Here is a 56,771-nt window from a genome sequence, read left to right as displayed (position 1 = left end):
TAATTTTTTTTGTCTGTGCCTGGTTACAAGTGGCGCATGGCTCTAAGGGACCAGCAGAACCCTTCACAGGTCCACCTCAGCTGTGACCCTATAGGATCTATAAGATGCCTAATCTTTTGGACACACACAGCGGAAGATATTTCTCTTGACAAAATGTTTGTGCTCTTTGATTGTCTGCTCGGCGATCGATGGCTGCCTGAGGGGGACGGCCGTGTCTCCGCAGCCCAACGAGCCCTCCGGAGTGGAGTGTGTCTTCTGGGCAAATTCTGTGGATTAAGGGAGGCCTGAACTTGAAACAGGAAAGGACAGAGCAGTCAATAACACACTGATTAATGATAATGGCATGCAAGCCAGGGGGATAATCTTTCTAAGCTCTTTGTATCTGAGGAGCGATTGACTGAAGGGAAACGTGGAGGACGAGAATGAAAAGATTCTGAGCTGACCAGGTAAATGTTTGTTTGAGATTCTGCTTTTAAGAGCGTCATTAGAAATGCATTGGCTGTCAAAGCCGGGTTTGAAGTTTTCGATTTTGTACACTAATTATTTATAAAGCCAGAGTAAACTTTCTCTCTCCTGGATGGCCAAACAACAACTGTTGCTTTCTCTCTCTCTCTCTCTCTCTCTCTTCCCGTTGATTCGAGGGCTGTGAATGAGTGCAATCATTGAGTTAGCGTCAGGCCCACTTCCTCCATTACCGTGCAATCACCCGCCAAGTTTGTGTCACCTTGCCTCCCAAAATGACCAGAGTGATCATTAGACTATCAAATTTCCTCCGCTATTTCATCCGCCATCAAGCGCTCATTGACAGAGATGGAAATGACCTGTTTTCTTCTTCCCATCAATCTGCGAGGGGACGCTCAAAGATACGCTGATCCCGGATTCACTTACCCGATGGATTGACGGCTAATTTATGCGGCGTCATGGACACAATTATTCGCCCCATCCACAGTCATGAAGAAGCCGCGGGGCCTCAAGACCGATCGGGTGCCACTTGTAATGTTGATGTGAGGAGATAATCTGCACCTACTAGAGATGAATGACCTGTGAGCAACTATTGTTCTCCACCAGGGGGCTTACTCCAACTTAATCTTCGTGTTTCTCACTACATTTACCACATAAGCACAATGTTAAACTAATGAATCGTTTTCTGAGCCATTTACCTGAAGAAAAAGTACATTTAATACCTGTTTTTGTAAAGATATTGTTGGTGGAGTTGAAGGGTTGAAGAAATTCTTTCCAAGCACAGTCCCGAATCCGAGATTCATTAATGACTGCACGTTTTTCGTAGGTACAAATGTGAGTGGTTTTGTCCATCTATACTTTGTGTCTTTAGATAAACTGGCTAGCCAACCTGTAATCTTTCATCCCAAAATGAAGTTCTGTAAATAGTTTCTCAAAGTTTCAACCAGGTTTAACTCCCTCAGAAATATTGCGATTGTTAAGAACTCCGTGGACCTCTGTAGATCACTGACTCTCCCCAGAGAGTCCAAATTCCAACATTCATCTCCAAACAACCTCCACCTCCCCTATATTCTCAACTTAGATTGTTCTTTCACTTCCATCGCTCGGTCCTTGTCAGACTCTCCCGAACCAGCACTTCTTCGACCACTGAGAACGCTTATTCACTTCATCCAGTCACAAAAGACCTCCAGCTGACTGATCAGCGGGAAAGAGCGGCTGATCAATGAAGGCCAGCGAGGAGTGAGCGGAGGTTTAGGATGAGGAAGGAGGGGAAGTCGGGCAGGTAGGCTGACGGACGTACAATGAGGCGAACGATCGATGGGAACTTTTGCTGAGCTCAGATAAGAGCTCAAACCTCCCCTCCTGCTTTGCTAAACAAACCCTGGTGGTGTGATTCAGGAGCAGAAATGTGGTAACGCAGTGATAATACCTTCGCTGGAGTCTGTCAATCGAGACTTTCGATCCAGTCTTTCTTTTGTCTGTCTATCACAATAACTATCGATCCGCAGCAGAGGAAAACAATGTTTGCTGTCAATCGTTTACACTTTCAAATGCTAATCCATTCCCCAGAGTGTTCTTAGTGTTCACCATTGTTGGTGTTTGTTTTCCTCCTAATTCTCCTTATATGTTGAAATCAAACCCAGAACACTGGAAATGACAACAAAAAAAAAAAGAATATAAAATGTATGTTTATTCATGAATTATATTATTATTTTTTTAAATGTATTTTCATTATAGATTAATTGTCGTAATGTGTTCCAGAATTTAGACCTGTTTGACATGAAAATACTCAAAACTTTCATCTTGTTTTTACACTAGTTTATTTCCACCTTGTCTTTCTTGTGTAGAGGCATCCTGTCCAGGGTGTCCCCTTGCCTCTGTCCTTGAGCTGAGATAGACTCCAATCCACTGTGACACTGAGTTAGAAACACATGGAAGAAAATAAATGAATGATGTCAAATCACTTGATAGAATCTTATCTACTCATAGACCGTCTTGATGTGTCTCTAGAGTCCCACAGATCCAAATATGAACAAGAGACTGAATGAATCAGAGCTCTGCACAGAGGACACACTGGAACGCAAGAGGCGCGTCAGAAATGTTTAAAACGACAATCATCATCAACATTAACACAACGTTCTCGTGAGCAAGTCTTTGAACTGCTCTGCTGTTGCACCGAAAACACACAGGCACGGATTCCAGAGGCGTTTCCGTCGCGGGAATTGATGTTACCAGCCGTGTTTGTGCCGAAGAACAAATCCCCGTGTCAGTTTCAGTGAGGCTGTCAGTGGAAGACGTCGAGGCGAGCAGACGTGGCGAGGGTGATGAGTGCGCTGCATTTGTTGGTGCTTCAGATCGGACAGTCAGACCGGAGGACAGAGAAGTCGTCTCATGTTGAAGTTGCAGTTGACACAGATGGATTTCTGCTTTTTAATTCAATTTAGTTCATTTGAGTGCGCGAGGAAATGAATGATTTATAGAAAAGCTGAAGGCAACAGAACATCAACGGGAGCCGAGATATTGCCATATATGTCAGTGTGTGCTTCCTGTGTTTGTTCTGAGGCGCGTGAGTCGAACGGAGCAGTCACATAGTCCAACGTTGACATTGTACGACGCACTGAGATCGTCCGTCTGCAACTGTTGACTGCAGCTGTTTGCCTGCCGGCACACACGGGCCTGATCAAATACTCTCAGATAATCCATGCAAATGAGAGTCGAGTGCGCAGAGTGATTGACACGAGCGAGAAACTGCTCCTTTGACTTGTGGTTTATTGATAAGATATTTGCTAAATTAGTAGAATTGAAAAGGAATATCCTGTTTTCAGTTTTTATTTCCCATTTGACTGTATGCACGAAATCAGATGAACCTGAATATGTAGAAATATTTTTCATAATCATTAAGAAACCATTTAAAACGAAAAAATGAGAAATATCACATTTTTAAATGTTTTATTTTCTCCTTTTCTCTCATAAAAATGACTATTTGTCAACTTAATGCAACAGAGTCACAATATAGTCTACAATATAACTTCCAGTTAAATTATTGACACTAACAGACTCACTAGCATAAGAAGCTTAACAAGTCCATTTAGAGTGACAGCTCACTAAGTGTTTGGATCAATCTGTTTCTTTTGGATTTATACGTAAGTATAAATATATATATATGTAAGTTCATTTTTTGTCCTTTTTATCTTCGTCTAAAAAGACACCCTTAAAAACATCCAAATACCTCCATGGTGCTGGTCTCTAATGTCCATCTTGTATTGAAGCTTCAACAAGAAGAACAGTTACAGAAAATGTTAAACATGTCTATATTTTAAGCTTTTTTGGTTGCAGAAGTTTAAAGAATAACAAGTGAAACAGACAGGAAGTACTCTGGGTAAATAACTCGAGCACCCCCAGTATAGACAGCAGACTTAAATTTTTGTCTATAACTCTAAAGAACTGATTTCTCTGAAAATAATCTCAATCCTTAGTTGACATAAGGGTGAAGTTTGAATTATGGGTGAACTATCACTTAGACAATAGGACGTGTTAGTAGAACCGTTTGTTTCCTATGATGCCCTCTAGTGGACATCTGGACATACAAAAATAGAAGTCTTTATGTTGTACGATTCGTCCTGTGCCTTGTGACTTATCATTGAGTCAGCAGACACCCTTCATCATCTCTGGTAACAACAGTAACAAGCTCCAGGGATTTCAGTTGTGACGCGAAACAGATCCAGAGATAGACGACTTATTAATGTCCCAAAACTGGCCCTCTCCCCTCAGCATCCACAGACTACCTGTCACTTCCACAAGTCTCATCCTCCTCGGCGTCCTATCTCAGCCAAACATCTCCCCCCCGTCTCCCCTCCAGCACGCTCGCAAAACATCGGCGGCTCCCCTAATTCCTGTCATGCTAATTGGGGCTGACAGACACAGCTAATTATGCGCAGATAATCTTCTGCATCTGACTAATTATAATTCCCATTAGCTGCCGATAATGCCAATTAGATTAACTTTCTGGAGGAGAAATGGAAAATAATCGTCCAGTCTTCATGCTGCATCTTTTTTTGGCTAACCAGGGAACCCTTGTCAGCGTGGGCTAGCCGGGTAAATTGGTGTCCATGAGGCAGGAGAATGAGGGGTGATTGATTTTCAGCTAAATTAAAAATGATCTACAGATTCATGATGTTTATCATGTCACAGCCTCGCCTTTTCAGCCTCGTCTAATCACTGTCACAAACTCCAATCTACAAGGTATCAACTCAACATCATCTGCCGCTTTGATCCCTGGCGTCAACCTCGTCTTCCATCCCAAGAGTCTATTCTCGTGGAGTTCTGCCTCTGCAATTGTGCAGCATCACTTCCAGGCTTCATCCCAGCCAAAGAAAGGGTATAGCCTTTATTTCCCAGCTTCTTCTCTTTATTTCTGGGGTGCTCTGTGGTCATATCACGTCTGTGTTTGTTCCACGGCGCAAACTTTAAGGCAACTACATTTTGGAAACCCAAAATAGATTTTCTTCTCCAAGTTCTTGTATCTCATTATCCTTCAGTTAAAATCTCTGGTTCTGATGTCATTCAAAAACGGATGTTAGTGTGGTTTTAAGAGGCAGACGATGTATAGAAATGCTGTCATAGGTTTTGAAAATATGTGTGCTGTGATGCCTATGAGCCTAAATGTACCTGCGTTGTCCAGTCAAAAACTGTTGCTGTGGCAACAATATTGTACGGACGGACTGCTGAGACGAACAGAACATTGTAATATGATTTCAGGTTTCATATACGAGAACCCTCCGGCTCTTTGATTATCCTGAGATTGAATGTTTCATAGAAGACGGCGATGATTGAAATGAGGTTTTTGTTTTTCACGATGACAATGTTGTTTGTACCTTGTTTACGGATCCACACGTTTACATATTAGAGATATTTAGGTAACATATTTTCTCTTCACAATCTGTTCCGAGACGTATATTGGGAACTCAATTCTGAACACAATTTGCCTTTGTTATCAAGCATGAGGAGCATATACTAGTAATAAAAATCAATAATATAATGACATAGAAAACAATTGTACAAAGTAATCAAAAGACAACAGAGTAATTCATTTAAAAACTTACAGATGGTCATAATGATTTGGTTGAACATAGCCATAGGATATGTTTTCGGTAAAAGACAGAGATAGAAGTGTTGCTGGTGAGTTGTCACATGACTATAAAAGGGAGGCAAGAGTCCACTTGTTTTGATTGCAACCCTTCGCTTACTCATGGCTTTTTCTCGCATCATCACCATCATTATCATCATCAACCCTCGCTGAGTCTCCATGTGGCGATTGTTTCTCTCATGTGGACATCCATCATGAGTCGTGGCATCCTCTTCCCTACAGCTGATGAACGGACAGCTTGTGGCTGGATTACAGATAACTAGTAATGACCCTGGCTGCTGCTTAACCATGACAAAGTGGAGCAGAGACGAACTTTAAACATCCTCAAGTGGCAGATGCTCTTTCTAGAAGTCACCGTGACTGTTGACACGACCTTGATTGGTTTCAGATAATGCTTTAAATCATGCTAATTTTTATTTATTTAATCAATAAATATTCAACATAATATTTGTGAAGAATTCATAATCACATATACTATAGTTGTATAATGTAATTTCCATGTATGTGATTTAATTTGGGGATCAAATCATCATATTTTTTCACACCGTCTCAGGGTTTTTTAATGATAATTTCATTTTGAACTGTTTACTATCATCACATTTGAGTTTTCTGATTCAATTGTTATCTTTCTCTTTGTTTTGTTTGTATTTGATTTGTTGACTTTTAAGATAGATATATTTTTTACATTTTTAAATCTTGTGTTATCTTAGGGTCAAGGTGACCCAAAGGCCTGAAAAAAAATGTGTTTGTTGTGTTCCTTGTGTGGTTTGTGAGTCAAGGTAAAGGCTGTGTCTCCAGAAAAAAACTCATTTAAAAAAAAAAGTTATTAATCACGTTTTGTCAAGCTATTATATTTAATCTTTTTGTAAATCCAAGTATTGACTATTAAACCCTGAAATGAAAAATACAATTTAAGGAGATTTTGAATTTGTTTCAGGAAGTTGTCATTTTGTTTACAAGTTTGTAAATGTGTTTTAGACTGTGTCCATTAAATAAAACCCGTCAGCGCTTCTTCTAAACATGGGCATCATAACTTCTAGTGACTGTGGACTTTGAGTGGCCCCATGTGACCCGGTGCTACTGAGGAAATTGAAAGAAGATAAAAAAGGGATCAGTGTAATCTTGTTTCACCTTCTCTGACAGTGTCTTTGTGTATGGAGCGAAGTGTATTAGTCAGGTGGTCATAGTGCTACCTGTGTTCCACTCTGCCCCCCCCAGCTCCCATCCTGTCGCTCTGAGAGTCCTCTTGGAGATTGACGCTGTTGTTTCCACACAGCTATTTCAGATGCTTTAGCAGCAAGATTAGATTAGAGTTCTGCTCCTGACTCTTCATATCTGTTCACCGTGTTTAGCACAACAACCTGGTCAAACATGATCTATCTGTAATTACACCTGCTGTGTTCATCAGCCGTAAACACACAACTTTTTCCTTTTGCCTGAGAAAACATAAACTCAGACCATTGTTCAAATTTGTTGTATAATTGTGTGTTTATAATCAATCACTATGTTTAATGTCGTTCTTATTTAAATGCTAATTTCATATGAAAGATTTACATACACGCCTCCGGACCAGAGGAGAGAAATCCTTCTGTTGCTCCTAAGCTTTGGAACGATCTTCCTCTCCCTCTGTGTTTGATGGATCTACTGACTCCTTCAAGAAACATCTTTTGAAGAAAACAATTTCCCGAAGGAGACCTCCTGAGGGATCAATAAAGTGGTACCTTACCTTACCTTACCTTACCTTACCTTACTCATGTGTTTGTCTTATGTCTTGGCCTTTAATCATTTTTAAATCTCTAGGTATTTTTTGAATTTTGGAATTGATTGTTCAAGCGCTTTGTGACCCCGGTCTAGAAAGGCACTTTACAAATAACTATTACTTACTTACTTACAAATAAAGAAAGAAATCCCACACAGAAACATAACACAACTACAAAGACAACACATCTTTGAGAACTTCACTACACGTGCACTGCCAAGTTACCATGTGAACACAAATAAACACTACACAAATGTATTGACGTTACTGATACCTGCAACCAAAAGAACAGCACAACCACAACCAGTTACAAATTTGAACACAATAAATAAATATTATAAGGAATATATATAAATAATTGGGTAACTGAAAAAAATATATTTTTGCTTTCAGTCAAAACCTTTGGAATGGAAACACCTTGAGCAAACAAGACAATGTAGGAAAAATCTGTAAAAATATATAAATAAATAAAACATTTTCTTCATAACAGTTGATCTTAATATAAAATCATCCATCTTTAAGTCCACTCTCAGCAGCTAACTGAAGAGATCAGCTCCTGTGTTTATAAAGAAATCACACGAAAAAGGACTCTGTTTTAACTATTATTGTTGTATTTTTCAGTCAGTTACAGTACTTTATATTATTATATTATACATATACTGTATATAATAATACAGGCGCCGCAGAATGGCTGCCTTGGTGCTTGGTTATGTTTTTATATTGATTATTTTGTGTGTTGTATTATTTCATTCCTATATTCTGTACTGACAACACAAAAAATCCTATGTTGTGTTAAGAACACTGAAACCTTTTCAAACAATAAAACAAATTCTGATAATAATGACAAATATATTTAAAACAACACACAAATACACCAGCATATAAAACTACATCTGAACAACACTAAAGACACTAAACTAATCACGGCAGCAAAAACAAGAACACAATAACCCACGGTCTACACATATTAACATAATTGTTTTGTTTTTTTAACATTAGTTTTAATAAACTGCTCGAGCTGGTAACAATATGTCTGACTTCACAACTACTCACTTCACCCGCTGAGCCTTTGCTTCTGTTTCTAACGTGGCGTGATACCTGACAAAAATAACTTCCGCAGCTCGAACAAAAGTGTTGTTTCCTCACACAATTACAAAAACAAAAACAATTCAGGTGTAATTTCTAGTCTCCCAGGAAACAACATTTGTTTGCCACTCAGTAGATTACCCGTTTCCTGTTCACCTTCTCTGCTGTATTTGTCTTCACTCTGAACGTCTCGCGAGGCGTTTAGGAACTCTTCTAAATTGCATTTGGCAACGAAGACTCATGAATCTTTAACAAGTAGTTGAGGCTCATTAATTAATGCAGAGTGGAGTCGGAGAGACGAACCAGACACAAATCAGAATTTTAATGTTTGCTGAGTTCTTGTGACTGGAGTGCTCTCGCTGTACGAGGAACTCACATCGTGCAGGACTCATCAGAATTACAAAAATGCTTATTGAAAGCAAAGAAAAGTCACCGATGCAACTCACCAGAGTGAGTCCCTGTGACTCAAAACTCGTCATCTCTTTATCAATACTCGTTAATGTACGATTCTGGGCTGCCAGGCCTCTTCACAAGCTGCACAGAAAAATAAACCCATTTGACTCGTTGGGGTTGTTCCCTTCAGACCAGCGGTCGAGCAGTTCTACGATAGATAACTAGATAGATAAAACTGTGATGTCTGCAGAAGAAGTGGTAAACAAACAGTGAAGGAGATCCTAGAAAGTTGGCAGAAGACTTGGTCAGTTATGAAATTAGTAAATTAAATCACTTAATGATTTACTAGGACGTCTGGGGTTGACTTGCTGGACTAGGAGGTCCAAAACTCACTCAGAAGAGTATCCAGATTACTAAAATAGACCAGGGACATTACTTATCATGAAATAAAACACTTGCTGAACAAGGAAAACGTATTGGTTAACAAACAAGTATGAATCCCTTGCCTAACCCATCCTCAGTAACAAAACCTATGGTGGGCCGCAGAATATATTCACATGGGCCTCTAGTTTGAGGCCCCTGTCATAAACAAATAAGACACAAAGTGCTTTTTATGTCTAAATCTTAACTTTAAAAAGTAACTTCTAGTAGTAGTCATTTGTAAACTATCAAATCCTAAACAAACCAGAAATGGAAAGAAATAGTATGTCTTTAACAAACTTAAACGTCTGCAAAAGACTTTAGCAAGAAATGGACTTGATCAACTACTACTTACTGAGAACTAAAACATTTGAATTATACTTGGGTGAACCAGAGGAAAGGTGAAAAGTGTGAAAAGTGTGATTAGGGTAGGGCCACGAGGTGGACTCGCCTGTACAAGCTGGAAGACGGGAAGACAGTCGGGATGTTTTCAGAGGAGAACCTGCAGAGGTTAAAAAGAGTAGGCTGTGGAGGAGAAACACAAAGGTGTTTTTATAAGAGAAAAGACGACTCCCGCAGCAACTGCTCAGGAGAGAGATCAGTAACGAAGAGAAAGCGAAAGCTTCTCTCCCACCACTAGCTGAGCATCCGTTACTTGAAGAACCCAGTCCTCCGTTCACTGCGGTAAAAAGAAAACCTCTCAGAAAAGCTCCTGAGTGCCGGCGTGTAGCGTTTAATCAAACAAAGCCGACAGTTCAGTTAAGAGCAGACGGGAGATTCTTTTAGACACTCAGAGCGACTCTTGAGTTTTTAACGCCGCCTGCGCTGAGTCGGCATGAATTTAAAATGCTGTAGAAAACATCTCATACACAGGTCCATCTAACAGGGTTTTGTTGATAAAGGCAGACATCTTTGAGGGAAGGTTACTTCAGTTCATCCATCTAGTGCGTTTTTGCTCATCTGAGCTGAGCTTGTCTGAGGCATTATTTTCATTCAAGTTAAATTCCTGTTTTTTAAAAAAGGAAACGTATTTGTTTATTAAGTAATTTACTTAAGCCCTGTGTTATCTCTGGGTCAAGGTGAACTGGAGACCTGAAAACAAATGTGTTTGTGGTATCCCTTGTGTTGTCTCTGGGTCAAGGTGACCTGAGAGCCCAAAAACAAATGTGTTTGAGGTATCAAGTTCAAGTCTTTTATTTGTCAAATATAATATATGTATGACATACAGCACAGATGAAATTGTATAACTACTGTCTGTGGGTCAAGGAAAACAACCTCCCTGGCGTCAATAATACATATGCAGTGGTGGAGGTCGATTGCCTTAATGCAAACACAACACAACGGATAAAGAAATCAAACTCTTGACAACTTTAATTTAATTCAAGCTTTCATAATAAGCCAAAAAATGTATTCTAGCAAAAGTGTCCAATTTTTGGTAAAAAAAAAGTTGTTAACATGTTGGAAAAAAGTAACCAAATTAAATGAAGCGTAGACGCCCCAGTGTAAAAGCACTTGGGAGGCCTCTCTATTGAAACTTTAGTGCTGACGAGCAGTACGTCCATATATGTCTAATAAATTCTGTGAATGCCTTAAAAGTGTGTCTTTTTGATTTCCTAGCAGAAAAATTTCCGAAACTACCTTGATGGGCCTGTGTTGGCAGCTGGAAAATGAGTATGTTTCAAAGACAGCGCCAGCTTAAGCTTGCGGGCGCTAGCATCACCTGAGGGCAGAGCAGAAGATATCATTCTGTGGAAAGAAGGCACCGGCTCTTTGTGCAGTCTGAAAAACACCACTAACAAACCTGAAAGCATAAAACATCCACTGTCAAATGCAAGAAGTCAATGCGCCCACACGGATGATACAAATAAAAAGATAAACCTGGAGCCATGGGATTCCAATTTACCACTCAATTTCCACATGTCAATGGTTGCTGGTGTTAGAGTCTCCTGCTGTGATTAAACAACACATCACTGTGGGTGTGTGTTTCTGTGTGTGTGTCCTCACACAAACATGTGAGAGGATAAAAGACACCAATTGAGCGAAGCCTCCACACCAAACCAAGATAGAAAGTCATTGTTTCCCGCTCAAACCCAAATAGGAATCTGTCGCCGCGTGAGAGAGGCAGATGTAGATAAGTCGGTGCTCAGCCGGACGATAAACCTGCATGTCGGCACTAGAAGTAGAAAGACCAGGAAGAGTCGCCGTTGAAGAAATCTGTGGTTCAATCAATGTCATCTGAGAAACAAAAACAATTTAAATGTAAAAAAAAATACTCCGGTTAATCAGACTTTCTTTTGATTGACGCTGGTTCAGATGAAGACAGAAAAAACTTTTAAGTGACTGACCCGACTGCTTATGGACCATGGAGGGTTAGTGTAAAACTATAAAACTGATAATGTAGAAGTACATCTAAAGGCAAACTTATTAAATCATTTTCTGTACCACATAATCCCCCTATTTCGTTTGTTTTTTATCATATGGCAACTTTATTTGTCAAAGGAAAAGTGGCAGAAGACCTCCATGAAATTCAAGTATTTCCAATTTTGATCAAATGTAAAGTATATGTATTGCATTCTTAGTATGGGTAATTTTCAGATGTTCTGCTGTTTTTATCCTTTTTTTTTTCTTCATTCCAACTGTCTTTTGTGTTTGAGGCTCAACACACGAGATTTGATATTTAGTTCTCCTTCCTTGTGAGGAAGCTTGTTCCCATTCAGCCTGGCTTCCCTTTTATCAGGAACCTGCATCAGCTCTTTTGGGATATGGGAAGGTTTTTTCAAGGTCAAATGAAAAACACCTGAAAAAAATCCTGGAGCCAACTTCTTCCCCGAGACTCTCATTGATGACCCAGCTTCTGACATTTGCTATTCTTGTAAGAAAAGTACATTTGAGCAAAATTCCGCGCTCCTGAATCCCTTTCATGGATTTAGCTTTAGGATCAGAAGTCAGAACCGTGAGATGTGGGATTTGTCTCCTGCATTTCTGAGGGTCTACAAAACTTCACACGCTCTTTTCCGCTTCATTTATACCAGTAAATGTTTTGCTTCATGCGAACCCAAACAGGGTGAGCATTTGACAAGCCCCACCATGGCAACCCCTTCCTCCCCCTCCTCAAATCATTGTTTCTCTCACCGGGGGAGCGATGCCAGCAGGGGACGTGTGATTATTCCACTAAATTTTGCAAGAAGGAAATTACAGCTCTGCAGCGGGAAGTGCAGCAATGCTTTGCTTCCCTTTGGGCACAGAGAGTTTGTTCCTAAACACACACCTGCATGTGAAGCAGGGTTTGAACACAACCGTATAATCAAGAACACAGAGTACAAGACTTGACATCAATCCATTTTTATCTTATACAATGGCAGATGGTGAAGGCATCTAAGCAAGGACATCCAGAAAAGCATGCTCACAGAAACCTTCAGTTCTAAACGACAAGACAAGACTTCATAACTTCTTCTGCTGACAGGACAAGACAAGTAGAGGATTCTCAAATAAAGGCTTCCGAACTTGAAACATTTGTCGAGCAAACAGACCTGAGGCGATGGAGCAGAAGGCCTGCGAGGAGGTAAGTATGGGAGATGAGCAAGAGGGAGGTGCAGAAGGGGGTGTTAGTGTAAATCTAACATGGGGCCCCATGGCAGAGCCCCCAGGATCAAAACCAATTCGGGCGAGATTCACATTAAGCCCCGTCAATCACAACAGTGTCCTTGGAAGCAGCAGAATGGTGATGAGAGTGGCGGGGGAGTGGACTGGATGAAGCTACTTACATCTTCACACACACTAGAAAACACACCGACTGAACACACAAAGCGGTTTTCATGTCCAGGAGTGTTCACGAACAAATCAATAACAGAAATACATACTTGAATGATGTGTTTCCGACTCCCTTCTTCCATCAAGTTTGACATATAGATGCTGCAAAGAAGGTTTCCATCCACTATCCCTTCATCCCCATCTATTCATCCATCCATTCATTGATCCTTCCATCCATGGGGTCAGGCAAAAGTTTGTTTATTTATGTATAATCCCAAACTTTTTGCTTTCATTTCTTTTGAACGATCCAGTAGCTGTTGATGGCTTCAAACTGCTGCCCCAGCTAACTGGGTATAAAGTTTTGGCTGAGTCATGGCGTTGAAGTGCAATTAGCCAGGCTTGGCGTTTGAACATGTGAAGATGTGTTCCTCTTTAATGGCAGGTGTTGAGTTTGTTACAGATAAATAAAGCATTCCCTTGGGGATCATCGATTTCCTCCATCGCTTTCGTCTCGTCCATTAGTGTGGTCGTGTCTAATCACAGCGTGTTCCGATCGATGAATAATGGAGCTGCCTGGTTTGATTGGTGCACCAGGGTCTCCATTTTCACACCGAGCCCCTCTGGACCCCGTGTTCCCGACAATAATCAGGTCATCTGCTGCAAAGGAGAATCCCCTTTTAAGAGACTGATGATAATCTTTGTGTAGAGACTGCGGAGAAATTTACATGCGTTTATATTCCTTTGAAGTTGTTTGTTTTGCTCACCTTGGAAATCTCTGCGCTCGTGAAAGTCGACGCAGCACATAAATATTTATCCGGCGCCCGTGCTGAAAGGAGCCACTGGAGATTGGACCTATCAGGGACCCAGAGAGTGTGAGGGGGAGAGGGCGAGGCGGTAATATTTTTGGTACGATGTTTTATGCAGAAGGACACAGGAGGATTTTGGGTTTCCTCTCAGTCACCACTTTCACTCACAAATACATTGTTAGATTTTCTGCAGAGAATACTTTCTTTGTGGGAACAATGAGGGCTTGTTTGTACAATCGACATACCCAGAGAAGAGATTCCAAAGACCAAAATAATGTCTAACTTGCTGCTATCATGGTGCTTACATGCTACTAACATGCTGGTTACATGCTACTAACATGATACTAAGATGCTACTACTAATGCTAAATTACTGCTTACATGGAACTAGTATTCTACTTATATGATGCTAACATGCTACTTACATGCTGCTTACTTGCTGCTAACATGTTACTTATATGCTGCTAAGATGCTGCTAACCTGCTAACCTACTTTCATGCTACTTGAATTTTGCTTACATGCTACTAGTGATAGTCTGATGAAGCTTCATGAAGCAGTGTCATTATTTCAGAGTCCACTAGATGGTAGTCTCTGCACTATTTTCCTTTGTTTTGAAAAACTATTCAAATGAAACATCACATCATTTTTTTTAACTGATGGCGCCACCTACTGACCTCTAAACAACATGACACTGCTTCATGTATCTTCATCAGCCCATCACTACATGCTACTAACATGCCGCTTACATGCTGCTAACAATCTACTATTATGATGGTAACATGCTAACATGCTATTTACATGCCTATAAATTCATGCCAACATGCTAATAACTAGTGATGGTCTGATGAAGCTTCATGAAGCAGTGTCATTATTCTCAGAGTCCACTAGATGGTGGTCTCTGGACTATTTTCCTTTGTTTTGAACAACTGTTCTAATGAAACGTCACATTCTTTTTAAACTGATGGCGCCACCTACTGACCTCTAAACAACATGACACTGCTTCATGAAGCTTCAACAACCACACAATCACAACTAATAGCATTGTCCTCTGTCTCTGCATCGTCACAAACATGCTTCTAGAATGCTACTAGACAACAACAAGATGCCCACATGCTATTACAGTAATATGTGGCTTACATACCAACATTATGATACTAACTCGCTATTAACATGTTACTAACATTCCACCAACCGAATACTAACATGCAGCTAACTTAATGCCAACTTGATGCTAACATGTTTTTAACATTCTCCTGAACCACTTTCATGAGCAATGAATGATTCACGCCATCAGATGGAACAGTTAGATCGAGTTACATCTCAGTGTCTACTCACCTTCTTAACCGCCGCACCTGGGAGGGGCCTCCCTCGCCGGCGCCCCCCTCAGGTTCGCTAATGAGTCTGCCTCGGCCCGGTCCAGGTCGAGAGTTGACACTGATGTGCAGAGATTGATATTCACGCTCCAGTCGTCGTCCTCTCCGCTCCACTGCTGTGTTTACCTCCCCACACAATTAGCTGCAGGTGAAGACAGACAGTCGGCGGGGAGAGGCTGAGGCGCGTTTGACTACATTAACTTGTTTATGAAGACGGGAGAGGTCTTTGTGAAGGTGATCATGGTACTGATGGAGACAATTTACCTCCTCAAACATCTAAATGATCAGAGATTGACTAAAGAGTGGAGGAAGATTTGAGTGTCGAAGGCTCAAATTGACTTCTGAGAATCCACTGGGCTGATTTAACAATCCAAGTCCAGTTGGCCAAGTTTCTTGTGAGGTCTGGTTTGAATTAAAATGTAACACTTACGAAAGTAAACACAGTATTCCACGGATTTTATTACCGTGCTAACAAAACATTGCTGAAACGCAAACTAATGCCAATCACGTTTAAACTTGTATCCACACGGATACAATAATAATATAACGTCTAGTTCACGCAACTTTGACATTACCTTACCTACTTTTTACATTTGAATAATTCAGTGATGGAATGAAGCCATCTTTCTTGTAGTATTTATCAAAATGAAGTTTTATTAATTCATTAATAAATGATTTAGATTTTGCATTTTTCTGTATGAATACAATTGTACATATACATTTACAGCTGTTTATTTAATCTTTAAATTGAACCACACTCTACATTTTCTTTTTTCCACCCAATGTTTTATATTTTTTTTAAAACGTTAATTTAAAAATAATTGTACATCTAATGCACTCATATGACTTTCACTCTTTTCATTTCTCACCCGATAACAGGTGAGCTGTAACTGAACCGTTTTTGTAGAGTCACAGCGACTCTCCGTGGTAAGGTAGGAGAACAGCAGGCTTGTTTACATTTTAAATATCTTCATCCCTGGAGAAAAACTACGAATAATACAAATATAATTCACAAAGTGTTTTTTTTGGTATATAATTTTCCTGTATGTAAAATACGTTTTAATTATTAAAAAAATAAAATAATGACAGTATTTGTAAGACATGGGGATGAAAAGTTTAATTGATTTTAGTTGTGTTACAAAAAACGCAGTCCCAGCAATTCTGCATGAATAAAAACATTTAAAAAATGAAATGTATCAAAAACAAAAAACGACCTTCAAGGTCACTTCAGTTGTCTCAGAAATAACAGAAGAATACCTTAGAATAAGTTAACGCATCTCGACACAGTAATACAGTCAACATGTCACATTTCAAATATTTTTGGCAACAGATTAGTCAGCAGAACAAAACTTTTTTTTGGTAATAAAGAACACAGTTCTGGATCTTTGATGAGACTCCTTCAAACCATATAAATATAGAGATTTATGTCACAAAAAATAGACTCAAAATATGTAATACAAAACAGTCATAGAAAATGGAATTTAATAACTTAAATAGCAACAGAAACATTTCCGTTTTAGGCACTGAAGACCAATAGAAACAAATTAAACATCAGTGCCGGTGAGTCTTTTTTCAAAAGGTTTCCTTGGTGTAAAATATGCTGCTCGTCTCTTAAAGGTAATATGGTAACACCACAAGAAGAACCTAATTGTGAAAGAAAGCGTTGGCTCGAAACCAAAAAGCAGTCTTCTTGAAAAGAAGAGCAGCAACATTTAGTTCCTTGTATGAACAAATGAACTCGGAGTCAATATCTATCGTGTGTCCACACGCCGTCATGGTGACCTCAGTGACTCTTACTGGAGAAGGCATTACAAATAAATACCAGGAATAGTTCTGTACAGTACCATCCATGTCCAAATCAACAAATAAGTTAGCATTAATGGTGAGAGTACATATTTACAGGCTGGATACAAAATAACAAAAATGATTCTTGTGTTGGCTACCCGCTAACATCAACTCAGTTTGGGTCCACACAAAGAGTTGTTTTAAAGTGGCAATTTTCTTTGCAGCTGTCGAGATCAACACAAACATAATTAAATGAGGGATCATTTTAAAGACTCAATGACTTGATCAACAAGACTTTTCCAAACAAATGATTTGGTCAAAAAAATAATTATGTCTGCTTAGAAAGCTTAGAAAACACTTCCTGTGTCTCTGAGATTATAAACCTGACTTTCGTTTCTGCAGCAGTAGCACCCTCCCGTGGTGGGAGTGTGTATATGCTGGAGTGGTTGACGGTAGTAAACATTTTTGCATCAACAGACGCGGAGGTTGAAAGGTTTTGGTGCAGGAGAGGTACAAGTGTGTGTTGAACATTAGTCCATGTCGCTGAGATCGCTGACCGGTTCGTCCTGGACAATGCTCAGGTGACTCATGGCGCGGCTGAAGGCGATCTGGACTGCCTTGCGGACGCTGGACGTACGGCCCTCCATCATTTTGATCTTGTCTATGGTCTTGTCGAGGCCCAGCGGGACCATCTTGGAGCGAGGAAGCCACTGCCTGTGAGGACAATGATTTAAAATGTGTTGTCTTCTTGAGGTACTATAGCCTGTAAGCTGCAAGACAATGTCACATGAAGCTGGTCAGAACCGTCTTCTTGGACGTCACTCACCAGCTGCGTTTGTTGTCAAAGAAGAGGACTAGGTAGAGTTTCTCTCCCGTTTTGTACTGCATCTGCTCTCCGATGCGCAGCACGTCCGTGGGAGGCATGGGGATGGACACCCCGTTGTGTTGGCAGCCTACCCGCGGCATGTGAGGGTCGATGATCTGAAGCGAAAAAATACACTTGTGAATGAAGAATAGTAAAGAGTGGGGACACAGAAGTATCTGTGGTCCAACACTGCCACCTAGAGGGGATGAAAGCACTTCAGAATTATTCTGAATAATAAAATAACGAAGTTCAGAATACAGAATGTCCTTGCATATATTTTCAATATGCAAGTATTCAGATATTTAATGAATCAACGGAAAATTGCTGATGTTGTATAAACAGTTCAAATGAGTTCAAACATACAGTCATTTAAAGAAAGATTGGAAAAGATTATGGACCACTGGACATGCTATATGAAGATGTGTTTACTGATCACTAACTTTAATTATTGCATATGTTATCGATTGCAAGATAAAAGTTTCACAATCAACTGGATACAATCTCTTTAGCTTGGTCCAACTATCTGGTTAATAGTATCTGATCTTCTATTTTTGCTTAATACCTAATGGGGCAGAGTGGATTCTCAAAAAGTCGAAGCTAAAGTTAATCCAACAACACTAAAGCACCGTGAAGACATTCTACATTTTAAAAGTTACATCCAATATATGCAAAAATAATATTCTTTAAACTCAACTTTTTGTTTAAGCTTTTCACATCAAAACAGAGGGAGCGAGTGACAAGTTGAGAGATGACGGAGAGTGTTGTGCTCACCAGTGCTGGGTAGGACGGATATCCACTACATTTGGCCCAAACCAGCTTCAGAGGATCCAGTGCAACAGTTGCGGCGCTTGCAGGCATCCAGATATTGCTGTTGCCAACCTCTGTGCAAGCAGAGTGGCATCACACCCGAGTGAGGAGAAATCAACAGACTGGGTCAAACTCAAAAATACTCAGGAGCAAAATTGACTTCACAAATTGACAACCACCAATTTGTTTCCCTCTAAATCAGCCAAATGTGAATATAAAAAAGGAGGTGGACTCCAGATGCCGACTGGTGCTTCACCATGGCAACTCACTGGCAAACAGGACACATTTAGTTTCCAGCTATGATAGATTTAAACTGAGCAGCAGATTAAAGCTTTTACTCACGTTTTGAAAATGTTTGAAATATGATGAACTGATAAAAACAGTTAAGGTTAACACAGAGAAAATGATTACATTAAAAAAAGAGTGGCACGTGTTTAAAAATATCAAGACAAATGTGAGGTTTTTTTTTTTAATTGACATGAATTAAAAATGTATCTTCTCCAGTGTGTGCATTCATTTCCATAATGGCTTTAGTACTAAGAGAATGTGTGGAGTTTCCATAAAGAACAAACTGGAAACAGACCAAAAAAGTGCTTCTGTATCAGCTCTAGTTTGTAAACAAGTGCACATGTGTGTTTGTCTTGGTGTTGTCTTGATCTTTAAATTATATATTTTATTAAGTTTTGTTTTGATTTTTTGAGCGCTTTGTGACCCTGGTCTGGAAAAGCACTCTACAAATATAAATTACTTACTTACTTACTTACTTACATGCATACTGAGCCAAGTCTTTTTTAAATGCAGTTCTAATGTGGAGGGAGTCAAAAACAAAAATGTTCAATCTTAAATAGTTCTGCTATAACACAGAATGTAAAGCCGCACTAGCACTCAACAAGTAAAAATTGAAACGATGTACAAAAATATCGTTAACGTGTTCACGCAAATTATTCTGGAACTCTAGCAGATACAACATGACATATTTTCAAGCTTTATAACACAATGGGAAGGAGTCGTTCTGCTCCCAAACTCTAGTCTAGAGTCAAAGTCTCTATACCACCCGACCTCTGTAAATGAGACTCTCTCCCACTCTTCAAATCAAACCTTAACTGTTCTGCACTGCATAACCCCTTTCATCTACCGCTACCACCTTGTTTTATAGTGTTGTTTTTTATGCTGTGACCTTGTTTTCTTGGTATCTGTGAATTAGCGATGGGTGGATGAGGCATCATGATACATCATCAGCTGTGTGATGTCATGTCCAAGTCCAAGCTCTTGAATTTTATTAATCCAGACCATATTATTTATTGATTATGACCTTTCCTGAAATAATCCCAGTGCCTGTATTTTTATGTGCATCAAGCATGTCGTTTGTTTTTTTCATTGTGTTTATCCCAACACCTTCTGTTTATTAGTCTTCTTACTGCTAAGACGGGTTTTTAACAAGAAGGGTGTTCGAGGAGTGCAAGTACAGAATCTCACACATCTGAGAAAATCCTTGTTGATAGATGAATATTTTCAAAGCTGTAACCTACACATGTAAATTCATACTGGTATTAGCTACCGCAACAGCCAAAGACAACAAGCAAGAAATGTCAAACTTTAAGATCAGAAAAAAATGATAACTAGGAATATTGTCCGATGATATGAATAAAAGTCAAAACAATAATATTAATGAACACATACCAGCAGCAATTCTTGCAGCTTTTGCAAAGTTTCCAGTCTCAATACACGCGATCAGCTCACTCTTATCGTCCACAGTGTTTCTCCGCACCAGCGCTGGTTTGCCCTTCCCACATTTTGGAAGACTGAGAACTGTGCTAGAAAAAACACAGATAACCACACGGTCATGCACTGAAAATGATGTTAAGTTATGAACAATGAAACCAAGTATAGACTGAAGTAACCTGGGGCCTCCGGTCAGGCTGCTACACGACGATATGGACGACTCAGAGGCGCAGCGTCTCCTCTGTCCCACCTGACCACTCGCTCTTCTCTGTTCCTCATGCTCCTTGTCTTCTTCCCTCTCCAGGAAATTAGCTGGAAGACCTTCGACGAGTCAGATGTCAGAATTAAGCACAGGTAGAGAAATGGAAAGAGTGAAATGTTGTCCCTCCTTTTCAGGGGGAAACTAATATTACTTTCAAGTGACAATCATTATATTCATCATTGCATTGCATACTAATTGATATACTCATACTTCTTGAATAGTTCATTAAATTTGAAGTTTTTTTTAAATACACCCATCAGGTCTATTTTTAAGTCTCAAATGATGTGTACAAGTCAACTAGTCTGATGTGTTTGTGTACTTCAGCCGCTTATATGATACGATTCCTCACCAGTGTTAAGTCTTTTCACAGGAGCCTTGCTCTCCTCTTCCTCCTCATCTTCCCTGTCCTCGTTGTGCTTCCTCTTTTCACCGTGAAGCAGCGTCTCCAGTTGGGGAATGACCACCGACAGGAAGGATTTGGATTGGAGCTGCGAGTCAACATCGCCACCCACGTGCTTCTCTTTTGTCTCCCTCTTCTCAATGTCCTCCTCCGCACCCCGCAGGCGCTTGAGTGGGCTGATGGCTTTTGATTTTCGGAAGAGGACTGCCGTGCGGCGGTTAACAGTGCCTGTGGGCTGTGCAAGAGTGGAGGTTGCCACTAAACTCACATCCGAATCAAACAAACGGCCATGGTGGCCGTTGAGTGTGTGTCCGTAAACTTGTTGATGACAAGACACTAGGTTGGGTATCTCGTCGTGGTTGTAGCTGGTGCCGTTGGTTCGACGGTAATCACGGTCAGCTTCATCGATGGGTTTTAGGGTTGGTGGCTCTGGATCCGTTTCTGAGTGGATCAGAGGAGGAATGGAGTCCAGCGGTTCAAGTTTTGGAGGTAGAGACTTGTCTCCTGCAAGACAGAACGACAGTCACTATATGTGATTTAAATTGTGGATCAGAGTATTGTACAATATTGTTGCGCAACTAAATGAACTCTGACAACTTAGCTTCCATAGGCAGGTTAAACCGTGGCACACTAATATGAAGTGACTTTCAGAAGCACAATTGTCTTCTTAACTTAATTGTTACTAATGATATGGTGCCATATCTCAAATGTATGATAAGAACATGCAACAGATGCTACTAGTGATGGGTTAATGAGGCCTCATGATACAGCATCAGCTGAATAAGGTTCTATCATAATATAGCATTTCTTGATTTTGAAAGGCCACTAGATGGCACTCTCTGCATGATCTATCAACCAACATGGGGCTTGAACCCATGACCCTGAGAATCTGATTTCTTCTGTCTGAACTGGCCCAGTGACACTAACAGCGGTCTAACTAGGCATATTTTCGTCCAAGTATTGAAAAATCTATAATTTGAGTAGCTTATTAGAGGAATGACAGGGTTATTTTTTGTTTTTAGTTTTTTGTCCTTCATCGGTATGTTCGGTTTGTGTCGCTAATGCTCTCCGGCAATAAGGCTGAGAATACATATATCTCACAAGACTTTAATAATTAAAAGGTCAGTTAAAAGAAAAGGGACACAATGTTTCAAATAACCATGGTAAAAACGGGAATCATGTCTACATTTGGCGCACAGCATCAGCTCAGTAAATGGGTTTAATTGAGTAATAATAACTGTGATAAAAATACTTTGCACAGAGAAGTAAAAGATGTTGTAAGTATTGGCTACATAATGATGAAATTTAGATAAATAACACCTACAGTATATCAAAGATTATAGGTCCCTGTTAAATACAGATCTTTTTTTATATTCATTCTACTCAATATTTATAAAAAATATTATTTATATGTATGCCCAATTATGGGATTTAGTTAAAATAGAACTACTTCTAAGACAGATGAGCACTAAAATGGGATGGTGAGTTGAGGGCCAGATAAAGGCACACTATCCTGTAGGGATGGTCAGACTATCCCTATGGCCTGCACTTGTGTAAAGTAATCTGTTTAATCATCAGCAGGGCAGTGGTGAGTGACATGTCTAAAAGAAACACCCTTATGTGTAGTGTTTATGCCTCTTTGCCTACTTTTTCCAGAAAACCTTTAAAAGCAATTTCCAAAAATGCTATTACCACCTGCTGTTGGACAGAGTGCGTTAGCACTAATGACATTTCAGAGGTTGTTTGCTGAATTCACTCAATACAAAAATGTACCATTACATAGATCAAATAAAACTATCATAATATTGGAAAATAACAATCACAATATACAGTGGTATGAAAAAGTTTGTGCACCCCTGTACATTTTCATGATTTTCCTTTATAAATCATTGGTTGTTTGGATAAGAAATTCCAGTTAAATATTTCTTATAGGAGACAAACACAGTGATATTTGAGAAGTGAAAAAAAGTTTATATGATTTACAGAAAGTGTAATTTTAAACAAAATTAGGCATGTGCATAAATGTAGGCACCCTTATATCTTATTGATTTTAATACCTTTAGCACTAATTATTGGAACTCAAAATTGGTTTGGTAACCTCAGTGACCCTTGACCTCCATACACAGGTGAGTCCAATCATAAGAAAGGGTATTTAAGGAAGCCAATTGTAAGTGTTTCTCTTCTTTGCATCTTCTCTGAAGAGTGGTAACATGGGAGCCTCAAAACAACTCTCAAATGACCTGAAAACAATGATTGTTCAACATCAAGGTTTAGGGGAAGGATAAAAAGCTATCTCAGAGATTTAAGCTCTCAGTTTCAACTGTGAGGAACATTGTGAAGAAATGGAAGACCACAGGTACAGTTCTAGTTAAGGCCCGGAGTGGCAGACCAAGGAAAATCTCAGATAAACAGAGGCGCATGATGGTGAGAACAGTCACAGTCAACCCACAGACCAGCTCCAAAGACCTGCAACATCAACTTGCTGCAGATGGTGTCACTGTGCATCGTTCAACTAGCGCACTTAACACAAGGAGATGCTTTATGGAAGAGTATTGCGGAAAAATCCTTTTCTCTGCACACGCCACAAACGGGGTCGCTTGAGATATGCTAAAGCACATTTGGACAAGCCAGCTTAATTTTGGAATAAGGTGCTGTGGACTGATGAAACTAAAATAGAGTTATTTGGGCATAACCAGGGGCGTTATGCATGGCGGAAAAAGAACACAGCATTCCAAGAAAAGAAGTTGCTGCCTACAGTAAAATTTGGTGGTGGTTCCATCATGCTGTGGGGCTGTGTGGCCAGTGCAGGGACGGGGAATCTTGTTAAAGTTGAGGAGCGCATGGACTCCTCTCAATATCAGCAGATTCTGAAGAACAATGTCCAGGAATCAGTAACAAAGTTGAAGTTGCGCCGGGCTGGATCTTTCAAAAAGACAATGATCCTAAACACTGCTCAAAATCTACTAAGGCGTTCATGCAGAGGAACAAGTATAACTTTCTAGAATGGCCATCTCAGTCCCCAGACCTGAATATTATTGAAAATGTATGGTGTGATTTAAAGCGGGCGGTCCATGCTCAAAACCATCAAACCTGACTGAACTGGAGAGGATCTGTAAAGAAGAATGGTCCAAAATACCTTCCACCAGAATCCAGACCCTAATTGGGAGCTATATGAAGCGTTTAGAGGCTGTTATTTCTAAAGAAGGAGGATGCACAAAATATTGAGTAATTTTTCTTTTGTGATGCCTAAATTTATGCACATGCCTCATTTTGTTTAAATAATTCTTGCACACTTTCTGTAAATCATATAAACTTTATTTCACATCTCAAATATCACTGTGTTTGTCTCCTATAAGATATATTTAACTGGATTTTTTTATCCAAACAACCAATGATTTATAAAGGAGAATCATGATAATGTACAGGGGTGCCCAAACTTTTTCATACCACTGTAGGTGAAAATGAGTAGCTTTTTAGAGGCAACTCTTTATCATGTTGGTACATTCTGAATGTATTCATGCATAATTATGTTATACTTAAATGATTGCTGTACTACATCCATTAGGATGAATAACATGAACTTATTTATCCAAAACTGTTGTCAAGACACCCTTTGTGAATGAATCCCTTTTTAATTAATTCTGAAAAATGCCACTAAAGAAAATTCCTGTGTTGTGTTAACAAAACTGGCAATAAAACATTTATGATTCTGAAACAGGTCAAAAGCATTGCGCCCAACGTGGGGCTCGAACCCACGACCCTGAGATTAAGAGTCTCATGCTCTACCGACTGAGCTAGCCGGGCTGGAGTACTACTCAGTTGCAAGACCGAAAATATACTCCCCCATTAGTTGCCTCGCCCCCCCTGCTGGGTTGTGAATGTGAACCAGTGACCTCTGGCTTTTGCTGCAGGAGGTTCAGAGAATGTTATTCAGTAAAACTATACATACCGTCATCGTCAATCAGGTATCCATTAGAAGGTGAGGTGTTGGATGCACAGGTATGTAGCTGGCAAGAGGGCAGAACTCGTTTCAGGTTCATCTCGCTGCGAACATCGTGTATGGTTTTCTTCAGCAGCTTGACCCGTTTGCTGCGGGATGGGCTGGACTTCATGGCACAAGTCCGGTCATACTTTTCAAGAAGCTGCTGCAACTGTTTTTCCAGCGACAAATGTTGCCGGTTAGACAGTTTGAGAAGATGATCCACTAGAAGAAATAATGAACAAGATGTGTCAAACAGGAATAATTATAGCTAATATTTAGATAAAGAACAGCATTCTAACCATCCTCCCAAGAAAACATTGGGCCGTCGTTGACGTCATTCGGAGGTTGGGCGAGATGCATTCCGCTTTCTGTGTCAAACCCTATTTTTTCCACCTCCCGTCTAGCCTTTCGGAGAACAGCGCCCCCATGGTCCCGGAGGCGGACGGCTGCGCGATAGAAGTATGTGTCCTTCAAGTTGTACATCATGCAGTTTTCGACAATGAGATTGAAGTCATCTTCGAACTGCTGGAAGCTGCGATAGTCAAGTCCATCAATGCGGCTGCGCATGCTGGTGAAGTCCATTGGGTGCTTGACATGGTCCAGGTAGTCAGGAACCTGCAGGAAACAGACATTTGAAATTTAACTGCTTAATCATAGGTGTAGAGTCGTATCTAATGCTGAATTTAAGTTGCGGTTGTGAAATTACTGAGGAATAAAAAACAGAAGGAGGGAGGATGGGGTACATATTGAAGCATCTTGGTTATCAAGGTTGATAGGTGAATAGAGAGACTTAAAATGATAGGAAAAGGTAAGGGAAAGTAGGGGAAAATAAAAATAAAATTACTAAAAGGTTAATGATCAAAAGGAAATAAAGAAATCAGAATAAAGGTAAAAAGTAAATAAGATAAAGCCAAAAACGGGATCAATACATTCCTATCTATGTGAAAAGCTAAGGGCTAGAAAGGAAGTGGTTGAATAAAGGATCATAATGAAGGAAGTTGGAGAAGAATGGAAGAAAGGACACTGGAATATTGGCGGGAAAAGCAGGTTTTCCTCCCAATGACTGCTGGCATGGTGCAGACAAAACAATGATTAAGTTAACAATAGTGTTGGCCTAAAGGAAAGAAAAGGAAGCGCCCAACGTGGGGCTCGAACCCACGACCCTGAGATTAAGAGTCTCATGCTCTACCGACTGAGCTAGCCGGGCTTACGTCTCTGTCACGAGTCAGATGACAACATAAAGAGGGTGTGCTCTGCTTGCACAAGAGAAAGCGGGGGTTGGGCTTCTGACATTTCCTGGCAGTGTTTTTCGTTACGCGTCAGTTTCCTCTCAGCTTTGTCAACTAACCTCTGTTAAATTAACCGGCTGGGAGAAGATCTTCGCTTGGTCTTTAGACTGCAGCTGGTCCAGCAGTGTACGAAGAAGAATAGTAAAGGGAGTCAGCTGCATTTCAAGAAAACTCTCCTGGACGTTTAGCTAGAAAACACAGCACAAGTCAAGATGTGGTTCTGAACGGACATCAACATCTACCAACAAACTTACCTCCTCTCTCTTTAGTTTCTCACGCTTGCGGATGAGTTCCACGAGAAGCCGGGCTCTTTCCAGGTCGTGTCTGATGTGGTGCCACTCCTTCAGTTCCTCTTTCAGTGCGCGGCTTTCCTCCTCGTTTATTTTCTGCATGACAACAACCACCACGTGCTAGTTGACAAAAAGTCTTTGCCATGAGATATAAACATGTACCATTCATTATTCGATAATATTTGTCGCTTTAAGTCTTATTTCTAGTTTTAGAATGGGCTTACTGAAAAGGATGGATTTAACAAACCAGCTTTGAGCTCTTTTGAGACTTTGCGCTCGACTGCAGACGTCTGATCAGAGGAAGACCATTTCTGGACTGTCTTTTAAGGATCCAGTATTTGAGGATGAGTTCCACAAAAGCTTTCTTCTTCTGCAGCGACACCTGGTTCAAAATGGACGGTAGCCTGAAAAAGGCCAGAAAAAGCCAAGTCAGATGGAAACTGAAAAATATTGCTCTAGTGTTTCAGGTTTGCGAAATTATGATCATGTTTATAATGCCTTATTGAGTCGAATATGGGACAATTGAGATGGATTACTGGTGGCAGAAAAGGTATCCACATGGTCTTTGACAAAAAAACAACGATCATTCATACAAATGGTAGAAAATAATAAAGAAATGCGCCCAACGTGGGGCTCGAACCCACGACCCTGAGATTAAGAGTCTCATGCTCTACCGACTGAGCTAGCCGGGCTGAGGACATGCCTTGTTGAAGGACGTAATATATCGGCCCCTCCCGTTGTGCTGAAGAAGCCTGAGACACTTCTATCCCCTCTTCCCAGAGAGCAGGGATCATGTGAGGTCACGCCATGCATGACAGTAAATGTGGGGAAGAAGCAGAACTAAACTGTTAAAATCAAAATGAATGTCACATGACGACTCACACCGTTACTAATCACATTTGCTGGAAATTTCACTGGGCGAGTTTTAACCTTTGGTGTCCAATTTCCTTATCAGCCACAGGCTTTAGATAATATTAGCTGCTTCAAATTTGCAGTCTCCACAAAGAGACACAGTTGGTAGTTTCTGTTGATATTGGTCTTTAGTCCTCTTATATCTTTGTGTTATTTTTGTCTTACAAATGTTGTGATCAAGTGTAGCATTATAATGAGACCAATGTTGTTGGCCTGTGTAATAATACCCGATGAGTAGATGCATGAGTCATGCATTACGACTTGTTCACAACAACGTATCAGCAGAAGAAAAGGAAGCGCCCAACGTGGGGCTCGAACCCACGACCCTGAGATTAAGAGTCTCATGCTCTACCGACTGAGCTAGCCGGGCGTGGAGCTGAGCACATTCCTTTCTATCTAAAACTTTCTCGTCACTCTTTGTTTTTCCACCTTTCAATTACATGCTGGGAGTGTGGATTTGGTGGACATTATAACTTAATCTTATGCATAAGCGCAAACTAAATTGTTTTTGGCTGAGGGGCAGGAGCTTCTCACAACAGGAGACACAAGTTCACACCACATGCACAAGATGGTGTGCTAGATGGTGTCTACTGACTCCTTTAAGAAACATCTCAAGACATTTTTATTTGTGCAGGCTTTTCCTTGCTCTTCTGAGACTCTTATGTTTGACCATTGTTTAAGCGCTTTGTGACCCTGGTCTTGAAAAGTGCTCCATAAATACTAATTACTTACTTGCGTTTAACATTCAAGTATCACATTTTGAGTGCGACAGTCACACATTTCTACCCATTCTTACAACACATGCGTCATTCCTCACGTATATATTTACCCATTAAATACTATATTAGTTTCACGATTATCAACTTTGTTACTTTGTGCGTAAATCTAGATAATCACAGAAGACACCACGCAAATGTTACCAAACAGAAGCAAAAAGAAGACGGGTATTAGCAGCTCTGTATTTTATCTTTCTACAGCACTGATATCGTACGTCGGTTAAGTTAACAATAGTGTTGGCCTAAAGGAAAGAAAAGGAAGCACCCAACGTGGGGCTTGAACCCACCACCCTGAGATTAAGAGTCTCATGCTCTACCGCAGTGATTCCCAACCTGAAGGTATTGCAAGTGGGCCGCAAAATCGTTTCCAAAATGGTATCATTTTTTTGTGGGAGGGTGGATTTAATTATAAAAAAAATAAAAATACAAATGATAATGTTTTAAATGTTAAAACTCGTGAAGTTTAGAAGGATATTTACATTTTCAAATATTTATTATATTGTTTTTCCTTCGAGTATTATACATTTGACAAGGAAATGAGAGATAGGAACTTTTGTTGTTATCGGCCAGACCACTTTGCAGTGAAACTCAGAAACTGGAGTAAAAAATTGGATAGCTGGCTATCAACAGGGATAATTAAACAAAAAAGAAGAGGTTGGAAAAAGTACAGTACTGAGTATTTGGCGCTGGGATTTTTTTGGACAGGCACAGAAGCTGAACTGTTGAACTCTGAGACATTGTCAAATGAAGCCTTGAAGCTATGTAAACATTGACATTATGACACTTTATTATTTCCAACGGGATTGACTGGTCCAAATGTGTGGGAGTGAGCACTGACGGAGCCCGTTGGGATGCTGTGGCAGAACCGCAGAGCTGTCCGGTGCAGCATACACCGTGAAGATTTGGCGACAAAGAAAATGCCCCCGGATCTGCAAAATGTTTTAGATGAGGCAGTCAAAGCTGTCAACTTCATCAAGAGCCGTCAACTGAAAACTCATTTATTTGCGGTGCTATGTGGAGAGATGGGCAGTGATCATCACCAGCTGCTATTAAACACAGAAGTGCGGTGGCTGTCCCGGGGCAAGGCGCTGACGCGACTTTTGCGTTACGAGATAAAGCGTGTGTTTTTTCTCGACACAAAGTTTGAATTGGCACACCGCATCAGTGATTTGAAGTGGTTGGCCAAGTTGGGTTACCTGGCTGATATTTTCCGCCACTTAAATGGACTTAACCTCACTTTTCATGGGATAGCAGTGAACATGTTCAATGTCCAGATTAAAGTGGAAGCGAGCATAAAATAACTTGCGCTGTGGGCAAAGCATGTAGATAAGTCAAACTATGACACCTGCAAGGTTTTGGGGAACCAGCTTCACGTCTACTTCCCCATCCCATGCCAAAGTGGAAACCAATTATATTTTGCGGGAGTATTTCTCAACAAGACAGGGTTTAATAATCACCAAATCCCCACATTTGCCAGTGTGTTAATAAAATGAAGAAAACAAGTGGGATTGGAATCGACATAGAGGAAAGCTATTCGTCCTTCAGGTTTCTCAAGTCATGAGACGCAAAATCCAGTGTTCTCGCTAAACCTCTCAGCAAGAAGGTTGCAGGTTCACTTCCAGGTTGGGTGGAGGCCACATTTCTGTCTAAGTTTGTATGATTACCCTGTGTTGCAGACTATTAAAACAGAAATCAAATAACATTTGAATTTAGAATTTTAGCAAAATCGCTACTTTGCACATTTTAGCCAAATTTCAACGTCAAAGATGACAGGTTCACGATGCAATGAATAAATAATTATCCATCAATATGAATCTTATAAATTAACATAAAAAAGGTAATGCCTTCTAAATCTCACTCTTTCATTTGCTGAAACTTTTCAACCCTACATTAGCTTTTAAAAAGTAAGACTTAATGATAATAAATACAAATACAAACTACAGGAAATGTATTAAAGTGCCATACCTGTGAGCAGGAAATGTTGACACGGAAACCACCGAAATAGCTTCGTGAACTTCAGCCTCCGTCTTCTTACTCTTCTTCCTCTGTTTACCCTTTGTCTGTCTGTATCCACACTTTCTTCTCCCCACCTCCATCGAAAGTCCGTTTTGGAGACTGACCTGATCATATATGGTCAGCGGCTTCCTACTACAGCATCTTGGCGAGTGCGCTCCACAGTAAGCAGTCTTCTTAACTGAGAGCATCAAGTCCCCTGACCCGCCGGTGTCCTTAATTGGCTCTATCTTCATTAACAAACCAGCTTTCTGGGCGCAGCTGACATGGAAGGGGATGTAGCAGTTGGCTTTGTGGCACTGGATACAGGCACCAACACCTTTTTCTTTGCAGAGGTAGCAAGTGAGTTTCCAGCGTGCAGGTGGAATGTGATTCACACCATCAATGGGTTCTATGAACGTTGTGTTTAAGAACCCCACCTCAGGAACCCAAAGAGCACACACAACGTGAGCCCAGCGGTTGTCGTCCGTTTTCTTTACTGCTCCACCTTTGCTAGGACAAAGAATGCAATCTGCTGGTTTGTTTGGTGACAACAGGCAATGTCTGCACAGCCACTGGCCCTCGGGAATGTAGGGAACACCGTAGCAGTCTTGGTGCACGGCCATATTGCACGCGTCACAGAACAATATGGCGTTACTGTTGTGGCACTCGTCATCCATGCAAATGCAGCAGACAGCCTCCTCATCCACAGTGGGTGGCATAACCGGGTCTTGGTCCATGTGCATCTCCTTCTCAAAACGATCAATCAGGAATTCAAAAGCATTGTGTGACACTTGACTTGCGCCTTCGCTGCGACGCTTTTCATTGACAAGATCAAGCCATGAGTAATCTTCCTCGTCCATATCATACTCAGTCTCCTCGTCTAGCTCCTCTTCTGTCTTTTCCTCAAATTTATAATAAGAAGCAGGTTGTTTGGGTACAGCAGGAAGATTGTACTCCACTAATCTGAATTTTGGCTCTGGCAAAGGTGGGAAAGACTTAGAAATGGTTTGGTGTGTGCTTCCTTCAGCGTGAGTGGTGATGCCTAGCGCAGCAATCCTCTTCTCCTTGTTTTTTTTAAGCCTAACTGATCTCAGGAGAACCTGCTGCGGCTTATTAGCGTTCTCCTTGTTGCTGGTACACTCAATCATCTCTTGTACCATAGGGTCGTCATCAGCAATAACATCCAGAGTGTCATAGATGCTAAGTCGGTGAACACGGCCATCAAGTTGAAACTCCACTATGCGCTGGGCCTGAGCGTATGTTAGGATCTGCTTGTTCGGAGAGGGCTTGATGGGAGATGAAGGCCTCTCCGGAACCGAGACCGGCCGCGTTTTCTTCTTCATCTCCAAGTTACTGCAGCAACAGGGAAAAGATTGTGACATATTAAATATACATATAATAAACATATATTACAGAATTTATATTTCTTGAAGAAGAATATTAACTCTTTATTTAAGATAATTATGAACAAAGGGAGAGTAATGTCGAGATATGCATCACAAGGTAAATTGTGTTATTGATATGCCTTACCTGAAGTAATTTGTTTTTGTATATTCTATGAAATAAGATATGAAATAATATTAATAACAAGTACAAGCTGTATGTTTAAAATCATTAAATGTAATATCTACTTTAACATTAACTTAAAGTAAACAAGTTACATTTTCATTTAATTACTACAACTCCAAAACAGGAGTTCCTAAAGGAAAAAGTCCAGACACATGCAGAGAATATTAGTTCGGGCAATTTCTCTCTGAGGACTTGTTGCCTTGACTGCCCAAAGCTCATCTCCACAACTCAGAGTAGAATGATAGATCCGCTTGTTCATGTATATCTTTGTGACTTGGTACATATTTGACTTCCAAAGACAGATCAATAAGAGCCTAAACACCTAAACTTCTCCAGGTGGGGAAGAAGAATCTCATCTCTTGGATGAAACTTCTCCCTTTTGTGTTCTATTCTTCAAAATATATTATTTATCATTACGTTTAAAACCAAGATTTACATTAAAGTAGGACTGTATTCCTTGCTAAGTGATTTTATTTCAATTGATTAGAATCTGAATTCTTAAATCATAAATGTATATGCTTATTGATTAAGGTCTATACATGTTAAAGTTTTATTTTTATTATATAGTAGGGTTTAATAGAAATGATATAGGCTGTATACTAATGCATGTTAGTTGCAGAGGTAGGCGTTTAAAGGGCGTTTTGTTATGGGTGTCAATAGCAGGTTGAGTCAGGGCATTTCAATGTAGTGGGAGGTGACAAACACATGTCGAGGAGCTTTAAAAATGACTGCCGTTTAGTTTTATCACCCAATAAATACTTTTAGATTAAGTTAACACTTCCCCGTCTGTGGCTTGGACATCTAGCTTCTCGTTTTACAACCAAAGTGTCAACAATAACATTAGCTTGTGGATAGCATATAAGCTAGTAAACTAAGTATCGTCTCTAAAATGTGTCCTAACAAAGCTAATCATTTTAAGAAAATGTTTAAACTGAAGTGGACTGGGTTCGACTTTCAAGTGAAACCAGTAAATTTGCGTATTTGTTCGGTTTAAACTGAAAATATGCGATAAAGTTGCGTAAAACGTACCTTCGCTTCTAAGATTGTTTTGCTACGGCTAGCTGACCCGCAGGCAACACGGCCTGCTAAGTGCTTTATTTCGTTGTCTTCTCATCCAACTTTTTAGGAACTCGATAAAAATGTAAAAAGCATCCGCTCGGTTCTCGTCCGGTTCCAAGAGTGCGTTTCCGTGAGTCGCTCTTCGGACCCTTCGTGAGGAGGATGCTATAGCCTGGCATCCGTGTGTCAGCGGCTGGGACGGCTCATCCCCCCACACAACAATGCGCCTCAGCAGACAGACAACTCCCACCAACAGTCGACGTGTGACGCCCGAGGTCCTGTGGGTTCTGGGTCGGGGGGTTTTCCGCACAAAAGCCCATCTGGTTCAACATCAACGTCGCCTTCTGAGGAGATCCCCTCGGCTGGAAGGAAAACGGAGCTCCGACGAACAAAGCCTGCGCGCAACACAGGCAGCGACGCTTGTGGAGGAGCTGGAGTCTCACAGAAACAGTCATAGTTAGAACAGAATATTAGTTCGCCCGAGGGAACTAATATTCTGATTACAAGACAATAACTCCATCCACACCCTCCCCCGTGGCTTTGACGGAATTAGTAAATGAAGTCCTTAAAATACGATTCAATCTTTTCATCATCAATAAATTGCAAAATATAAATAAAGACCCTAAATTCCTTTGAACATTAAATAACACAAAAACTAATGTTTTGAATCAATTGTATTTTTCTCGTTGCGTTCTGTCTATAATATTTAAATTTTAGTTGTGTTGGCAACACACAAAGGAAATGTTGCTGGTCCTCCGATGTTTGCTGCTATGAATTAATTATAAAATGTCAAAAACATTAAGAAATTAGATATATTATCATATCATGACATGAGTCACACCTGGTAATTATTTAATCATAATAATGACACTTTTAAACAAGGCTAAAATAATTCATCCAATATATTTTATTTCCAGGGTTGTTTGACTTTTATAATAACAAATAGGAAACCCTGGACAAGAAACATAAGTAAACATATGTTTGAGTAAATAATAACCAATTGTAAGTGTAGCTTAACTCAAACGAAAAGTAAACGATTACAGGAATTATGTTTATTTAACAGAAAACACGTGTAGTCAATAAAAATAATGAATGTGATTTGACATCCAACCTGAATGTGTCCTCGCACCTGTGTAGGTGCTAACATACACACACACTGTTTACTATCCAGTGTAAACAAAATAAACACTGCGCGACCCCTCCTCCTCGCTACACACAGATGACGTCACAACAACGTGTTCCTTCCGTCCGTCGCTGTGTGGAGCTGCTCCGGCCGAACGCGAACCGAGACAAAAGCACCGAAGTGAAGCGGACCCTCCGGATCCATCAATGTGTCACCATTAACCGTTTCGGAGCCAGAGCCGAGCCCTCAGACCGTCCGACGTAAGTACTGACTGCTGGCCCACAAGGGTTCGAAGGAGAGGTTCTGATGCCGGACGGAGGACGTCGTGGTCCCGTCGGCCTCTGATCGGATTCGGGTTCCGTGTGTTTCGGGTTCTCTTTAGCCAGGGTAGCTAGTGTGGCCTAGCAGCGAGCTAAGCTACTAGCCCACCCACACTAGTCCGGACCACAGCTGAGACCGTCTCTCCAGTCTGGATCCGGGCCAGTGTGGTTCCACCGCCTGTGCTGCGGCTCCAGGTATTTACGGGGCTCTTTTATTTGGCTGTGTTTAGCCTGTGGCTAACCTGTTAGCCTCTGGAGCTACCGTGGTGCTGACTGTTGCTGCGGCTCCTCTACGCCCTGATACACTCGTCTGACCCAAACACACCCGTGGACTAGATTTACACCCGAGTCAAGATGCACCTTTGTCTTTGTTCAGCGATGCCGTTCTAACGCCAAATCTCGTGTTTGATCCAAACTCTAAATGAAGCGAAATATGCATCTGCTTACTAGCACTTGAGTCAAACCCGGAAAAGCTAATATTTCAACCAATACATGATCAATGCTTTCTCATATCGATGCAGTCATCAGCACTATTATTAAACGGTCGTTTACTGTGAGACTGGTCCGAGTGATACTGCTATGCAAATGTACAATAGGCTGGGAGATACTTCTTCACAGTTAGTATTGTTATTAAATTAATCTCAAGAACTTGTAATACATGCAGCATAACAACTATTGATGAAGCCTAACAGAAGTTCAATTATCTAAACAATTAATGTATATGCAATGAATGCATGTATGGGTCCATTATAACCCATAATATAGCTTTACAACCATTTTTTGATATTCATAAAATGAACATTAAAAAATGAACATTTGTTTATATCTACCAATCCATTGTAAATCTTTGAATTTTGCACTTAAATTGTTTACCTTAATGTAAACGAAGTCAACCAGTCGCAGGAAATATAATGTTCTTCATTGTGACTAGGTTTGTTTGTGTACTTATTTGTAGAAAGGTAGTAGCCAATTCAAGGCCTGGGTGTCTTTCATCCTAAATATTTTAGTATCGTTGTCACAATTACTGATGTAATATAAACGGCTCTTCCACACATGACAATTTGCATTATTTTTATTAATGCTGTTTATAATCGGATTTTAAAACCAACACCACACCTTGATTGAGGTTGTTAATTGTTTTTAAACACCAAACTTGTTTTTTGAAAAGTTGGCCTATTAGTTGACCTATAAGTGAGCAGAAGATAGTGGAATAAAAGGCAAACCAGATGTAAAATATTGACATGGCATTCAATTCTAATATTTGTAGTTAGCGGGAGGTTCTGGTCCTGATGGAGCGCAGTCTCCTCCCTGATGGCAGAGGTGTGAAGAGTCTGTGACCAGGGTGTGAAGGGTCGACTGTGATCCGACCTTCACGTGTCCGGATCCTGGAGATATACAGGTCTTGAAGAGTTGGTAGTTTTACTGCGTGCACAATGTGCTGCAGTCTGGCTTTGTCCCTGGTGGTGGCGCTGGGGTACCACACGGAGATGGATTAAGTGAGGATGGACTCAGGGTGGCTGTGTAAAACTGCACCAGCATCTCAGTCGAAACCAGGTGTTTCTTCAGCTGCCGCAGGAAGAACATCCTCTGCTGGGCCTTCTTAGTGAGGGAGCTGATGGTCTGCTCAACTTGAGGTCCTGCGAGATTGTGGTGCCAAGGAAGCGGAATGAGTCCACGATGGAGAAGGGGGTGGAGGAGTCGGCGAGGGTGAGGGCCGATGGTGGGGCTGTGACTTTCCCTGAAGTCGAAGATCATCTCCACTGTTGTCTGGGCGTTCAGCTCCAGGTTGTTGCTGCTACACCAGGACAGCAGCCGATCCTCCTCCCTCCTCTAGGCGGACTCATCCCCGTCCGAGATGAGTCCAATGAGCGTGGTGTCGTCTGCGAACTTGATTAGTGTAGAATCATTGTCATTTTTTGATGTGAACTACAAGTTATCCAGTTGCACTACTTTTTTTATTTATCTCTAGATACTAGAAACTTGAATGCACATTATGACCAATTTGTGGGTCCTATCATGATCTTTGACTCGTACATTGTATTCTGATATTTAATTAGTATTAATATTCCCTCTATATCTACTCATAACATGTACAATTTCTGGTCTGATGTGATGGTCTTAATAACCTCAAAACTCACAGTTGTAAATATTGAAACAAGAACATACACACTGTTATGTAAACACAGAACTTAAACTAATATCAATGGCCTGAAGGACATACTGAATTTATGTATCTTTTGATGCTTGCTCATTGTATATTTACATGAGTTACATTGTCATAGGGTATACAAATATTTTTCATATACATTTGACATTTTTATTTGTCCCTCATTAAGTGTGACATTTAAAACCGTGCCACGAAGAAATCGACGTTAACATTTGTTCTTCCAAATTAACTGCTACCTTCAGGTGTGTCAAAAAAACTTCTTAACAGAATTTCATATATTATATATATATTATTTAACATAATTTTAATATTTACGTAGATCTCGTTGTTCTATATATTCAACAGCAGATGGAGTCAAACACAGCGATCCGAACTTGCTCACATTGGAATTAGGTTGTCACTCATTTCTCAATAACACTAAGGGCACGACTACTGTGGTCAGTAAAGGGGAATGGTTGCTGGTGGTTTATATGGAAAACAGTGATTTGTTTCCCTCTCTGACTTTATTTCAATAATGATAACTATACAAGATGTTTGCCAGACCTGAATAAAGTTTATCTAATCTAATTCAATCTTCTACTGTGATCGAAACTTTTTATATTTACAATTCAATAGTTAAAAACGCTTTGTCATTTAATTTCATCACCTAATGAATATTGTGTTGGTCATATTATAGCATGACATATTGCTTGTGTTAAGTGAATAACAAAGAAGATTATACCATTGCTATAAGATTATTTAATTGAAGTCTAAGACCTGTCCAACTCTAAACAGTGGTGTAGTTAACTTACACCCTGTTACCATATCTAGATCTTGGAAAAAGAAAGAAAATGTATTTGTATTAAAAGTTTTTTTTTTCATATTTATCTTTTATCTCTTTAAAGGTGGAGGGACAAGAACTGGATCCCTGTCAGTCATAAATGGAGACTGACAGGAAGGACTCCTGTGTCCCAGACAGCTGCAGCGTAAAGCCGCCATCTTGAATTCTAAAGGGTCAATGACCCGGCGTGGGCGTAAAAGCATTAAGCACACAACCTGACTGGAGGGGTCTGACTGGCTGCTGTGATGGATGGGGAGGAGGTTCTCACTCACCTGAGTGAGGATTTGATCAGTGAACCCATTGATCCCATAGATCGGAGACGAGAGGCAAAAGGTACTTGCCTTAAAATCGAGGGCCAGGATGGATACGTTTTCAAATCCTACAGCTTTACCCCGCACGAGATCACAGACGTCAAGTCGCCGGCATGTTCGTCGTTAACACTGGATACAGACACTTTCCACCCTTTTAATTTTTCTACTCAGGACGATAAAGACTTGGAGCCGAACTTGGACGATGATGATGACCCGACATCCCCCCCACTGTCAAACAAATGTCTTAACACTGAAGATAACGGCGAGGACGAGTTCGAAAAACAACCAAATGATGATCTGAATAATCAAAATGAGGACACAAATGGCTTGGACGATGACTTGCAGGATGATGAAAGGCTGGCATTCAGTAGCGCTTTTGGGCCCTTTGTCACTAAAGATGGCGACGACTACAGTAATCTACTTTGTGGCTACACAAGCACTCTCTACGATGTTGCAATGGACGCCGTGACACAAAGTCTCTTGTCATCTATGCGCAGTAACGGCAACCCGAGGAAAAAGTCCCCTGCATGGAATCATTTCTGCATATCACCACGGGACAATACCAAAGCGATCTGTTTGTACTGCATGAAAGAGTTCAGCAGAGGCAAGAACGAGAAAGACCTTAGCACCTCCTGTTTGATGAGACACGTACGAAGGGCTCACCCCACTGTGCTGTTGCATGAAGGAGCGGATATGTCTATGAATAGTCTGCCCAGCGCTCTCTCATCACCCTTGATACCTCCTTCCCCCAGCTCACCCAAGAGTGAAGATTTGATCAATAGTGTGTTTCCACCTGCCTCACCATCCACCTCGTCAGCTGAAAATTCAGACATGTCCTCCAAAGAAATACTGCCCAAAGTTGAACCAAAATTAGAACTCCCTGTCAGCACTGAAACGGTTTGCAGCACACTGTCGTCCTCAAATTCATTCGACAACAACCTTGACGAAATGCCAGAAACCGGGCATGAGCGCCCCCCTGGGACGCCTAAAAGCTCGAGTTCGAGGCGGAGGTCGGCAGTATGGAAGCACTTCTACCTATCGCCTGTTGACAGCTCAAAAGCAGTGTGCATCCACTGCATGAATGAATTCAGCAGGGGCAAAAACGGCAAAGATCTTGGGACAAGTTGTCTCATTCGCCACATGTGGAGGGCCCACAAAGAGGTTGTTATTGAGGAGAATGGACAAGGCAGTCATCTTTCCCTTCCCTTCGCAAACCCAGCTTCCCTTTTGTCACGCTCACAGCTTCAGGACCACCTGGAAATGAGGAATTCCCCCAATCCACAGTCCTCGCCTGAAACCATGTCTGATGAATTACCTCAAAGCATTGAGGAAAGCATGGGTATTAAGTTGGAAGCTGATGAGATAATGCATCTCTCAGGGCCAGACTCCTCCCTCGGTCTCTCCTTTAAAGCGCAGGGGGAGAGTACGCCCCTCACATCATCACCACTGGACCTCTCTGATAGTCCTATACTAAACCAGGATCATTTAGTTTTCCAACAAAACAAAAAAATCATGAAACGGGTGAAATCGGAAGTCTGGCATCACTTTGTTGTCTCCCCCATAGACCAGTTAAAAGCACTGTGCCGCTACTGCCCATGTGTTATAAGTCGAGGAAAGAGAGGCGACTTTGGTACCAGCTGTCTAATGCGTCATCTGGTGAGACGCCATCCCGATGTCCTCAGAAACCAAAAAAGCACATATGACAAGGAGCCCTCGCCTTTCCCCTATGCAGGCATCCCCACCATAGACCCAGTTTCTGCCAAAGAAACGAAAAGCCCTTCTGCGGACAATAAGTTGCAAAGTTTGCCTGTTCTTCACAAAAAGACGTCAAAACTGTGGAACCATTTCTCAATTTCTCCCGATGACCCCACGAAAGTGGTTTGTTTGCACTGTACCCGCACAATTAGTAGAGGCAAAAAGACTACTAACCTCGGCACAAGCTGCCTCCTCAGGCACATGCAGAGATTTCACGGACAGGTTCTTGATGCTAAGGGTTCTATCTTAGGTGACGTGCCGTCTACTGAAGTCTGCGTGAAACAAGAGCTCATGGAAACTTCCATTTATCAACAGGAGGAGACCCATGACAGATACGATGAAAATCATCCGGCTGCCAAAAAAATCACCAAACTTATCGCAGAAATGCTTGCACTGGATCTCCAGCCGTCTGCTTTAGTGGAGAACGCTGGACTTAATCGGCTACTAGAATACCTCCAGCCTCAGTATTCCTTACCCTCCTCTTCTTACTTTACCAGCACTGCCATACCTGAAATGTACGAACGCGTGAAGGAAGTTCTATTGACACACCTGAAGGAGGCAGAAGCTGGTTTTGTCCATTTCACAACAAGTGTGTGGATAAGTAGCCAGACGAGAGAATACTTGACCCTGACTGCGCACTGGGCCTCTTACGAGTCGAGGATCAGACCACAGGGTCAGGACTGTCACTGCTCTGCACTCCTTAGTGTCTCCCAAATAGACTGTGATAACGATATGCAAGACATCCCAAAGCAGCTGGAATATCTTTGGGAGTCTTGGATTACCTCATCAGGGCTGAAAAGAGGGTTCACTGTAACGGATAACAACACCATCTGTAACACTTTGGAGGACCATGGTCATGAATCAATGCCGTGTTTCGGGCACACGATAGACCTCATAGTAAGTGAAGCCATAAAAAGTCAGAGAATGGTCCAGAGCCTGCTGAGTATTGCACGGAAGCTTTGTGAACGTGTGCACCGATCAGCAATCGCCAAGGAAAAATTGCTTGAACTCCAGAGGCTCCACCAGCTCCCAGAGAACCAACTTATCCAAGATGTCCCCTCTAAGTGGATGACCTCATTGTTCATGCTGGAACGGTTAGTAGAGCAGAAGAAGGCCATCGATGAGATGTCCATAGAATGCAATTTCAGGGAAATAATCAGCGAGGATCAGTGGGAGGTGATGCTGTCGATATGTAATGCACTGAAACCTTTCGAGGTTGCCTGCAGGGAGATGAGTAACCGCACTGCGACCCTAGGACAGGTTATCCCGCTTATACACATCCTCAACAGGAAGATAGATCTCCTGTTTGACGAGACTGTGGGTATAGACAACATGCTCAAGTCACTGAGGGAATCTATGGTGAGCCGAATGTCATCGACACTGAACGACCCACGATACACATGGGCCACCATGCTGGACCCACGATACAAGAGCTCCTTGTTCACAGAGGAAGACGCTGAGCGATGTAAACAAGATCTGATTCAGGAAATGGAAATGGCTACCTCAATGACAGATGCATCTCCCCTGCCAAACGGCTTTACGGACGCCTCCATTTCGTCCAACTCCTCCCCTTCCGACAAAGAAAACCTCTGGTCCCTCATGGGGGATGTCAGACATGGTAGGCCTGAAGAGAAACCAAAGTCCTCAGAGCTCGCAGTGCAGGAATACCTCGAGGAAGACATTCTTGATCAAAGCTGTGACCCCCTCGACTATTGGAACCTGAAGAAGTTCCTGTGGCCAGACCTCGCCAAAGTGGCTGCCCGCTACGTAGGTTGCCCCCCCAGCATTGTTCCCGCCGAGACCCTGTTCAGCACAGCGACCATCAACTGTGCCCTGAATCAGCCTAGACCTTTACTGGACAACAACTTGGAGGGTCTACTCTTCCTAAAAGTCAATCTTCCACTGATTTACTTTCAGTACTAACAAATGAAGCGCTCACTTGAAAACCCTTTACCAAGGACCAAGAGGCATAGCTGTGAAATGTTTGTTGTGATGTAAATTATAAATTTATACACTGATTCTCAATGCAAAGGCCAGTTTGAATCTGTTTTTTAATGTGTCGTGTACTACTGTTAAACACTTTCAAGATGGGAACATCTTAAGTGTATCAGGGAGGGAGGGGTTTCTAGCTATAGGGGGTTTGTGAAGTGTATTTGCTTGTCCGTTTTCCTCGTCTTTTCTCTCCTTGTGCCTTATCCGAAAAACTACTTCAGGTCAAAAACGCTGTACATAACTTTTTTTGTTCCAAGCACATGATTTTTGTTTTGTTTTCTAAAGCATAGAAGGAGAATAGCTGCAGAGTGTCTTCTGAACCAAAAAAAAGCTGTGACTGAAAGTTGTTAACTTATTTAATTTTCATTGTTGTGACTTCTGGTACTGTCTAGATTTAGTTTGTTTTTTAAACTTGTTTTTAAACGAGACCATGTAAGATATTGCTGCATTTTTCAATTTTCTGGGAAAAATACTTTTGTCTCTTAAGCACAATTTTAAGTTTATGTCCTGGGATTAATTTATGGGTTTATTATATTGAGGCAATGTACTGTACATTTTTATAATGAATTCTGAAGACAATTTGATAAATGTTTTGGTAGCCTGACTGGAACATGCAAACTTTGTGCTAATTTGTAAATAAAGTTTTTGATGATGTAAGGTTGTGGAGTTGTTTTTTTTAATGATAATGTAATCTCATATTGAGAAAATACTATCAAAAATCGGCTTTTTATCTATATTTTGCCATGTGTTTTTCAAAAATGACTGTATGCCAATCCATTCTGCTAGTTTACCTTTGTGATATTTAATTAATACACGTTTTCACAATAACTTAAACAACCGAATAAATATCAGATATATAAACTTGAGGATATTTAAAAAAGACTAAAAAAAACACTGAGATTACCAGTAATTCAATATTTATTTTTAGTCTGTATTTGAATTTGTTTTAATTGCGTCACAATCGTTGTTTACTTTGGTTTCATTGAATTACATTTGTAAACAATCGTACACTTTAAATCATACACATTCACTTGCATACATTTCGAGTTGTGTTCAAATCTTGCTAACCAAAAGTTAATGTAGAGTGATTTGGCCTATTTTCTTCTTTCTCTCCATTTATATACACCTTTATAAAAGATTTGTGTCATAGTTGGAAGTAACAGGTTTATTATTTAAGTGGAATGTCTTTTCTGGATACACAAGAGTTCAAACTTGCGTCCTCCGCTCCATCAGCACTGTTTTCCTGTCTAACTGTACTCTAACAGGAGGAAACCAGCTGAAGACCAGTCTACTGTAACCTTGGATGAAAGTCAGTGGCTTGTGAGAATGATGCAGCAGCTGGATTTTGGTGTCGTTGTACTCCATCACAAGGTGAGAGTACATCTTCATCTCCGGACTCTCGAGACTAATGTCCTCTCGTTTGTCGTATCTGTGCACACATAAGACAGTTAGTCCTCTAAATATAATCTCACAGTGAAGATCTCCATACCTCCAGTTCGGGTTCTGCTCCAGAAATCGCGAAACTCCAGTTTCAGCCGCAAACGTGTCGATGTGAACAAAGACATCTGCAAACAATATGTAGACTTTCCTAACATGAGCGATTTAACTTCTGACATAATCATAAAGTGAATTCAGACCTGTTTGTTCTGGAACCAGTTGGTGAAGCTCCAACATTGCTAGGCCTCCTGGGTAATTGTGGTGGGAGACAAAGACACACAGGCTGGAGTAAGCCATGTTTGCCAGGAGCTGAGCCACCACCACAGCAGAGCCCAACTTGTACATCCAGGACTTTTGGTAGTTACACAGACTGAAGGAAAATGACAGAAACATGACTCAGTGTAGCCTTTTCTGGATCACCTCATCAAGAGAAATTTGAGTTAGCATTTGAGCAGACGAGTCACATCAAAATACAAAAGCGTTTCTTGTGAAACCCAATATTTTCAAAACTCAAAAAATATCAGAGTAATTTATCTCACAATTGTGACAAAAATGGTCAGGAAGTAAATAATAGTGGAATAGTGAAATGATAATACAACTTGTGCAAATTTTTACTTACATGAAGGAGCATCCTCGTGCCGCCACCAAGCTGAAGACGGGAAAAGTGTAAATGATGAAACGCAGCTCTTTGTGCGGAAGCAGCGAGTACACCAGGATGAAGCCCACAGTGGGAATCAGCAGCCGCCTCATCCGTCGGTCAAGGAGGCCAAAAGGGACAAGCAGCAGCGAACAGCCGAGGCCTCTGGGTAGAGCCGAGTAGAAGTACCAGAGAAAGGGCAAGGTTTAAAGGGGGCACAGAGTCAAGGAGAACAATTATATTGTTAAAGCCAGAAACGTCAGACGTTCTTTGAAAGGATATTCCCCAGTTGGAGCTCTTGTTGAGAGCAGTATTGTACCACAGGACTTCTCCTTCAGGCCACAGAAGCCTCCTCCAGAAGAACGAGTCTACGGCCACAGTAGCAGCTGGAGGCAAAGAATCAGACTTTAACATGGAAAGTTGTAATAGACGCCTTACTGCGTGTTTTCAATAACGACATGTCATCCACTGCATTTTCACTATTTGGGTTTTCCATGTGGCTACATGCATAAAATTTAAACATCAGTTACACTTTGTTTTTCTAATGCAAATACATATTTGCTTCATTTTAAACAATTTGCAACAATTACATACAAATAAATGTTTTCCTAATATTTATTATGATATTTTTTTATTGAACTTAAATCCTGCTATTGACTTTGACATTTTTAAGCACCATATACATGTTTTATATAGCAGTGCATTGTGTTTTACCCCTGCAGTGTTTGGGGGGGCAAGGAGGGGGTAAATGGGTTTAGGTTTCAACTGCTCTTTATTTTATTGTTTACACATGTGTGGGGTTTTTAATATTTTTATATTTCAGTCAGTTTTTCATTCATGATCTCATGATAAATGCTTCATATCAAATATTTTGTCAAAAATTAAGTTAGCAAAAAGGGCAGGGTATGGAAAACACTGCACTACATACATTTTTGTTCTGTATACATTCTAGGCTTTTTGGAAACTATTGGCACTCAACATGTGACTAAGTGATTTCACAATATGTGTTTAGGCATCTGCAATTGCTCATGCGTGTGTTTTACACTACTTACTCAGTGACACAATGCCAGCAGGAACAGCATAGTAGAGAAGTTCCAGGAGTCCAATCCTTCGCATTAGCAGTGACATCAGCAGCATGAGACCCAAGAAGATGCAGAGCTCTGACCTGAACACGATGATGACAAACGCAGAGGCGCTGATAAACCTCCCGTGTTTGTTTGCCATCCAGGATGTAAACGCCACAAGAACTGGGAAAAAAATATATGTTCAAAGCTTAAACTGAAGTCAGATTTCATTTGGTGCAGAAGGGTCTGGTTTGGTACCAAGTGGCAGGGCAAAAACGTTGGGCAGCGTCCTGGTGCTGTAGAAAATGAGGTGGAACTGGGATACGCAGGTCAGGCAGAAGAGGAAGGACACCGTTGATCCAAACTGTCTCCTCACCTCCTTCTGCATGTGCCAGAGCGCAGCCACAACAAAAACCCCCAGTGACGCTCGGACTGCACAGGACAAAATTGATTTCACTTATAACAACCGAAACATTTAAATACAATTAAATATTTGTTTCTTTAAAGGGCAACTAATGTGAAAACTCTCCTGACTTACTCATCATGATTATACTTTGAAGATATTACTTTATAAAGTTCCCCTCCGTCTGAAACCTCAGTGAACAAGAGGTTACCAGAGCAAAGTCAATTATGATATAAAAATGGTCTTCACTCCTCCAGCCAACTGTAATCACTTGTTTATACAACGAGTCACTTGGAGGTGTAGACTTGACCAATGACAGCAAAGTGGGTTTGGTTACGATTTTACCTTCAGAAAAACAAAGCATTTTCAGTAGGCGGGGCTTAAGCACATTTTCTAATGTAAATATTTCAGTTAAAAGAATTTTGTACAAACAGACACATACTGATTAGTACCATTAAGGTCCAAGATCACTTTAAGAGGCACTTAAATCAACACTTTAGGTGCCCTTTAAGTCACGTTGAAATATGAATCAGCCAACAACATTTAATTCACCCATCAGCTGAGAGTAGAACTTTGGTAGCCCCAACAGCGAGGACAGAAACACCACCGGAGAGCAGACAGTGGAGATGACCAGTGGTCCAATAAAGGTGCGTGGTACCACCCCAGGGAACTCATGATGGTCGTACTGAAATTGTGAACAGAGAACTTTAATGAGCACTGGATTCATTCACGGATTCACTCATTATTACAAGTTGAGTGTAGAGAGAGTTCTACTCTGACACAAATGATGTAAAACACATAAGTAAAGCATGCCATAAAAGGGTCATACGTCATTTTATGTAGCCCATATTAAAATAAAATATGCTTAGTTTAGTTATAACAACAAAACTTTTTTTTAGGTATGCCGAGACAGAAAACGATTAAATTAGAGCATGTCTCGTGTTAAGAGGCAAAGTAAGTTGGTATAAGATGAATAACACATTTCATTATAGTGTACGTTTTCTTGTACTGTGTTTACAATGCTGGTCTCGATAAGGTTTTTGATCATTTTATCTCTAGGTTTATAAACTTGAGGAATAAAACGGATTAATTTTACCTAAAGCACGTAAGACCTAAATGAATCATGATTTTTGTCTTCTTACCTTATCGAGGTCAAACCTGTGATAAAGTAGATCATGAGTTGCTTGTAAATTAAAGCTTTCCTCTACTTTAGTAAACGGAGAAAATATTAAATGCAGAAAAGACACAGAAAATAACAATATTAGGAGTGGAATCGTCCAAACACTACTTTTTTCAGCCATGACAGTTCACTGCTAGGTCACTTCCGGTGTGGGGCGGAAGCGGTTTGTGGTAAATAGCTTTGACTTGAAAAACACAAAAATATAAATAAAGTTTAGGGATTAAAATATTAGTAATTGTGTTAAAATGAAAAAAAACTGTATGCAAATAAATACTTTTAATTTTTTTAAACTTCCACATCAGGACGTACGTTCTTTGTCCCGAGCGTGGCGAGGTATGATTGGCCTGATTCTTGATTGACAGGCATACTAGCGAATCACGACAAGCCACAACTTGTCCAAGAGGTTGACGCGGAAAGCCGGTGGCAGGTCTGGTTTTCCTTCAGCCGGCATGTAAATAGCAGCGTGAGGCGCTTTGAATATTCTCTGTTAGTGGTCTCACAGTTCGTTTGATCAGATGATTCGGGGCCGAGAAGGTTTGTAGCCGGGACCTCACGTGGTTCTTGGATATGTAACGTGGCTGAAATGCAGTCCAACATTAGCAAACTGCGACTAGTGCGGTTACTGTTGTGCATCTTTGTTTTTCTACCTTTGCCTTTTTCACACGCCAAACGGGATTTGAAAGGCGCCTGTTCAACGTGTCAGAAAATCACAGACAACTTCAACAAGGTAACTGTTCCAGTCTAAATGATCTGCGTTCAAATCTACATACAAGGATGAAGTCATGCCAGTGTGTTTTGTAATGTTGGTGTTTTAGATAGATGGATAAACTTCATTGATCACTTTCCTGTGGATTTTGTTCCTCTAGGGCTATGAGAAGACCGCAAACCAGAACTTTGGCGGAGGCAACACAGCCTGGGAGGAGAGGAAACTATCCAAATATGAGACGAGGTGAGTCAAGTTGAGATCCTGGTCAAACTGACCCCCTGAATGTCACTAGTTGGCTCAAGCGCTCGTGAGATAAGACTTGACCCAATGAACTACAAAACCTAACCGCTGGTTTTCAGTGAGATCCGTCTGATGGAGATCATGGAGGATCTGTGTGACAGCAGCAGTTTCGAGTGCAACCAAATGTTGGAGGAACACGAGGAGCTCTTTGAGACGTGGTGGTTCAAGAGGTGAGTTGAAGCACAGTGTTATTGTGAAATTAAATCGATATTGTTGAATGAGACGTACATGTGATGTATATTTTCTGTTTGTGATCCAGGAAAACAAAACATCCTGATCTGCACAAGTGGTTCTGCATTGACACCGTCAAGGTTTGCTGTCCGAAAGGAACGTTTGGACCCGACTGCAATGGTGACCTACATTGCTTATTTAAATTATCAATTCAGAGTTAAGCTTTGGTTTCCATCTTAGACCATGATTCTCAGTAAAAGTGTGGAATTTCATGTGTAAGTTAGGGATTCGGTTCTTTCCTAGGTAGAGGAGTTGGAGTATCTTGTTAATAAGTGACAGATGTAAATGAGGCAACACAAAAATTGTTTTTTTAATTTAATATGTAAAACAAAAATAAACATATCGTTAAAATCAGACGCCTAATCAATTAGACAATGTCCCTCAACTGAAACTATAGTATGGAGAGTTGTAATAGTGTCCACATACACAAAGGCCTTTTTATATTATTAGTAAAGAAATTGTGTACATTAAAACGATTGATATTTGCTGCTCTCCAGCATGCGTGGGAGGTTCAGACAGACCGTGTCACGGTAACGGAGGCTGTGACGGTGACGGCACTCGGGGCGGAGACGGGAAGTGCACCTGTAACCAGGGCTACAAGGGCGAATTCTGCCTCGACTGCAGCGACGGTTTCTTCAGCCAAGAAAAGAACGAAAGCCACGCTGTGTGTTCAGGTACGTCATCGGGGCTCTAGAGGTAAAGCACAAAACAATAGAAACAGTGTCAAATCAGAAAAATACGGATACGTTTCTCTTCAGAATGTCACGAGTCGTGCGTGACTTGCGATGGAGCGACGCATCAGGACTGTGATGAGTGTAAGGCTGGATGGCAGGAGGATGAACAAGAGGCGTGTGTCGGTGAGAGCCACATTGTTCACTACTTCTCGCTCGGATCCTGCAGCTCTCTGTGTATTGACTTCAAAATGTTTTTTTCAGATGTAGACGAGTGCTCCGGAGATCCTCCTCCATGCAAGGACGATCAGTTTTGTCTGAATTCTGAAGGGTCCTTCTCCTGCAAGGGTAAGATTTGATGTGATGGTTTTAGATGAATTGTAAGAGTTAAAACATCTTAACAATTAAATTAAAATAGTGACCATTACTGTAATAGTCTCTTATTCCTCTAAAGTTGGAGCCCAACATCTTAATCACAGTCAATGTAATGGGCTGAACTTAATTTCATGTTACTGAACCTTCTATAACCAGCACTCTTAACGGGAGTCTCAATGCAATATTGTGTTAATTATTTTTGGTGCCAAATTCCACATGTGCTTCGATGTTTCAAATATCTCCAGATACATTTTGTCAAGGCCCATTAGCCTTTGGCCGGGACCCATTTTGCAAAATACATCAGATTCTTTAAAGGTCTGTGCATTCCCTTACTTGTATCTACTTCTTAATATGTATTAATTGTTTAAGCATTTCGCATTAAGCATGTTTGGCTAAAATGTCAAACTTAATTTATGTTTCCTCGTCATCTTACATTTTTTTGCAGAATTTTTCGTGGCAGGGATACTTGTCTGCTGCTTTGGTCTTTTTTCTGTCACATACCTTTCCATTTCATACTAACAACCAGCTACAAGCTACTTGGAAACAACCAGGTTGATACAGAATGTAAAATCGTCACTGGTTGTGTGGGAAACTTGATAATTTGATCAACTTGATAACCCATTGATCAAGGAAGATTGTGTGTTGCATGTTTAGGATAAATGGTTTAAAAGGTGTTTTATTTTATATTGTATTCAATTTTCTAACCCCTTATCGCCCCCTAGCGGCCTCTCAGTGAAATGGCTGAAAACTACTGTGTTAAAGATTGTATTGTTTCTTCAGCTTGTGACAAGGTCTGTTCTGGTTGTACTGGACCGGGCCCCGATAAGTGTCATAATTGTGCGGCTGGGTACCAGAACACAGAGGGCACCTGCACAGGTAGATATTTCCGTCGTCATCACTGACTTGACATAGTTTTTAGAGCACTATCTTAAATACAAAGTTGTTGTGTTTGTAGATACAGATGAGTGTTTGCTGTCGGACTCGTGCACGCAGCCTCACCGGCAGTGTGTCAACAGCAGGGGCAGCTACTCGTGCGTCTGCTTCAGCGGCTATGAGGAGAAAGACGGCGAGTGTATAGAGGAGGTCCATCAGGGTGAGGCTCTTCACTTCACTTCTCATAAGTTTACATGCAAATATTAACGTTCAAATGTCGTTCTTTAAAGCTGAGGAGGAGGAGGTAAAAGAAGATGACGACACAAGTCAACATAAAGAACTTTGACCTCCCAACTCACGGTCAACTGCACTTTTTTTAAAAAAAAGTTCCAAAAAAGCACTCATTGGCAGAACCACACCTATGAGGTCATTTATATTTCTGCTGAGTCGTCTGTTTTCTTCCGCCAGAACGAAACCACTTGTCCCGGTTGTTTTTAATGTTTTTTTGAATAAAATAAATGATGAATTTAAATCAATTTTAATGATTTTCTTCTCTTGTTTTTCTTATAAAGATAATTATTATTATGAATTGTATTACCGCTTTTGCCCATTTTTATAACAAAACACAAGAATTATTGTAACTTGTCTAAATAGTAAGTATTCTTATTGTTTGTTAACCAAATGTTTTATATTAGTATTCAACTATTGCAGTACACTGTTTCAAATGAAACCATGAATAGTTCATTTTGGTGATGATTGGTGCATTACAAAACTTCGACCACTAGATGGAGTCAGTGTTATGTAGATAGTATAGGCGCAGAAGGTAAAGATCGACAGCAGGGGGCGTCCCTGCACTGTGGTTAACTCGGAAGCAACGCTCTTTTTCAAGGCTTTAGTTCAACATATCGACTGAAATTAATGTCGTGCAAAGTGATGTCTAAATTTGAAGACTATAAATGACACTCATGTAAGTTGATGTAAAAATCTGCCAATCAGATCCATGTTTGAGCTCACCTTCAATTTAAACTCATTTCTTGCACGCGGACATGGAGGTTCATGCGTGTGTTTGTGTGGCTTGTTTTCACGGTGATGCCTGCTGTTCAGTGATGTCAGCTGTTCGTCCCTCGGAGGAGGGTCGACGGGTCCAGACCTGTCTGAGCTGACAGAGACGCTATTTGCTGCACACACATGCACACGCACACGCACAGCACAACTGTCACTCCGAGTGTTACACCTTGAGGAAGATTACCTGCAACATATGATGCTGATACAAAATTCATGAGTGAAAAATGAACAATCACTGTCACATGTTTTGTTCCACATTTGAGGCAGTGGTCGCTGTTGGGGTACAGAACACCAGACGGGGGCACCTCAGCTGTAGACTGTGCGCATCAACGTGACACTTCCCGCTGCTGTAGCGCCACCTGTGGCGTGCTGGAGAGACGAATCTTGAGAGGAACCTCTCACACCTCTATAAATCATGAGGACAAAACTAAATAAAATGTCTAAAGCAGATGAACATAATGTTAAAAAAAAAAAGTTATATCAAAATGCATATGTGTGTGTGTGTGTCATCAGAGTGAAAAGAACTCAGTCAGATGAGTCAAGTGTGAGTCACAGAACCTGCTCTCTGGATCTCGGGTGACTTTCACAGATGGAGTGAAGGTAGTGGCTCTTCATTTGAGTGAAAAGATAATTTTTGTTCTGTGTGGATCTCAGTGTCACGGCCACGCCGCGTCATTTTCACTTTTGTGTCTTAGTTTCTTTAGGTGATTAAGTTATTTTTACCTCCACGCTGCAGTCCACCTTTACCTTAAATTAGTTCCAGAACATCTGAATAATCACCACAGACTCGGCTGTGTTGTCGTAACAAGTGAAACAATCCTATATTTATGATGATGAAAGATCAACAACACCTCCAGTTCCAGGTGTTGCCTCCTCTCTGCCTCAACTAGTGATGGTCTGATTTAGCTTCATGAAGCAGTGTCATAATTTCCAGAGTCCACTAGATGGCGGTCTCTGCACTATTTTCCTTAGTTTTTAAAAGTTGCTCTAATGAAACATCACATCATTTTTACACTGACGGCGCCACCTACTGACCTCTAAACAACATGACACAGCTTCATAATAACCTAATAATAAACCGTGGGTAACAAAGCAGGTCAAGGAGTGGCTTTCAGGAGCAGGGACAGGGACGCCATGAGATCAGCACAGAAGGAGGTGAAGCGATGCTTGAGGGAGCCAAAGGACACCTACAGGGGGAGGTTGGAGGAGAAGCCGAGAAGAAATAAGAGAGGTCTGGGATGGTGTTAAAACCATCACTGGACACAAGACCAAGGCCTCTCTGACTGCAGTGGACACGGTGGAGGAGGCAAACGGACTAAACAACTTTTTCAACAGGTTTGAGCAGGTCAACTCACCCTCACTGCTGCCCGCTTCAGGACCTGCCCCACCTTCCTGTGCCCCCCTGACCTCCACACAACCACTTCCTAGCTTCACCTCACTCCAGGTACATAATGTACTTCGAAGGATTCGTCCAGGGAAGGCTGCTGGTCCTGATAAGGTTTCTGCTCGACTGCTAAAGACCCTCGCTGCTGAACTAGCTGAGCCGCTCCAGCATGTCTTCAACCTCAGTCTACGGCTGGAGAAAGTACCAAACCTGTGGAAGACTTCCTGTATCGTTCCAGTCCTGAAAAAGATCCGACCGAGCGAGCTGAACGACTACAGACCGGTGGCACTGACTTCACAGCTGATGAAGACACTGGAGCGGCTGGTCCTCAGACATCTCAGGCCACAAGTCCAGCACGCGCAAGACCCCCTGCAGTTTGCCTACCGGCCAGCAGTTGGTGTGGAAGATGCCATCCTTCACCTCCTGCATCGGACCTACTCCCACTTGGATAAAGGAAGCGGTTCAGTGGGGATCCTGTTCCTGGACTTTTCTAGTGCCTTCAACACTCTGCTGAAGGACAAATTGACACAGATGCATGTGGACCCTGGTCTGGTCTCCTGGATTACGGATTATCTTACTGATCGACCACAGTATGTCAGGCTGAAGGATATCAAGTCTGACACTGTGGTGTGCAGTACAGGAGAACCTCAGGGGACAGTACTGGCCCCTCTCCTCTTCACCATCTACACTTCAGACTTCTGCTACAACTCAGAGCTGAGTCTCGTCCAGAAGTATGCTGACAACACTGCCATTGTTGGATGCATCAGGGACAACAGTGAGGACAAGTACAGAAGTCTAATACTTGACTTTGTGGACTTGAGTGAGAGGAACCACTTGCAGCTGAACACCTCAAAGACCAAGGAGCTGGTCTTGGACTTCAGGAGGTCCAGGAGAAGCCACGTCCAGTGTCCATCAGAGGCGGCGAGGTGGAGATAGTTGACAACTATAAGTACCTCGGTGTGTGGCTGGACAGTAAACTGGACTGGTCCTGCAACACAGACCATGCGTATAAGAAGGTTCAGAGTAGACTGTACTTTCTGAGGAGGCTCCGATCATTTAACATCTGCAGGAAGCTCCTCTGCATGTTCTACCAGTCTGTGGTGGCCAGTGTCCTGTTCTATGCTGTGGTGTGTTGGGGTGGGAATGTGTCCAAGAGGAGTGTCAACAGGTTGATCAGAAGGGCTGGCTCTGTGCTTGGCATGAAGCTGGACTCACTGGAGACAGTTGCTGAGAGGAGATCATTGAACAAACTACTGTCAATCATTGATGATGACAGTCATCCACTCAGCACTGTCATCAGTGAGCAGAGAAGCAGAATGAGTGCACAAATGCTCCTACCCAGGTGCAAAACAAATAGAATCAAGGACTTGTTTATTCCTCGGGCTATTAAATTGTACAATTCTGAGTTTGGGGGCAGGAGTGGAGTGAAAGTATCTGGATGTTCTGTTCTATGTTAGTCTTTGTGTCCTTTGTCTTTTTTAGTTTTCTTTGATCTATGTTCTTTATCTTTATCTTTAGACTTAGATTGTATAATTTTGTTCTTTCTCTTTATTTCTCTTTGTTCTTGTTCTTATTTTATTTTGATTTATTTTTATGAAAAATTGCTGTATTTGCTGTGGCTATTGGAAAAAAAAAACAATTTCCCAAAGGAGACCTCCTGAGGGATCAATAAAGTTCTACCTTACCTTACCTTACCTTTCATGAAGCTACATCAGCCAATCACTAGTTTTAACCCTTAGTCTCACTGGTGTTTGTAGCTGTCCAAGTATTATCTTGCCTCTTAACCCATTGCCATCCTTCTTCTTCTGCCCTGTAGAGGGCTTTGAAGGAAGTATTTCAGCAAACTGATGGTTGACTTCCAAAGGGCAAACCTGTACTGTGTCTCAAATCGCGCACTTCTCTAAGTGCACCGCTTTACAGTACACTGTAAGACCGTGCACTTACTTACTTACTTGCGCAGTGCTCAAATTTCCACTACACACTTACAGGAAATGAGTCGACAGCTTCTTCTTCTACTACTTTTTAACGCTGATCGCAACCAGCTGTTTAAACCCTATCACCAGCTTTTCACCAGTTGAAACAAGTTAAGTTGTGTTTGATTTTGTTATTTTGTTGTGTTGTATTGATTTACAATTTTTCTCAAAAGAGTTTTCTCGAGACATTTAAGCCAGTATCTGCTCCGAAACGCGTCTTCAGTGACGTAGCTTCCGTTTAGCGACATCTACGTCACTAAGATGGCGGCCGCTGAGGGTGGAAAGTGTCCATCGATCCACGCTCAATTTTATGGCTGTTTGTGTGCACCAATTGTGTGCTCATTGCACACTATATTTTCGCACACTGCTCATTGGACACTCAAAATATTAAGTGTAAGTGCAGATGTGCGCGATTTGAGACACAGCACTGCTTTGGCTTCCCATCCGGGTTGCTCCATGTTTAACGTAATCTTTTGGACGTCACATTTCCTTTAATTAGGGAAGTATTATTGTGCTCTTCAACGGTATTTTGCTACAATTTACCTTCTTTTCATTCATTTTATTCATTTATTATTTTCACCACCAAATCCTGTTTAAAGCCATTTACACCCTTTTTATTTCCTTAAAGTAATATTGACTTTGTTGACTCAATCTGAATTTGTTATTCTGAATTTTTTTAAGGAACAGTTTTTTTTTTAGCCCAATTCAGTTTTTTCCAGCCATTAGCAAAGGCATCAAGCTCCTCTGTATTTCCCTGAGCTTGGGGGTTCAAACACTAACTTAGATTAGTTTTGGAAAACTCTTGAGGAGATGTGTGGGGACTGAAGATCCTGTGACTAGGTGGTCATTTAACTCTTGTTGCTGGTCAGGTATCAGAGATGAGCGAAGGCAGCTTCGTCGGCTGCTTGAGATTAAATGTGAACTCTAAGACCTCCAGCTGTTGCTGATCAGATCAACGTCATCTTCTGTCTCGACTGCCGACGTGTCTTCAGAAGCTTCAACTCGCTGGATTCCAACATCGTGCGTCATTGAACGTTGATGTGCAGGTGATAGCTGAAACCTTTCAAAGGCTCCCACAAAGTGTGTGTTCATTTGTGTGGATGTGGTCGGAGGAACTGCTCTCTTTTCTCTCTCTTGTGGTGGTTTTCCTTCCAGAGCTCAACTGCGGTGCACATGGGTCAGGAGAGTCAGGGTGACTCTGAGGACACTTGACTGCTGCAGAGGGAACCCCAACATCAGACAGAGTTGTCAGAGATAAAGAGAATGAGACTTTTAAATGATGTCTTTACCCTTAAATCGATTTTTTTCATTGTGTAATTTTTTTAGTGATAATCCGAGTCCCTGTCAAAAATACTGAAGTCATCAAAGGCTTATATTCATGAATGCTCTATAAATAATGTGAAAACTCTTATTTTTCTTGAACATTCACTGTTATGTTTTTCTTATTCTAGTTTTCATTTTCTTCGTTTGTCAGATTTTCCAATGTTTTAATATATTTATTATTATTTTATTTATTTTATTAGTATCCTCTCATGACTGTAATTATTATTATCATTGTTTGCTTGAGTACAACAATGCTTTTATTGCATATTATTCCTAATATTTAATACATAATTACTCGTCCTATAATTTGAGACAGGTTTCTACCATTTTATTTTCATTTATCATTCTTTAAAATGTTTGATTATTTCAATTAAAAATGCACCTTTTTGTCTCTTGAAAGTTTTAATTGTGACTTTTCTGCCTTTTTCAGTTTTGTGAGTTGTGCGAATCCCGCTGCTTCTGTTTCCCACAGCTATATCGAGACAACAATCCTCTTTGTTGCAGTGTAAATCCACTAAGTTAATCACAGAGCTACAGATCACAGATTTGAGCCGCTCTAAACTAGAATCCAGATGTGGCACCATGTGCTTTTGTTCAACTCTGAAGTCCGGCGCTCCCTAAACCTGCCGCCCTTTCTGGTGTGGTCGCTTCCTCCCTCAACTCCCGGCAGCCGGCTCAACAGTTTCCCATTAAAGAAGACAAATTGGAAACCCAAATTTAGGACTTCACAGTGCTTTCTTTTAAAGTTTGTGTTTAGGGGTCAGTAGATTCCCAAATCTGTCTCAAACCCAACTTCCTTCTCTGAATCTGTTCCCTCACTTAAGGCTGAGTTGATTCGTATTCGTGCATCGACTCGGAGGATTCTGAGCTCATGGTGAGTCTTCAAAGTTGAGGGTTATCACACTTGAATCATCCGATCAGACAATCAACACGATGAAGTAACAGAGAGTTGACCAGGTTTCAAAGCAGCTTTTCAGGTAAAAAATAATAAGATCCTTTATCTGAAAATTGCATCTGAAGAGAGTGTTAAAGCGTGTATGTAGCGTGTTGCTAGTATGATGTCCACCCACTGAATAACTGAAGTGACAAAACTGAATGATTATGTCTACTGTGTTTGACAGGCAGGCAACCTTTTCAAAGTGTACCACGCCTCTTGCCCCAGATAGCTGGCCTAGCCCCCCATAATCAAATCAAGTGAGTAAGCAGAAGATAATGAATGCAGCTTAACTGCTCACGAAACAGGAACTAAGTTGTGGATGTGGAATCCGACCAAACCAGACTGAACAGAAACCCGAAAGGGTTTGGGAACAGCAGAACTGGTTCTGAGTCTACATCAGCACGAGATCCAGGTCCTGCGTCCACGCAAACCAGTAAACGTGTGAATGACACAATGAGACCCTGACAGCTTGGACTAGAATGAAGGAACAGTAAACATTTTTGGCTTCCACCTCACCTGAACATACACATGTGGAACACCTGGTCGGTAACCCCATTTAAAGCTACATTCTTCAGCCTGACCTGTTTCCCCTTTATTCCAATACGTTACATCCAAGTGGAATCTCTCTTCGCGGCCTGAGTGAAGATTATTTTGTAACCAAACTCCGCACAAACACTGGTTGAAACACTCGCTGGGCTTCAAAGGCATTTTTCTTTCACTGTAGGACTCGACTTCAAAGCGGCTCTCCCAAATATTTCTGAGAACTGGTTGTAAAAAAAAAAAAGTTTTCAGCAGCACGTGTTTGTTCCTCATCGTA

General features: G+C 41.1%; 4 protein-coding genes, 4 non-coding genes and 1 pseudogene across 8 annotated transcripts; 2 read left to right on the top strand and 7 right to left on the bottom strand.

Annotated features, from left to right (window-relative positions):
* Positions 1-16,296: 16,296 nt before the first annotated feature.
* Positions 16,297-33,295, bottom strand: LOC148084690 (bromodomain-containing protein 1-like). Its single transcript, XM_087787827.1, has 13 exons — positions 32,878-33,295; positions 30,250-31,632; positions 26,844-27,000; positions 26,561-26,692; positions 26,366-26,494; positions 25,317-25,632; positions 24,985-25,239; positions 20,985-21,539; positions 20,553-20,694; positions 20,332-20,465; positions 18,616-18,725; positions 17,806-17,960; positions 16,297-17,693 (listed from the first exon to the last, which is right to left on the bottom strand). Exons 2-13 carry the CDS (start codon positions 31,620-31,622, stop codon positions 17,510-17,512), a joined length of 3,642 nt encoding a protein of 1,213 aa, XP_087643953.1. The 5' UTR covers positions 31,623-31,632; positions 32,878-33,295; the 3' UTR covers positions 16,297-17,509.
* Positions 24,767-24,839, bottom strand: trnak-cuu (transfer RNA lysine (anticodon CUU)). Its single transcript has one exon. It is a non-coding gene; the product is annotated as a tRNA-Lys (tRNA).
* On the bottom strand, positions 26,152-26,224 carry trnak-cuu (transfer RNA lysine (anticodon CUU)). The gene has a single exon. It is a non-coding gene; the product is annotated as a tRNA-Lys (tRNA).
* On the bottom strand, positions 27,216-27,288 carry trnak-cuu (transfer RNA lysine (anticodon CUU)). The gene has a single exon. It is a non-coding gene; the product is annotated as a tRNA-Lys (tRNA).
* On the bottom strand, positions 27,806-27,878 carry trnak-cuu (transfer RNA lysine (anticodon CUU)). The gene has a single exon. It is a non-coding gene; the product is annotated as a tRNA-Lys (tRNA).
* Positions 33,111-37,495, bottom strand: LOC148084689 (uncharacterized; annotated as a pseudogene).
* zbed4 (zinc finger, BED-type containing 4) lies at positions 34,134-42,052 on the top strand. Its single transcript, XM_087787825.1, has 2 exons — positions 34,134-34,290; positions 37,402-42,052. Exon 2 carries the CDS (start codon positions 37,583-37,585, stop codon positions 41,324-41,326), a length of 3,744 nt encoding a protein of 1,247 aa, XP_087643951.1. The 5' UTR covers positions 34,134-34,290; positions 37,402-37,582; the 3' UTR covers positions 41,327-42,052.
* On the bottom strand, positions 41,660-46,237 carry alg12 (ALG12 alpha-1,6-mannosyltransferase). Its single transcript, XM_087787826.1, has 9 exons — positions 46,079-46,237; positions 45,489-45,621; positions 44,792-44,965; positions 44,522-44,716; positions 43,753-43,855; positions 43,452-43,676; positions 43,033-43,202; positions 42,885-42,960; positions 41,660-42,824 (listed from the first exon to the last, which is right to left on the bottom strand). Exons 1-9 carry the CDS (start codon positions 46,235-46,237, stop codon positions 42,602-42,604), a joined length of 1,458 nt encoding a protein of 485 aa, XP_087643952.1. The 3' UTR covers positions 41,660-42,601.
* Positions 46,238-46,554: 317 nt separating this feature from the next.
* Positions 46,555-49,791, top strand: creld2 (CRELD disulfide isomerase 2). The gene is made up of 10 exons (XM_087786008.1): positions 46,555-46,843; positions 46,983-47,065; positions 47,182-47,292; positions 47,382-47,473; positions 47,851-48,027; positions 48,112-48,210; positions 48,289-48,372; positions 49,180-49,275; positions 49,355-49,492; positions 49,563-49,791. The coding sequence occupies exons 1-10, from the start codon at positions 46,700-46,702 to the stop codon at positions 49,616-49,618; spliced, it is 1,080 nt and encodes a 359-aa protein (XP_087642134.1). The 5' UTR covers positions 46,555-46,699; the 3' UTR covers positions 49,619-49,791.
* The last annotated feature ends 6,980 nt before the right edge of the window (positions 49,792-56,771 follow it).

Source organism: Callionymus lyra, chromosome 3, assembly GCF_982586985.1.
Source record: "Callionymus lyra chromosome 3, fCalLyr1.hap1.1, whole genome shotgun sequence".
NCBI classification, from domain to species: Eukaryota; Metazoa; Chordata; class Actinopteri; order Syngnathiformes; family Callionymidae; genus Callionymus; species Callionymus lyra.
This window is presented reverse-complemented; position numbering and strand designations above follow the sequence as displayed.

What these genes read in the sequence shown, in the direction of transcription:
- LOC148084690 (XM_087787827.1), bottom strand. Translation starts at nt 31,622, where the DNA reads ATGAAGAAGAAAACGCGGCCGGTCTCGGTTCCGGAGAGGCCTTCATCT. An exon ending in TCAACATTTCCTGCTCACAG is followed by an intron (nt 27,001 to 30,249) that starts GTATGGCACTTT and finishes GGCCTTTTTCAG; the next exon opens with GCTACCGTCCATTTTGAACC. An exon ending in AGCTGCAAGAATTGCTGCTG is followed by an intron (nt 18,726 to 20,331) that starts GTATGTGTTCAT and finishes CTGCTTGCACAG; the next exon opens with AGGTTGGCAACAGCAATATC.
- zbed4 (XM_087787825.1), top strand. Translation starts at nt 37,583, where the DNA reads ATGGATGGGGAGGAGGTTCTCACTCACCTGAGTGAGGATTTGATCAGT.
- alg12 (XM_087787826.1), bottom strand. Translation starts at nt 46,237, where the DNA reads ATGGCTGAAAAAAGTAGTGTTTGGACGATTCCACTCCTAATATTGTTA. An exon ending in CGTTTTTGCCCTGCCACTTG is followed by an intron (nt 44,717 to 44,791) that starts GTACCAAACCAG and finishes TTTTTTTCCCAG; the next exon opens with TTCTTGTGGCGTTTACATCC. An exon ending in GAGCAGAACCCGAACTGGAG is followed by an intron (nt 42,825 to 42,884) that starts GTATGGAGATCT and finishes ATGTGTGCACAG; the next exon opens with ATACGACAAACGAGAGGACA.
- creld2 (XM_087786008.1), top strand. Translation starts at nt 46,700, where the DNA reads ATGCAGTCCAACATTAGCAAACTGCGACTAGTGCGGTTACTGTTGTGC. An exon ending in AAGCCACGCTGTGTGTTCAG is followed by an intron (nt 48,028 to 48,111) that starts GTACGTCATCGG and finishes GTTTCTCTTCAG; the next exon opens with AATGTCACGAGTCGTGCGTG. An exon ending in CACAGAGGGCACCTGCACAG is followed by an intron (nt 49,276 to 49,354) that starts GTAGATATTTCC and finishes TTGTGTTTGTAG; the next exon opens with ATACAGATGAGTGTTTGCTG.